This window comes from Gobio gobio, assembly GCF_949357685.1.
Source record: "Gobio gobio genome assembly, chromosome: 20".
Lineage (NCBI taxonomy): Eukaryota > Metazoa > Chordata > Actinopteri > Cypriniformes > Gobionidae > Gobio > Gobio gobio.
Window position 1 is genome coordinate 12,740,157 of NC_137113.1, and position 72,089 is coordinate 12,812,245.

At 38.3% G+C, this 72,089-nt stretch overlaps 1 protein-coding gene across 1 annotated transcript; it reads left to right on the forward strand.

Annotated features, from left to right (window-relative positions):
* Nucleotides 1-820: 820 nt before the first annotated feature.
* On the forward strand, nt 821-32,852 carry cdc42ep4b (CDC42 effector protein (Rho GTPase binding) 4b). The gene is made up of 2 exons (XM_079801218.1): nt 821-1,126; nt 28,508-32,852. The coding sequence occupies exon 2, from the start codon at nt 28,703-28,705 to the stop codon at nt 29,672-29,674; it is 972 nt and encodes a 323-aa protein (XP_079657344.1). The 5' UTR covers nt 821-1,126; nt 28,508-28,702; the 3' UTR covers nt 29,675-32,852.
* The last annotated feature ends 39,237 nt before the right edge of the window (nt 32,853-72,089 follow it).

The following is a 72,089-nucleotide window of genomic DNA, read 5'->3' on the forward strand; positions in this document are numbered from 1 at the left end:
AATAAAACAGAAATTGAGCTTTTTTTATTCTCAGAAAAAATATGATACTTTTGTAAAGACACCTGTTTGCCTTGTTTTTGTTTTGTTTTGTTTTTTACATATCATATCTGTTAATTTAAAATGTGTTCATTTTTGTGTTTTTCTGTGATGTGGTTTACATCATCAATATTATAGTGCTGCATCTAAGCACTTTTAAAAATGCCTAAAATTGGATGTATTGTATTATAATGAGTGTTTAGTGCCAAGGGTGTACTCTGTGATCAAATGTGTATATTCTGTACTAGACAAATATAAAAAAACAAAAACAAAAGAGCTCTTGAGCAGTCAATGATCATCTGGGTCTGGGCAAAATTCTTTGTCTTTGGAAAAAAAAAAGAATGACCTGATGACAGAATTATATTATTTTCTAAATAAAATGAAACAAAGATAAACCAATTATTTTGTGAAATTATTTATATTTCTTTAAATCTCCCCATGTATGCCTAATAATAATATTAATTATAGTATTATATTAATTGAATATAATTATTGTAGACTATGATATTATAATTTATATTAAAAACAAATACATTACTATTTAATAATTACAAAAATGTTTAATATAAGGATATGTAAAGGTGTCTTTAAATTAAAATTAATGGACGCCAAAAACAAACTTAATTGGTATACAGTCCGGATGTGCTCGTAAATTTGATACTGGTCCTTTAAAAGGCAATGAGAGGCTGAGCTCAGAATGAAAAGGGGCGGGGCGTGATTGGTCATGCTGATGCGGGGAGGCGGGGCGACAGCCAGAGGACGGTCTGGACGCTTGAACTGCATTAGTGCGCCATCGCACATTGAGCTACAGTCAGTACGCGAAGTCGCGCTCGCCAGGATTCTGTGGAGTGTGTCCTATTTAACCCGTTTTTATTATCAATAAACGCGTTATTCCCACATAAAGCTGTTTAAAGTTTGAAGGATTTCGGAGGGACCTATCAAGCTGAGCCTGTGTTTTGTTGTTACACTCTACGGACTCTTTTGTTTGGAGTGTGATTCCACTGAACTTGGTCCATTGTTGTTGGATGAGAAGCTCAACTTGGCATTGAGGCTTCGAATCCTGGGATCGAGTACTACGGCGCAAACAGTGGTAAAATGCTTTATTATTTACACAAATGCATTTCTTTGTGCGACCTTTGGTCATATTCCACAAGTTTCCAGTAGAACTTAAGATAAAAGTTCACTGGTTGAGATAAAGATACAATGAAGCGTTTGCTCTTCAAGTGTCTTGTATTGAACTCACAGTCAGTCAGACAGACAGATCTCATTCATCTGCATCTCAAATGAACGTAACAAATGTGTAACAAATTCCTCTACTAGTGTGTGTAGTTTGCTTTGACCTGTGTATAGGCTATGCTCATGGTGTTTCAATATTTTAGGCTTTTTTTTAACCCTAAAGTTAATGCAATAAATGGTTTAAATGTATACATTATGGTAACAAACCATATTAACTTAATAATATGCATTGATAACTTTTTAGCCAAATAACAGATACGTGTACATTGAGTTCTGTTCTACATATAACCTAAAATGCTAATATTTACATGTTATTTCAATAATATCTGGCTTATTGTTTTATATTATTTGATGTTTGAAATGTTTGCATTATTCATTTGTCTTTTTATCAGCTATGTGGTTCACTGACCTTTATGGAAAGATCTTGTTCCTGTTAAATCAGTTAATCATAACCTCTGTTTCAGAGCCAATATAATGTAACTCTACAATCAGCATTTCACCTTTCAAGGGCTTTTGTTTAGGCTACCAATGCACAAGATTGTGAAAGTGAGTTAGCGGGTTACAAGCGATCTCTAATGGGGGGCTTTGGCGTGTGCTGCTTGTTGGGATTGCAAACTAAAGGGGAAGACAAGGAGCTTGTGATTTTGAGTCATTAGTATAGTGGTGCCAAATGCCTGGTTGGACCTTGGAGCTGATGTTAGGGCTGTTAGCGTGCTACTGCATGCATCCGATATGAAGAAAAAGTGGTAGATGAAATGTTATGTAACCACTTCTTAAAAAGTCCACGTTGCAATGAAACAGGGATCCAGTGAAGTATTCCAAGAACCTCTTGTGAATTTCCAGATGTATTCTCCACATACATATATTGTCCTGAACTTATTGGTCACATCTGTTGCATAATATGCATTGGTCAGATGGCTGCTTTTTCACAGTTCATTACTCTAACGGCCCGAACGGTTGTTTGCAGAAAACTGGCAAGCGCTCTGGTATTGTAAAAGGTTATCAGAGTGAAATTGATTGACCCTAATGGGTTGTCTCAACAGCACAATCAACTTTTAAGTATCCTGGTTCGACTTTTTCTTTTTTTACCTTTTGTATGAATATAATCTGTTGCTCCAAGAAGTTGAAAAGCTAAACCTAAACCTTTCAGGACCGAATGACCACTACCACAGCTTAAGTGAAAGTAAAACCACCCTCAAGTTATCGTTGTGTGGTCCCGAGCTTTGACCCTTGACCTTTGACATTTTTATCATTCTTGGTGTCAATATTTATGAAAGGTGGCATTAGTGTCTCTAAGCAACCATGGTGCCAGAGCTCTGAGGTCAGCATCTGCCTGGATAGACTATACAAATCACCGTATACCTGGAGTTAAAGCTGCCTGGTTAATATCCTGAGCTCACTGTGATGTATTCCAGTTAGGAGAGCAGGCAGAGAGACAGTTCTGGTCTAAATTGTAGCATGGGAGATGTGGGCCAAGGTCGTTGTATGTGTGTGTGTGTGTGTGTGTCCTGGTTAACCCTAGATTATGAGGACAAAATGTCCCCACACACTTTTTGGTCCACATAGCTTATAAATGCAGAAAGTTTTCTGTGAATATAGGGTCAGTGTAACGGGATAGAATATACAGTGTTTACAGTATAAAAATCATTGTCTAACGGAGACTCTCCATAAAACAGGCTGACCTGCCTGTGATTAAATGCAGTGTTATTTTTCTTTCTTTTCTCACATTGCAGCCCCATTCCCTCTATTCTCTCTCTTATAAAATGGGCGTTCATGCATTAATCTGTATTTTACACAGACTTTCTTAAAGAGGGACACTTTCTTCACCCCAAATTAAAATCATTAATAATTTAGTCCTCATGTCGTTCCAAACCTGTATGTAGGGCATCATGATTTTAGGGGGGGGGGAATCGAATCGAAACAAGTGATTTGTGTTTTAAAATGCATTTTTAAAAAAGCTCCACATGCTTGTTTGTAAGGTTGCAAAATTTAGGCAAAGAATTGTAATTCTACTTGGCTATAAAATAATAATAATTTGTAAAAGTAAACTATTAGTAAAACTACACTCTAAAAAATGCTGGGTTAAAAATAACCCAAGTTGGGTTGAAAATGGACTAACCCAGCAATTGGGTCGTTTTAACCCAGCGGTTGGGTTAAATGTTTGTTTAAAATAACCCAATTGCTGGGTTAAAACAACCCAATTGCATTTTTTAGAGTGTAGTATTATTACTAGTAATTAGTACAAATATTATTATCATTACTACATAAATGACACAAAATAAGATATATTATACTCACACACACACACACACACACACACCCACACACATATATACGTATGTATATGGATATATCTCTATATCGCCATATCTCCATGTACATGTATGTGTATATACATACACACACACACAATGGATTGAATTAGAATAATTGTAACACTTTACTGTACAATAAAAAGGTTTTAAAAATATATTAATAATAATTTTTTCACAGTTCCAAAAATATTTGTATAAAATGAATTGCTGTCTTAATGACTTCAATTTCAAACATTAAACCATCAAGCTTTAGACAATGAAAATCCCTGATCATCTTGTAAATGAAAGCAGTGCTGCACATTACTCTGAAATACGCAGCTCATATATTGATTTAATTAAAATGCAGCCTTTTAGATTTGACGATAGCACTAAGCCATTTCACGGTTTTAGTTTTTACTTTGATTAATACCTACCTGTATGTTGTTGCACAAAGACAATTTTCCAATTGCAGCTCATTAGTTCCAGTACTCAACTCACTCGGCACCCTAAAATGCACCATTACGAGTTTGCTAAATAAAACAATGCCTTAATTGCCATTTGCCATTACATTATACAAATCAAATAAGAAAGTGTCTGTACAAGTGCAAATTTGATTTTACGTTGAATGGAAATGCATCAGCAGCATCTTGAGTGTGTGGATGGGCCTGTGGTAATACAACTGGCTGCTTGCCCATCCACTGCTGCTGTGATGTGATTTAGCTGCAGCGGTATGACGTGTGTGTGTGTGTGTGTGTGTATTAGAGGGGAAGAGACTCACATCAGCTGTATGATTAATTCTTAGTTTGGTGTTCAATCACCACGGTGGCCTTCTTGTGACTCAGCAGCATGAGTCAGTTGTGCCCCTCTCTGATGTAATCAGCCCAGCTGTCGACACACACACTACAGGAGGTCGAAATGTCTGTGTTCAAAGGGACTAAAGTTCAATCAGAGGGGCTTTGAAAGCATAACCTTCCTAAATTTAGCCTGCAGGTTTGCGTGTAAGTTGTTCGTTATGGTGGTTAGTTAATCATGGTGTTCCTGGCCTTTCTAGATAACAAAAACTCGACACCCACCCATCCCGGTTTATCAGAAACATTTGCAGATTTTTTTTGTTGAAGTTAAACCACATGCACAAGTGTTCAAAAGTTTCAACCCGTTCTCATTCCCAAGGCATCCAAATCTGAAGCATGGTCAAGTGCCTTCCACGTCACAATTTTTCCACGTCACAAAGGCGTTATTTTTCGTCGCACAGGGTACTCCATTGAGTTCAATGAGAAACCTCTGGCGTCATGTACAGACGCGCTGGGCATGGGAACGTTATCTGTCTTGATGAAATTATATTGGGTTATGATTTTGCCATTATGACATGTTGGAGCGTGATTCTCAATTTAATCAGCCAGCATAATTTGATTTACATTTATTTACACTATTTAAACACGTTTGAACATGTAACCCAACCCCATCCCATCCCTAAACCTACCCATTTGTGTATTATACACTCTACAAAAAAAGGTTCTATATGGCACCAAAAATGGTTCTTGGCTCGTAATCACAGGGGAACCGTTTTTAGTGCTATATAGCACCAATTTTGGTGCTTCAGCGGTTCTTCAGAGGTGCTATATATAGCACCTTAGTCAAAGAACCAGTGAAGAACCTCTGAAGAACCACTGAAGCACCAAAATTGGTGCTATATAGCACTAAAAACGGTTCCCCTATGATTACGACCCAAGAACCATTTTTGGTGCCATATAGAACCTTTTTTTTTTTTAAGAGTGTATGATATAAAATGCAGGATATAACAGGCAGATACGAGGCCAAACAATTGATTTGTGTGACGAAAATCCCCAAAAGCGATCAGTGTCTCCATCCGCTGAAGATCATGCACATATTCAAATTTCAAAAATTGCTGCCCGAGGAAACGTTACAGATTTCATAAGTGAAATTGCATTGGCTCTCGTATGTCTCGTGACCAGTTGACTCCAGCTATTGGATTCCAGCTATCCTGAGAGGATCTTCTGGTGGTCATACTCTCATTAAGTTACGATTAAAGTAAGTGAGTCCCTGCTAACATACAAACCGATATAACTAACTGTTCTCACGTCATGTAACGTTAACAGTGTAGGTCAAAAACACATACATTTCTGTGAGTTTAGATATGTTTAAGGTCTGCATTATCTGTCTTACTAAGGAGGGACTGCTATTTTGATTGGTATTATAGTCTACGGAGCAATGCGTAGTGATAGGGAGAGTTTTCAGATACAAAGTTTACAGTTTATTAGCACCCCCGAAAAGGCATAGGGTGTGTAAATGTTTTTTAATGTTAGTTGTATGAGTGTTTTTGTATAATTTGCTGTGTATGTTAATGATAATGCAACGGAGAGTTTGTGAATGAGACGTTAATGTGAACTTCTTATGCTGCATTTGTTCAGCTCTTATGGTGATTTTTTTTTTGGGAGTGAAAAAGGATGCAAATAAACTTAATAAACCATCATTTAAGTTTGGCCATCAATCGCAGGGGCCCGCTACATTCAGTGTCCAAAAACAACTTTGGATAAGGTGTTCCCACTGAGACTGTCATTGTAAGACAGTTAGCTACTCCGTTTGTTTGTCCGAGTTAGCAACAGTAACTAAGGGGGGCGGGGCTTACCGATAGGTCAGTTGCGTCATTTACGTTGTCAGCTTTGATTGTAAAATGTCATTGGCTCTTGTGTGTCTTGTGACCAGTTGCAAATGAGATATGACTGTGCGTGCGTGCGTTAATGGGATCATCATTTCACCAATTAAACCATTAAGATCAACTCTGTTCTTCACATGAAGATATCGTATGACTTCAGAAGACTTGGAATGCAACATGAGTTAATACTTTTATACTGTTTTTGGTCAGTTTTTGCAATAAATACCTGTGACTTTACTTGTATTTGCCTGCTACGTGTTTTATATTGTTTAGAAGTGGGTAGGTCTAGGGTAGGAGTTGGGGTTAGTTGCTCCAAAATATAAAAGTAGCCTATAATTATTCATAAAATCATAAAATCAGCCTTGATCTGATGCATGGGCAAACAGCTGAAATCAATGGAGTACCCTGTGCGTCGATATAGTGACGCGTAGGGGTACCTTTAGCGTCTTCATTGTGATGCGGAAGGCACTTGACCATGCTTCGGATTTTGACGCCTTGGGAGTGAATGGGTTGAAAGTTTGGGGTCAGTAAGACTTTTTCAAATTTCTTTGAAAGAAGTCTTTTATGCTCAAGTTATTTGATCAAAAATACAGTAAAACAGTACTATTGTGAAATATTATTACAATTATTTTTTTTTCAAAGTATAATTTATTTCTGTGATGGCAAAGAGGAATTTCAGCATCATTAGTCTTCTGAGTCACATGATCCTTCAGAAAGCATTCTAATATGCAGATCTGATGCTCAAGATTACTACTATTATGTGGAAAATATAGCTGCTTATTATTTTCGTGGAAACATGACATTTTTCTTTTGTATACTTTGATTAATAGAAAGTTCAAAAGAACAGCATTTATGGAAATCTTTACTGTCACTTTTGATTCATTTTATGTGTCCTTGCTGAATAAAAGTAGTATTTATTTTAAAAAAGAATTACATTTTCTGCATTAATATTGTATTTTGTTTATTATGATTAGGCTGTTTTACCATCATATTTTATGTTTAATATTATTGATGCAAAATTGTTTTTGAGCAGCACGGCATGCTATTAATTATACAATAACAGGAAATACCTGCGAGATATTGTTAGCCTTTACGTAGAAGACTTTGAACTTGGGAAAACTGTATTGCATTCATATCAAACCTCAAGGGAAAGTAAAACTATTTTAACCACGACTCTGTCTTGCCAAGAGTCAATATTTTTGCACTGTCTCCTCTCCTCGTGAACTTGAATAAGACGACCCTAGCTCTTTGCTTCAAGCCCAGCTGAGGCCTCAGGAATCTGACATACTAGAGGCAGAGAAGCGTATTCCTCTGAAACTGAACCTCCTGCCGTCCTACAGGCTGACCCCCCTCTGCCGTCCTACGGCTGACCCCCACTGACACCAGGCAATGAGCCAGTTCTTCTGATTCCAAGAAGACCAAAGCCCTGTAGCGTATAGTCCATAGGAATCCTGTCATATGACATTGTCTAACTTTTTGTTAACTAATGTAGCTTGCAGTCATTATTAACTGACTTGATATTAATCTGTGCTGCTGTAATGTTTTCACAACTAAGGAAGCTGTGATATGGATTCTTGGAAAATTAAAAAAGAAACCATTTCAGCATTTTCGAAAAAAATCTCAACAAATGGTTAATTGTTGACCAAGATCTTTTAGACATTTATAATCACAGTTCAAGTCGTGATTCAAGTCAGAGGTGGACAAAGTACACAACTCCATTACTTGAGTAAAAGTAAAAGTACTACTGGTCAAATATTACTCTGTTCCAAGGGAAAGTCGTAAAAACAGTAAGTACTTTAAGTAAAAGTACAGAGTATTTGTTTTCAAATTTTAAATTTCCATGTTTATGTACACGCATTATTTTATTGTTGTTGTATAAATGCACACTATGCCATCATGGTTTAAGCCAGTCAGTGGTGCTCCATCTGACATGCTAGCATACGAATACCTTAAACTAATTTAAAAACTTGTATAAAAGTTACAAAGCTGCTGTCACTTTATGGCCAAATGCACGGATCCTATTCATAGTTTTCAGTCACGTGACTGTCACGGAGCCTTGGAGGGCAAAACCGCCATAGAACTGCAGCAAAAGCCTGTCAAATCTTAAATCTTAAAACAAAAATATGTGAACAAGATGCACATTTTGGGCTCTTGTGATCCATATACAACTCCTGTCAAGTATTTAATTCACTTAAAATAGCGGGACGTATTTAAAACGCTTAAAGTGAACAACACTATAGGGTGAGTTGCACCAATAAGGATTTAATTAAGCAAAGTTTAACGCTAATCTAGGTTTTGTTGATATGGGTTTTATTTTAAATCGAGTTGTTGCACCACTTAATTTTAAACACAGATTAATTGCGCACAATGCGCAGTAAATTAATCAGTGTTCAAAAAATGCTGGGAAATCATTGAACCACACGTGACCCTACAAGAGTGATTCCTGATAGGCTTTCTGCAAAAACCCAAACACCATAAATAAAATCATCCACTGACTTTCAAAGCTGCTACAGAAACGACTTTCGATTTTGAGGACCTTGATAGAAATGTAGTGGAGTAAAAAGTACGGTATGTCTTTCAAATGTAGTTAAAATCATAAGTTTCCAGAAAAAATTATACTCAAGTAAAGTACAGATACTCAAAAAGTGTACTTAAGTACAGTACTCAAGTAAATTTACTTAGTTACTGTCCACCTCTGCCCAAAGTTCATAAAAACAAAAATAGCTGTTGCAATCTGATTGGCTAGTAATTTTCTTCCAATTGTCACTTGTCATGAGATCGCAACTATTTCAGAAGACCCTGCCCCTAAACGGTATGTAACAAGAAGACTGTCTTTGGTCACTTTACATGATCTTTTCCTGTTCTTGGCCAGAATAAAGTGTACAAAAAATTTCCCCTGGTAGTCAGAAGTCTTACTAAAGCTTGACTATGGTCATTTGAACTAAGATCATGTAAAATAACAGCTGATATTATTGTGAAAATTACAGATTTTCTACGTAATGAACTTGTGCGTGTTGATGGGGAACTAGTTTCTTCACATACTCTTACCTGAAGTAACCTTGGGGCTTAAATAACCTTTCTTTGGTTTCTAGATGATTACTGTCGAGTTTCAGACTGAGATTCATTGCTCCCTCCTTACTGAGATGACAAATTCATGATTGCTGTGTTGTTTGATAGCGTTGAAAGGATTGAAACCGGTTTAAGCCACTGTAATCATGTAGCAGCCAAAAGATACTCCTATGAGTAAATGACAGGTGACCTTTTTTGGGTTGAGCAACACATTTTTGGAGTGACAGTATCGGCATCACTCCCTGTCAAAGTGGCTTTCAACTTGAGTGTCCTGTTTCTGTTTAATGTCCAAACCTCTAAGCACATTATTAGTAATTCCTGGCTCAGCCCAACAACTAGTCTGGCCACATTTCACACAGATAGCCTTTTAATTTACTAGCCATTTTCTCTGGGGTTTTGGCACTTTGCTCTTTTGTCTTGCTTCCAAGTTGTTAATGTTGCCATTGTGTTAATTCTGATATAAGATAACACCAGAGACAAAGACGACAATGGCCTTAATAATAATTCCTTCTTTCTCATAGAGTAACAGGTGGTCTCCTTCAAGCATGTTGCTGGTAAAACGAGAAAAAAACAGCAATTCTTTTTCTCCATTAGTGTCCATTCCCAGTCCAGATGCTCTTGGCTTCACTTGAGTAATCCAATATCCTTATATATCCATAACATATGCCCTCTGTCACTCAGTGTCATCATGCTCAAAGTAACCCACAAATGTGGCCGTATTCATGGACACATGACCCATATATGTGTGGAACAATCGTGTGGTCTTCAGAATGTTTATATTTCCATAGATTACTAGCAATTTAGCAGTTGTGTTTCTTTCAAAATAGATCAACAGTGGATTTAATTGACCCTTCACTTAAGCTTTGCCTTCCTTAGTTACAGCTTTACAGAACTTGCTATAGGAGTTGTGATTTTTATTTAATTTTATTTATTTAATTAAAAAAATATTTATTCATTTTATTTATTTTTATTTTATTTTTATTTAAATTGTATTTATTTTATTTTATTTTGATTGATTTTATTTTTATTTTATTTTTATTTTATTTTTATTTTATTTTAATTTTTATTATTTTTATTTTATTATTTTAATTTATTCTTTTATTTTAATTTATTTTATTTTATTATTTTTATTTAATTTTAATTTTAATTGTTTTATTTTATTTTATTTTATTTTAATTAATTTAATTAATTTTATTTTAATTCATTTTATTTAATTTTAAATGTTTTTATTTAATTTAATTTAATTTTATTTTATTTATGTATTTTATTTTATTTTATTTATGTATTTTATTTTATTTATGTATTTTATTTTATTATTTTAGGGTCTTGGACCATCATTGGGATTATTTTATTTTTATATTGTTTTATTTTATTTTATTTTTCTTAACATCTTATCCTTTGTAGGGTCATGGGGATGCTGGAGTGTCTTGGACCATCATTGGGGTTATATTTTTATTTGATTTATTTATTTGATTGATTTGATTTATCATTTTTATTTGATTTTTGTGAAATAGTCAAGCTTTCACAAAATTAGCAAACTATAACCGTTTCAAATGTAAGATTGTCTTCTGAGGCCTAAATAGCTAAAAACCACATTAGAAATATTTCTCTTGCTTTTGTTTGTGTAAAGGGATTGGCTCATACTTCAGATCGTTTCTTCTTTAAGCTTTATTTATATAAGTTGATTGTGTCCGTTGTGACTTTGCTTCCACCGTTTCAGTGTCTTTGAGGGTAGACCGTTGGGCGTTTCCAGAGGCCTTATCCTGTGGAGGAACGCTTATGTGCTCCAGTAAACTCAGACACTAGGCCAGTGAGTGTGTTGAAGGTGGAGTGTTGTATTGATTGGCTCAGTCAGGCTTCCTGTTTTAAAAGACGGGAATCAATCATAGTCTTTAAGTATTGTTGATGTCAGATTAAGTGATTTGGGCAGCATGTAACACGATTGCTGCTACTTGTCTGGAAAAAAAAATGTCATGGTGATGCTATTGAAACTACGTGTACCAAAGACACTACCTGTAGGATCATAATAAGTACCAAAATACTATAGTTTCTGCAGTTATTATTAGTACTTCTGCATTGCATTAATTTGTGTTAGCCACCATTGTCATAATAATGTTTTGGTAGCAACCATGGTAAATATTTGTAATCGTGACACTGCATTGTTTGCAATTAGTTCTGCATTGAGAAAGTTCTTATTCACTGAACTCTCAATTTTGGAGCTTTACTCTTCTCTTCTAACCAGGGACATCTGGTTTAAGGGTGTAAAGTGAGTGGCCCTTGCTCTTTTCAGACCTCCTAGAGCTGAACCGCACTGACAGCTGTGTGTTAGCAATCAGTGCTTGAACCACAACATGCATGCAAACATTCACAAAGACTGCCGTCACCCATGTTGAGTCACCGCTTGAGAGGATTTACATGGATTTATCAGGTAATGAGAATTTTTATACTTTAAGTTAAAACTTTAAGACTTTAAAACTTTAAGTTAATTGGTATGTTCTCATTGCAGGAGAATTGTAAGTGTCTAATGCTTTGTAGACGTCACAATTACCGTAATTATGAGTTTCTGACTAGTAAATGGCTTTTTCAAAGATTAAAATGTATTTTAATTCAGTTAGAATTGAATAAAAATCTTTCTTTTAACCTGTTGAGGTCATTTCGATTAACAAAAATGGCATCTGTTTTAACATTTCAATTGCCACGCCGCTTTTATTGTTTGTTTGTTTGTTTGTTTTGAGTTTTGTTAAAAAATATAGAAATTAAAGGGATAGTTCACCCAAAAATGGAAATGTTGTCATCTACTCACCCTCAAGTTGTTCCAAACCTGTATGAGTTATTTTGTGTCCAGCAGAACAAAGAAAGATAGTTTGAAGAATGTTTGTAACAAAGCAGATGGAGCAACCATTGAATACCATAGTAGGGGGAAAAAAATATTATGGTAGTCAATGGTTACTCTATCTGCTTTGGTACAAACATTCTTCAAAATATTTTCTTTTGTGTTCAGCAGAACAAAGAAACTCATACAGGTTTGGAACAACTTGAGGGTGAGTAAATGATGACAGAAATTTCATTTTTGGGTGAACTATCCCTTTAACGTTGAGAGAAATCCCTTTGCTGTTGACAGCAAAATGTCTAGTTTGTTATTAAGACTTGCAATGACAATAATTTTGACATGTAAATGCACATAGGACGCAAGCTGTAACTATTTAGGAGTATTAAATATATTTAATATTACAGATGAACTCCCATTTAAGTTCATTATGGCTTTTGAGTAGAGTTGGGGTTCACATTTTAACACCGGTGAAACTTGGTACTGTAAGTCATTTATAGAAGTGTTATTGACATTATGCCAGAGCTGCCACATTCACTGACAAATGCCGTGTTGTGTATTTTCTGGTAATCAAATAAAGACATATGATAAAACATTTAATTAATCTTTTAATCATATGAAACTAAGCAAACTTTTGTCAAACAACATTCAGCACAACTGAGCTTTACACTGTTAAAATTAAACTGGTAGAAAAATGTATTTATTACATAAAGTGTTGATGATAATTTATTACATTAGTGTTAGTATTATTATTATTATTATTATGAGACTTCTCTAAATTCTACTGTACAACAGTCATTTATTTGTCAAGTTAAACCTTATATTTTGACGGGTTGCCGTAAAGACCTTTGAGTTTGTGTGTTTGATATGAGGATAGTTTTTCTCAAATGAAACAGTAAAATGCTGATGAAGTGACTCAGAGTGGCTCTGGAGATGAGATGAAGTTAATGCAATCATATCCTCGAATGAGACGGCTTGGACTAAAAAACACGCAAGCGTCACACTTCAGTGTGTGCGTGCGTGTGTGTGTGTGGTAAATGAAACTGCATGTCTTTGCCATTCTTTCGCACAGAGACACGCAGAACATGCAGGGTTCGTATTTAAATAGTCTTTTTGTGGTTTAATATTCACAGACCCTAGTCTATATCACCAGATGCGTTCCCATGTTCCGAAATGTGGCACAGATTGATTTAATGTGAATCGGTACTCTCAGTAGTACCGACGTAATTCGGTTGTTGGCCTTAAAAGTACAGAGTTCGGTGCCCAAGCCTACTTTTGAGAAAAGCTGAACTAAGTGAAAATGAAGATAATTGTGCTTTGTGTAATTAAAAAAGGCTGTGATATGTATTATGTTCCCTGTAAGTTGTTCCTGCTGCAAGGGATTGTGAGAAGTATTGTTGTTGGCTCTGAGATTGTCTTTTTAGGTCATTCAGACAGGATTGCTTTAATTGAAAACTGTCCAGGAGTATTTGGTGATTTCTCTCCCAATGTATAACATGGCTAAGTCGAGACCTGTCTTAGAACTTATTCAGCTGTTTTGGATGTAAAAAAGTAAATCATTGAATGGTGCAAGTTTGGGTTTCTCAAGGTGCGTGTATCCCTTTGATGCCAATGGGGAATTCCTATGAGCAAAACAGAAAGTTGTAAATTATAGAGACCTTCCTTTTCATGGGTGCTGCCTTGAAAAATGCTGCTTGACTGGTGTCTTGTGTACCTGAAGGAAGTTGTTTTTAAAGACAGGCTTTATACTGTCTATAATGTATAACGCAAACAACCCGAGCCTCCTTCGTCAATGCCTCATGCTAGACACTTTTATTGCTGCACGTATTCCTACAGAAACTGCAGGATTGGTGAAAAATCTGTTTCCAAAAGGGTTGAACTTTTGAACCCAGACAGAAAAGATGAATGACAAGAAGTTGTCCAAAGTTTGCATTTCACAATTCCAAGATATTTGAGGTCAGCTGAGAAATCTCATCTTTATCTGTTTGACAGTTTGAGCAAAGTGCTTCATAAACTGTAGCTGTGTGGAGAACTGAGCATGGGTGGAGGAGCATGATGGCTCACAGATGGGGCGACTGGGGTAAACTGTGGCACTTTTCATATTAGTTGCCAAATACACCTATTTATATTTCAAGGCGAAATGGAAAAGAAGGCATCATAGAAATATAACCCATGGTCCCATGTAAGCTGTGGCATATCAAGGGGAAATTTGAGTCATTGAGGAATAAATAATAATAAAAAAATGTAAATAGTGAACATAAATGAGAAAATAAAACTAATTCTCAGTCCTGCAGTGTCCCATCACTAAGTCTTATTTTTGTCCTGCAGTGTATTGGCATTTTCATTTAAAGGAACACTCCACTTTTTTTTAAAATAGCTAATTTTCCAACTCTTCTAGAGTTAAACCGATGAGTTCTACCGTTTTCGAATCTATTCAGCCGATCTCCGGGTCTGGCAGTAGCACTTTTAGCATAGCTTAGCATAGATCATTGAATCTGATTAGACCGTTAGCATCTCGCTCAAATTACCAAAGGGTTTCGATATTTTTCCTATTTAAAATTAGTACTAAGACAGATTGAAAATGAATATCATCATTGCGCCTGCTGCACCCATGGTACAGCACAAAGTTCCTTGATTATTACGCAGGAATGAGAGAATAGTTCTTAGCCATATCGGCCTAGAAAATCGCAACTTTTCATTTTCCATCAGTCTTAGTACATGATGTAACTACAAAAGAGTCAAGTATTAAATAGGAAAAATATCGAAACTCTTTGGTCATTTTTTTTTAGCAGCATCTCGCTCAAAAAAAATGACCAAAGAGTTTCGATATTTTTCCTAAATAAGTCTAATCAGATTCAATGAGCTATGCTAAAAAGTGCTACCGCCAGACCTGTAGATCGGCTGAATGGATTCGAAAACATAAAAACTCAACTGTTTAACTCTAGGGGAGTTGGAAAATTTGACTTTTTTTTTTTTTTTTTTTGTATGGAGTGTTCCTTTAACCCGCCCTGAAAAGGGTTAAAATTCTGATTATTTGAATAAGCCACCATTTAAAAAATATTAATAGTAGTAGTATTTGTGGTGCAACAATCCAACCATTTTGTAATCACACTTTTTTATTTTATATATTATATTAGTAATATATGAATTTAATTCATGACTAATCTTTATCCAAATAATTCACATTTTATATTTTTTTATTTATTTAATTAATTTATGTTTTAATTAATTTATTATATATTGTTTTATTTATTGAACATTGGTCTGGGGAGTCTGCTTTGTATTTTCTACTGCACAAGAGGCGTGATAAACTAATTCAATTCAAATGACTCTGTATGCAATTGGATAGTCCTTCAACCAATCAGACCACAAGAGGCGTGATCAACGGGCAACGACCCATCGCTTCTCTATCCGTCATCGTGTTAAACCCGCCAATAGCGCACCAGGTGGATAAGCAGGTCGGTGATTGGTTCCCACAAAAGTGTAACAGTAGCAGAAATGAATGTACAGGTTTCCAGACTGAGTTGCAGGGCGAAATCAAATCGCCGGCAGATCAGGCTGGGTTTACCCAGTCTATAAAAACAGCACAGTTTTCTATAGCTTAAGGGGACGGCTTTCCCAATTTCCCTGTCAGAACTGTTCAGAGACGTGTCATATTGGCCTCATTTTCTCTCTGTCTAATGAGATGTTGGATGGAAATGCCCTGCGAGGACAGTGGCCAGCCTGCTGGCGCACAGTCGTGTAGAACCTCTGCCAAGATGGCACCACCCGATGTGTGTCTGCTTTTCTTCAACACTCTCATGCTTGTGTTTCCCAGACACACGGGCCCCAAGACTGCCGGCAACACCCAGGGAAGACACAGCACTGCTGGCTCGCTCGTTCTCGTCTGTGCCGTTTGGAAGGCTTCTTAGCCTTCAAACCAGATTATGCCGTTTTCATTTTCAAAATCGATCGTTATTTGCTCTCTTCTCAGCCTGGGTTTAAAGTGTTCTGATTTTGTGAGGAATTACACAGCTTTGAGAGGATTGTTGGCTAAATCTGAACCCATGGGCTTTTGGCAGAGGAAGACAGCAGGAATGTGGAGTGGAAAGTTAAACATCTACTTGATTAGCGGGGCCACGTCTGTCTGTTTATATGCTGTGATTATATAGCTGCAACCTTCAACTTGCCGAAAAGTGACTGGCAAGAAGGATGATTCCTGTAAAACGTGAGCCATAATAGGGATTTTGATGAAAAGGTAAAGCTTCTTTTAGAGGTATATCGTTAAACGTGAAGTCAGACGGGTCGGTTAAAAGACTTAAAGGTGTGTTTGTGTGTGGCACATGAGGCCTCGCTGGTTTAAACACGGTTTTTAGTGTTTTCTACATTCTAGTGTGTAAACTTTGTGGTTAGTTTCAGCATGTTTGGCAGAGAAACTCAAAGCACAAACACACACAGTGTATCCGTTTACCCCGCTGGCTGCTGAATGCCGACTGAGCTAATGCATAATATCCTGTCTCGGCCAAGCCCAGAGAAAACGTTCAGATACTAGACTGGGAAGCTGCTAGTATTACTCTGTAATGTGGTTGAACTCTTGTGTGTGTTTCTTTGGCTTGTTGATGGAGTTCTAATCTGTTAATGATCCTGCCATCTTCCTGTAATAGTTTAACCAAAAATGAGAATGCAGTCATCATTTACTCACGCTCATGTCATTTTAAACCGCGCTCTATGACTTTCCTTTTTCTGTGTATCCTGTTATATCCTGGTCTTTCTTTCCAGTATAATGTTAAGTGGACGAGGACTGGTGCTGTCAAACTTCATTAAGAAAAGAAAAAAAACACCATAAAAGTAGTTCACATGACTTATGCAATATATTTCCAGTCTTTTGAAGCTGTACGATAGCGTTTCAAAACTCCAGGCAAACTTCATTGTGATGGAATGGCAAATAGCGACCAGAACAGTCTTCAAAATGGATACTTTTCACATGTGTTACTTTTCAAACACGTATACACCGATCAGGCATAACATTATGACCACCTTCCTAATATCGTGTTGGTCCCCCTTTTGCTGCCAAAACAGCCCTGACCTGAGGGTGTACATGGTCTGCAACAATTCTTAGGTAGGTGGTACGTGACAAATTAACATCCACATGGATGGCAGGACCCAATGGTTCCCAGTAGAACATTGCCCAAAGCATCACACTGCCTCCACTGGCTTGCTTTCTTCCCATAGTGCATCCTGGTGCCATGTGTTCCCCAGGTTAGCGATGCACACACACCCGGCCATCCAAGTGATGTAAAAAAGAACGTGATTCATCAGACCAGGCCACCTTCTTCCTTTGCTCCGTGGTCCGGTTCTGATGCTCACATGCCCACTGTTGGCGCTTTCAGCAGTGGATGGGTCAGCATGGGCACCCTGACTGGTTTGCGGCTATGCAGATCCATACACAACAATGTTGTGATGCACTGTGTATTCTGACAACTTTCTATCAGAACCAGCATTAACTTCTTGAGCAATTTGAGCTACAGTAGCTTGTCTGCTTGATCGGACCACACGGGGCAGCCTTCGCTCCCCACGTGCATCAATGAGCCTTGGCCGCCCATGACCCTGTCACCGGTTCACCACTGTCCCTTCCTTGGACAACTTTTAATAGATACTGACCATTGCAGACCAGGAACACCCCACAAGAGCTGCAGTTTTGGAGATGTTCTGACCCAGTTGTCTCGCCATCACAATTTGGCCCTTGTCAAACTTGTAACAAGTCCTTACGCTTGCCCATTTTTCCTTCTTTTAACACATTAACTTTGAGGACAAAATGTTCACTTGCTGCCTAATATATCCCACCCACTAACAGGTGCCGTGATGAAGAGATAATCAGTGTTATTCACTTCACCTTGTGAATGTTATGCCAGTGTACGTACATGTGTTGGTCCTAACTCTTCACTATCGCTTCTATCCCTGCTTATTGAGTGTTTGTATCAACACAGGTGCACATATAAGTGTCTCTGTCTCCCTCTATGTCCACTGAATTTATACACACACACGTTTATCAGTTACATTTTATTCAAGAGTATTTATGGGCGTGAGAGCGGAAATTCTATTGGTTGATCTGGTGGGTGTCTTCATGTCTTGCCCATATCACGTTTACATTTCCATCTGTTTATTCACCTCTTAATATCTGTGTCTATGTGAGGCCACAGGCTTGTGGAGGGGTTAACAGGAAAAACAGGTTGTAACTGTAGTCAATAATAACATCTGAAAGCCATACAGCTCTTTTATGCTTTCAACCAGTTCCTGGTTTCATTGAAAATTTCTTGTGAATGTGTTTTTCCTCGCTATTTTTAAGAAATAACTTTCCTGCAACCGTAGAGGACAACATTTAACCTTAGTTAACATGTTTGGGAATATATAAGGATTATATTTTGTTAATCATCTTAATAAAGTAGTTTTATTGAATAATTGTTCTTAATTTTTATATAGAAAGCCTACAGTGAAATGGACCGCGTTTACACTGTAACCAACCACCAGCGGCATGACATTAAAAAGATTTATTTAGATATTTTACAGCTGCATACATAGAAAATACATCACAGTTTAATTATTTTATGACAGATAGCAGCAGCACTTGGAACGAATGATTTCTAAGGAATATCACACTGTGGTGTGAATTTCCTTCAGTGTATCATGCAGACAGCGTCTTTATGCTGTGCTGTACTTCTTAGAGTCTGAGAGTCTGCCTTTGCCTAAATGTGTAGTATAATACTAAAAATACTTAACAGCAGTCAGATCAGCCTTAAACAATCAAAACTGTGTTGATAGTTTATGTCTGTTATGTGTTTAATATGTGGGGCATTGTACCAGACCGACAGGAATCCTCAGTGTTTTACAGTCGACACCAGCAACCTCTCCAAGAGCGGACACTCTTAAAGGGATGTTAAGTCTTAAAGAGATTATGAAGTGTGCTGTCCATCCGGACGTTAATCAAATGGATGCATCTGCCTCAATCCTGCTGTCCTGGATCTCAATAAATCACTGGCTGTTGCATGTTACCAAATACTACAGATATAGAAAGACTGTTGTTCACTCCTATTATTTATGAATGGGAGAAACTAGAAGTCATTGCGTCACTGCCATTCTGAATCTCCGCTTCGCTATCAGAAAAAAATGTGCACAAATTTTACCTTTAGGGGTACAACAGCTTGTCACTGGGGCAGTACCCTTAAAAGGATGTCTTTGTATCTTTTTTTACACCTAAAAGGTTCACAGTTGTACCCTGTGGTACATATTAAGGTAATTATATGCAACTTTTAAGGGTGAAAGGTACACTGGTACTGCCCCAGTGAGAAATGGATGTACCCCTAAAGGTATAACTTTTACACTTTTTTTTTTTTTTTCAGAGTGTTCCGATAGAAACCTGAGACTCGCAGTTAGGACTGCATGTGCATTGGCTGGTCTAGCCTGAAAAGCTTATTTTTCTTAGCGCTATTTGAGCATAAGAAACAACATTTGTGGGAGGGTTTGTCAGGTTTTGTTGCTGATTTGAAATGTTATTTAATTGTGAATTGTTTCACGACTGACTTGACGTATAACATATGAATATTATCGCAGCACTACAGTAGATAACGAAACCATATCCGTACCGGCCAGCTCGGATCGGCATTAAACAATAAGAAAAGTTTGGCCCGATGGAAAAATGGCTTCAGTATGTTCTGTATCATTCTGTATCATCTTAGGAAACTCTGGCTCATACGTTTCTGAACCTAAAACGAGCCCCATTTTATTAAGTCCAAATATAGCTCAAAACTCTGTTTCGAGTGAGTAATTTGTTAAACGTGCTCGTGCCTGATTTCTGTTAGATATAGCCTACGCACTTCATTGCTGTTCATAATGGTTAAATTTAGCAGGAAGGGGAACCGGTAGGGGTAGGGGAAGGGGTATCAAATAGAATTGGGATTGGTACTTTGTCTTGGATGTCTGAAATAGCTCCCCAGAGGCGTTCAAAATATGGCCTCCGAGTGAACAGACTTTCCTTAAAAGGGACTTTTGAGGTTTCTAAGACAAATATAACACATAAGTTTAAATGTATAGGGCCCTATTTTAACGATCTGAAACGCAAGTGTCAAAGCGCGAAGCACAAGTAACTTTGTGGGCGGGTCTCGGCGCTGTTAATATTTTCCCGGCGGGATAAATGGCTCTTGCGCCCGGCGCAAATCTAAAATGGGTTGGTCTGAAGTAGCTTCATTATTCATAGGTGTGGTTTGGGCGTAACGTGAATAAACCAATCCGAGCGTCATCCAACATTCCCTTTAAAAGCAGGTGCGCAAGTTCCATTATGGATTGCTATTATTATGGCGTATTTACCAGGCGCACGCCAGGAGTGGTTCACAGCCGAGGAGACTGATGTGCTTGTAAGAGCAGTGAAAGACAGAGAAGTGAAGTTGTAATGTTGTACATTATGGTAAAGGTGATTTCAGTCTTTTTTTTTTTTCAGTCTTTCAGTTTTTTCAGTTTTTCAGTCGATTTTTTTTTTTCCTGGTTCTTGACGGACAAACCAATTTGTCAGATGTCCTTATATACATATATGTCTTGCCACTATTGGGCAAACAGGTCTTATCCTTAATTATTACAATTAGCCTGAATCATTTGTAAGCTAGATTTATGCCTATTTTTTCACATCTTCGTGGCACACCACAATGATTTCCGTCATGTCATGTGTTAATATTTTTTTAGTGTAACAATTTATGATTTGCAAAAATAACTGTTGCATCTGTGTAGATTACATGAGCAAAGTGTATGCGCGTTGTGCACGCTATACATTATGGTCAAGCATGCGCCCTTAAAATAGCATAATGAACAACGCGCAACGCGCCACTGACTTTAGACTAGGTTTTTTCTGGTCAGTGGCGCAATTGTTTAATGGAACCGCAAAATAGCAACAGGGATTGTTTGCGCCGGAACACGCCTCCTTTTTTGCGCTGAACCGCCCAGGGAGCGCAAGTTCATTCACTAGTTTAGCGACGTGCTTCTGTGGAGGGAAAAGCGCGCTTTGCGCGGGTGCAAAATAGGAATGACACATGCGTCGGTGTACAAAGTCAATTGCGCTGGGTGCAAGATAGGGCCCATAGTGTTTATAGTGAAGATAATTTATAGAGCTACTCATTCAAGTAGTAGATCGAATGCAAAATACAAGGTAAATACATTAAACCGTAATTTGATTTTCGTTCAAACCCGTAAGACTTTTGTTCATATTTGGAACACAAGTGAAGATATTTTAATGACATTTGAGCGATTTCTGTCCCTCCACTGACAGCTACGCAACTATCCTTTTGATGCTTTAAAACTTCATAAAGAGATCGTAAAACGAATTCATATGAATTGAGCGTTTTAGTCAAAATGTTCTAAAGAGCCATAACCGCTTTTATATGAGTTGATGAATGTTTGTGTGAAATAAAAGCCTAAATTCAATCTGTTAATCATATAAAGCGATCGTGTCATCATATTGAGCGACCGCTCAATTCATATGGATTCGTTTTACGATCTCTTTGAGCTTTTTGAAGCGTCAAAGTGTCAATTGCACAGCTGTCAATGACGGGACAGAAATTGCTCCGATTTCATAAAAACTCTTACTTTATACTTTTGTAGTTTGGAACGACATGAGGGAGAGTAAATGACGACAGAATTTTCATTTTTGGGTGAATTAACTCGTAATGTTATGCTGTAATGTGAATACAGTCATGACTGACAAGGTTGCTGGTGCTTCGCTACATGTCTTGTCCAAAGCGTGACTGTATTCTGATGTAATGTGTAATGTCTCATAATTTTTGCTTGAATAAAACATGGTAATGAATTCCAGAGTTTTGTACCATATAAAAACGGAGAGCTGCTGTTATATTGGAAGAATAGTTAAGATCTTTTCCAGAGCGCAAGTACCCCGTTAAATAAGTAATGATTACTCTTAAAAGATTAAAATGGATCTAATAAATAAAAGTACAATAACATTAAGTGACAGCTGGTGTTTCATTTAGTGGAGTGTCTCATCTGACTTCCGTCCATGTGCTTTGCATGAGGACACTTTACGCAAGAGATCGTGACATCACGCGTTAACAGCCTGGGATGAATGATGCTTGTGGTGAAGATGTGAATCATTTATACCATAGTTGCTTTATTTTTCCTGGTCTTAATCTCTGGTTGTGGGACTTGCGTACATAAGTGTGTTATGTAAATACGGCTGTGGGTTTGATGGCCACATTCATACTCAAACCTCAACATATTTCTCCATTTGAACCCACAATCCATTCCTTATTTTTCTACCGTCATTGCCATAACGGCCTCCTGCCAGACGAGACAGACTAATATATTTTTTCTTGTGAGAGTGTTTGTGTGTTTCACGCTTAGGAATGTTGACGAGGCCGTAGCGGGTCTCCTGGTATCCCGGTCTTGGGCCTGTGAAACCAGGCCCCGCTGAAACGAGGCCCTGCAGATGTGTGGTTAGACCCTCACTGAGATTGATCACGAGGGTCCGTGCAGCTGTGAAGTTGTAGGTCTCCAGTGAGCTCTGATATGTACACACATGTCCAGAGGGGGAGAGAGGTCTTTAGCTGGTGTGTTGTCTTTCAGGAGCTGTTAGGATTTTGTACTGATGTGTAATGATGCTGAACATAAATGACATGCTCTGAAATCCCCTGAGTGTAGCTGTTAATGAAGCGTTTAGATGCTGTGATTGCTGGAAATAGGCATGAAAAGGACCCAAGACTCTTGTGAAGCTTTGTTAATCGGTTCATGACGGTTGACAACACAGTTGTAAAAGTAAAGTTATTATTATTCAAATATGCCTTTTTGTTGTTTCAATCACACCTCTTTTTCATTCTAACAATAGCAAACATAATTTTTCAAAATAAAAAAAATATATATTCTCATTAAGTTTTGTAATAACACTTCAGTTTTGAATGGTACATTTTACTAATGTAATTGATACATTTCACATATTTAAGGAATACTTGGCACAGTTGAATTAATAGAACAAACTGAATTAATTAATTTATAATTAATCATCTATACATTGCTTAAAGGATTTTCCTATCGCTGGAGCAATAGAGTTGTTCAGTTGTGATTTATGACATTTAATTTGTAGGCCAGCCCGGAAGGCTAATTCCGCATGGGTTCCCATGGGAATACCCTAGTGGTTTTTGAATTGCGTAAAATGAGGTCTGAGGTTAATATTACTTTCACATTTTGTTCTGCAAGATAAACGGCATATAGTCAAAGCCACTGTGTTTTAAAATGCCATTCAATGAACTATAATGTTAAAATATATTAAAAATAATTTATCGTTTCATTATTTAAATCCATTTTATGTATGATGTTTTTTCTTTTTTTTCCTCTTTTTGTTCAAAATGTACTATATGTACGTAATGAGCGAGTACATCGTGAATCCATTTTTCAAACCATGTTTTTGTTTTATCCTGAATCACTTGTAGTAATTTTTTTTATTAATTTTGTTTATATATTTATTTTAATATATATTGATCTTGCCATGAAAAGATGCTGATATGACAATACAAAATAAATAAATAAATGAATCACTTGTAATTAAAGTGTTATACACAGATCAGGCATAACATTATATCCTAATATTGTGTTGGTCCCACTTTTGCTGCCAACAGCCCTGGCCCATCGAGGCATGGACTCCACTAGACCCCTGAAGGTGTGCTGTGGTATCTGACACCAATATGTTAGCAGCAGATCCTTTAAGTCCTGTAAGTTGCGAGGTGGGGCCTCCATGGATCGGACTTGTTTGTCAGCACATCCCACTGATGCTCGGTTGGATTGAGATCTGGGGAATTTGGAGGCCAAGTCAACACCTCAAACTCTTTGTCGTGCTCCTCAAACCATTCCTGAACCATTTTTGCTTTGTGGCAGGGCGCATTATCCTGCTGAAAGAGGCCACAGCCACCAGGGAACAGCGTTTTTTTTTTTTGGTACATGTCAAAGTAACATCCACGGGCCTGCCTTCGCTCCCCACATGCATCAATGAGCCTTTCGCCAGTTCACCACTGTTCCTTTCTTGGACCACTTTTGATAGAGACTGACCACTGTAGACCCAGAACACCCCACAAGAACTGCAGTTTTGGAGATGCTCTGACCCAGTCGTCTAGCCATCACAATTTGGCCCTTGTCAAACCCGCTCAAATCCTTACGCTTGCCCATTATTTTCCTGCTTTTAACACATCAACTTTGGGAAAATATTTTCACTTGCTGCCTAATATATCCCACCCACTAATCAGTGTTATTCACTTCACCTGGTTATAATGTTATGCTTGATCAGTGTATTTGGACTATTTTAGACAAAGTAGCCCTATACCTGCATGACAAGTCATATACATAAACAGAGAGAAGTAGCTCCCGCTACAATGTTCTTTCACAAGACTAATACAGTTTTGTTTATGAACCGCTAGAGTGCCAAAAGTTACATAGTGTACCTTTTAATTCAAGCTCATTATGTTCTTTTGTTAAAAATGCCCTTTCTTGAGTGTTAGTTTATATAAGATCAAAATCCTTTACACAGGAAGGAACTAGGGTGTCTTGCATCACTGTTCATTCATACAAACACCGATACAACATATCTATCTGGACCTCGGAGTGGCGATATGCTCTGATTCAACAGTGAGGTCAATCTGCCATCAGGCCGAGCTGAATCCTCCACAGGGACGCCCCGTTCTTTGACTCAAGTGGAGAGCTTATCGTTTATCAAACCCTCCTCTGTTCTCTCACAGCTACAGGCCCTCAATGGGCTTTTGTTGTCAGAGATGCAAATGTTTTGGTGGGGTGACGTGTCTTGGAATATTGTTGCCTGAATCTCATTCATCCAGATGGCATGCACGCAACCCGGGGGTGGCTATGAAGTCATGTTTGAAAACACGGAGAATTGCGGACTAACGTCTAGACGGCAACGTGCGATTTGTTCATGTTTCCACTTTAGTTTCAGAGAAATCAGACTTTTTTTAGGATTTTGTTTGTTGTACAACTCCGTCTTTGATCATGGCTTGTGAGTGATTGGTGGGTCTTAAGGCTTTTGTTTGCTGTTGGTGGCCAGTCGAGGCTAATAGGCCTCCCCGTGTAAAGAAGCAGATAATCAGATTATTAAACCATAAATCACAGCGCCCAGTTGGGGATCAAAAAGTTCAAAGAGCACTTGAGTTCTCTCGTATTCAGTTGTTCTCTTTTTTTACTTTCCCTTTGTTTCATACCCTCTACAGTGACATTACAATAGGATGATACAAGCACCATTAGTCTTCCAAGACATGCAATGTGTTTTGCTTTAAGAGAAAGGATGTGGAGAAACAAAGAAAAAAATGGAAAGGAAAGAGTGGTTGCAAATAGGGTTGGGAATCAAGAACTGGTTGTAGCTCATATGCAATAGCTTACATGCAGTTTACAAGCAATAATAAGAAATATATTTATTAAATATTAGCTTTATTTAAAAGCTTAACAGAATGCTATACTCCATCTGTCATTGTATATTGCAGGCTACTTGTTTAGCATATTTGCTTAGTTTATGTATTATTTATTCTTTATTACTACATATTTTTTATTACTGTATTTGCTTATTTGCTTGCTTAATTATGTACACATCAGAGGCACTTTAAACCACATTTAGCCATGTTTTCTGTTGTCTGTGCACATAAATTAAGAAACATTCCAACAATGAAATATGTTATCCTAATGTTTCTGTTCATTCTTCCTCCGATTACTTGTCGAATTATTATAAAAGCCAAATAATTGGAACTAGAACGTTTATGTACCTAGTTACGGATGAAAAGGAAGGAGCAGACAAAAAGAAGGGTGAAAATGCAAGGTGTCAAGGGAAAAGGAAAAACGACCTTGTCAGCAGGTCTGGAAGGAAAATCTCAGGCAGCTGCAGTGGAGCTGTACAACAGAGTGTAAAGGTCTAGAGTTCCGCATTATATAAGAGCCTGGCACATACTACAGAGAATTCTGCACTGGATTGAGTTGAATTTAAGAAGAAATGCAGCCCTTTACAAGTCTGTGCTCCCAGGATCCTCTGAGCTCATGGTTATGTAATCATGAAGTGAATGTGGATTTGGAAAAAAGGGGGATTGTGACTTGGATTTGTGCCTTGGAACGCATTACTGCACGATACCTGCATTGCACCCTTTTATTTATTTTCATTAGTACAGTTTTTGTTGTATTTTTTCCAAGCAAGGCTACTTACATTCAAATGTCTTTGCTATTTGAAACTTAGTTCTTCAAAACAGTATTGTTCTTTTAGTAAATAACAATTGCAGTTCTATTAGTGCTGTGCGGTATGACCAAACATTTATATCCACTGTATTTTTCAAAAATGATATCGGTTTTGCGGTATATGACAGTATTCTTTTCCCCTATGCATGACCGGGTGTTAACCACATTTTCTATTAATTGAGGAAGGAAATACTGCAGTAGATTGACTAGAATGCCCTGTTTTACTGTCATGATGAGTGCATATTGTAGAACAAATTCCACACTAGAATTAATACAGGTTTACAAAGCCCCACAAAATGATGATGTGGGGAGACAACAACCAATAAAACACAGACCTGCAACACATTCATTACAGACACATGCATATTAAAATATGACCATGGAGATGAAAAAAAAGAAAAAAGTTGAGGGCACCTTAAGCATTTTAAAAATCTAACCCTATATAACAACAAACGAGGGAGAAACGCGGAAGAACATTTAAAAAGTCGAAGGATATTTTCGATACATTTAAGAGCACTACAGTCTCTGAACTAATGACACACGTCAGTTTAACACAGAAAGAATAAAGCAGTTACATTTTTGCCCAGTCTTCTTTGAATTGTATGTCTATTTATTAATTTACATCGTGTTCTGTGAAGCAGAATAACCATCATGTCATTGCGGTCGTGATCAGACGTACAGTGTCCTTTGCATAACGTTACATTTAATTTGAGACGTGATGAAATATGTGCGCACACACGCTGATGGTTTATGTTTAGAGCACTAGAGTATATGAAATAGCTACATAAAAAACTTAAACACGCTCACTCCGGTCTATATGTGCTATAATATGATCCATGTAGAGAACGGCGCTCCGCGCAGAAACCGCTCTCTCTCGCGCACCGCATGTAGTTTGAATTCTCTGCTGTAATCAAGGGCTGAATCCGAAATTGCCCCCTATAACCTCAAATAGGGCATTATTTGAGGGGACAGCTATTTGTAATGGTGTCCAAAACCAAAGTGGACGTTATCGAGTGCACTCATTCTATCCCACATTGCACAGCAATAACGAGTGTACAGCCGATGTACGCATTCACTCACTCGTTTTTATTCACTCTTTCAATATAAGTGGATAACGTAGGTAATAGTGAATGAGGCTTTAGGGGGTGATTTCAGACTTACCATAGGCTGTGAAGCGACCTAAGCTGTGCTCTCACTACAGTGCAACAGTGAAACGGGACCCCTTGATAACGTTCCGAACGTTGGTTAAGCGACACATACTGGTATCATCAAAATTCATATCATAACATAAATAAATACCGGTATTCGGTATGAACCGGTATAGCGCTCAGCACTAAGTTCTATGTTACCTTTCGAATATAGCAGTATTTACTCACCGGTTCATGGGAGGAGTCTATTGTGTGCTTTTTCGGGATACTTTTTGGAGCACTGGTGTCCCATGCCCATACTGGCACTCACATATTCATAGAAGTCAATAGTACTTTTTTTTTGGAAAGCCAATCTTAGGCCTTAGAATTTGGCATGCCATTTGTGTGGTTTAATTCTAGAGTCCTCTATTGAGTAAACAAATGGTTCAAAAGTTCACAGCAAGCAGAGTTGGACGTGTACAAAGCTTTGGTTTATGTGGTGACTTGGTGACCACCATGCAAAAGTAAATCCTTCAGTAACAGGAGCTCTGTAAATCAACACTCGTGCAACGTGTCACCCTTTCATGACCGCACTTCCACCAAGAACAATAAAAAGGCTCATGGCTTATGGGATGGAATGGGAATTCCTTTTCCAACCTCTTCCTCCTCTCTGTTGATGTGTTATGTAATACTTCAAGTGGCTTTAGTGGTGAAATGCTTAGTTTTTTTTCCACCCCCTTTTTCTTTTTCAAAGCCAAGTTTCCCCTCATAATTAATCGGTTTAAAACAAATTGGGACATAAATTTAGCATGTGATGCCCAAAATATCCTGAAATTCCAAGTATCATGCATCATTTAAATTATTTCTAATTGTAATATATTCCATCAGCTGAGAGTTCAACTCAAGTTCTAAAATAAAAGAGAATCGGTCTCAGATTAGTTAAAAAAATGTCAGACGTGTAAAATAAAATGACATTTATTATCTTTTTTCTCTTCTCTTGTAGGTCAGTTGTCAGATGTTGAAGGCTGGACACTGTACTTTTAAGGATAAAATGGCCATGTGTCCTAAACTCTTGGAAGAGTTTTCATCCTGACTACTGTCCTGGATCTGCACCATCAGAGGAAAGAGTGACCCATCTCTTGGCGAGAAAAGACTTTGGTGATTTTACTTTTCCGTGGACCGTATTTGAGAAGTCATCATGCCTATTCTGAAGCAGCTTGTGTCCTCGTCCTCCCAGTCAAAGCGGCGCTCTCGTGCTGACCTGACTGCAGAGATGATCAGCGCACCTCTAGGAGACTTCCGTCATACTATGCATGTGGGGCGAGGAGGTGACGCGTTTGGGGACACCTCCTTTCTTAGCAGCCGCTCAGGGGAGCCACCTAGGGAGCCAGAGGTACAGCAGAGCTCACCTAAACAGAGCCTGCTTTCCCGTACGTTCCGAAGCAGCAAGCGCTCCCAGTCCGTCAATCGCGACAAGCCTGACAAATCCAAACTAGCGCCTCCCGGTGGCTCGCCAGGTTATGTAAAAAACGCAATCTCGTTGCCATATTTGAATGATGACTCTGCAGGACGAGGTACCGAAATCCACCTTCCCAAGAGCGTGTCCTCAAGTCCTTTAAAGAACGTTCCGGAAGTTGATGGAAAGCCGCTTAACGGAGCTGCAGCGCTCGCTGTATCGGACTTGGAGCTGGATGAGAGGAATTTTGGTGAGCTGACCGACTTGCGTCCGTCAGTTCCTTACACCGGAGGCATGAAACATGCAGAGTCCATCATGTCCTTCCACATCGATCTGGGTCCCTCAATGCTGGGCGACATCCTGAGCGTGATGGACAAGAAGGGCTTGGATGATGACGATCTGGGATTCGAAGAGGGGAAGAGCAACTCGCCACCCCAGAGTCCTCCCAGTGAAGTAGAGGAAGAGGACCCCCTTCCCCCAATCCGGCCTCCACGCCAAAGGCCGGGCACCAACCCTTACACTCCAGAGCTCCAAACCAGGAACCATCAACACCTGGACAGCTGTTCCCTCTCAAGTTCAGGGTCCACCGTGCTGGAGGAAAAACCCCACTATGAGGGGAATATTGACGTCATCAAGTACAGCTCACCTCGAGTCCATGACGACAGAGACTTCTCCTACATGGATGATGAAGACGACGACGAGATTAGGGTGTAAAATGAACTGTACGTTGCCATAACAGTCTTTGCAAAGACTAAAAGAAGATTTGGTGGATGCAAAGCTTGTACATTGACGTGGAGGACTGATTTTTATAATGGAGATGAAAGGGAAAACGTATGTTTTAGCCCTTGCTAAATGCTTTTTCACTACAATTCCTAGTTCAGGTATACAAACCTTCAGTTACTAGTGACTTTCACCAGAGCCGCCCCAGCTGCGAGAGGAATGTGCTTGTGTGTTTGCATATGCCAAGGCGAGGAAATTCCATTTCAAATGGTAATTACAGTCTCGTGAGTATCATTAATGAATTCCAGTGTTGACCACTGGGAACGCTGACGCTGGAGGTTTGTGTGGAACCAAACCTCATATTCTCCCATGATCGACACAGTACTCGGATGCGGCTCGCTTATGCCTTTGGACTTCCAAACTAATGCCAACAGTCTTAAGTTTCCCGTTTTTCACTTTTTGATTCCATCTTTAAATTGTATCCTAAATTTTGCCTTGTACACTAAATTGTATTGATGTAAATGTTGAAGTGATGATCGGAATGCCATAAACGTGTTTGGAGGTTCAACAGAACACTTTATCTCTGGCATATGTTACATTTTTTTCCTGTTGATAGCTGTTTATGCAGTAGATCTGGACTTTGCCATGTGGTCCATGTGTGTTTAAGAGGGTTTCCTGTCGGGTCACATGGAGACTTTAGACGCTGCATTACTTGGAGAATCAGTCTGAATGGAACCAATGAGGACTTGTCAATTTTGTATGTGTGAATGAGGAATGATGTCAAGAGGGCTGAACAGTGTGCTATTTGATTATCATTGTATAGGCTCAGAGATGAAGAGGTAGCTCTCTTATTCAGGGTCTAGTGTAGTGCCTCGAACTTCAAACCATGCTCATCAGCAGAAGTGGCTATAGAGGGTTTTCATCTCTGAATGACTCTTGTAAGTTCTTTGTATTTAGGTTTTGAAGAGATCATCACCCCGTGATAAGATTGTAACTTGTATAGCCACTCTGTGAGTTAGTGCCATACCCTTTTCGTCGGTTAAACATGGACACAAATGTACTTTATTAAAACTCTTTAATCTCAAAATGAGCAAACTTGATCCACCATGCAACTTTCTTACATCTTCTTACACAGTACACATTTAGGTCTCTATTATGAGACTTTCACAAGCTAGCAAGAGTTAGTAAATTGAATCTAAAACTGACAAGATACTTATGCTATAGGTTCCGGGTTACCACAGAAAACATCAAATAATTGCCATTGATTAACATCCTAGTATCCTTGCAAGTATTAACTGTTCGTTGTGCACTTTGTGTGTTCGTTTTTATCACATTTATTTTCGGGGGAGAGCATTTAAAAGTGTTCCACTCTTGATATATGTACATCATGTTCCTTTGTTCATTTAATGTATATTTGAGTTTTTTGATTGACGTTATTGTTTAGTCAACAGTGCTGGCCCTGTAATCTGACATAAGCACACTAGGAGCTGAAGAGAACACCGTTTTGTAGAATTGGTTATATTCGTAAACAATTGGTTTCTGTGATACAAAATAATTGTACAGATTTCTCTGTGGTGTTTTCGCTTCACTTTGTGATCAGTTTTTGCATCAGCTTTAACACTCTTAAGACTACAACTATACTATTTGCTAGCTCATCAGTTTTCCATTGGTTTGTGAAATCAGCATGTCTGTACAGAGGAACAAGTAAGGTACGATTAATAAGAACTCTAAAAAAAGAAACAGAGATGTTTGTAATGCGGCCTCCTGGGGTGTGTGTTTAGAATGGTTTGGAAAAGTGCTTTATTAAAGTGGTACGAGGGGCTTGCGTTGTCTTATATCTGGTTGAAATGCCGCATTGTGCCGCTTTGTCTGTGAGCACAAGCGGAGGATAATCAAATGTGCCAATTCATTTTTGTTCATATGGGTTAAGGAAGTGCTCTTGGAGATATCACACTGCACGCAAAGTTTTTGAAGACGACCAGATGTCCGGAACTGGATTTGTGAGACTAAAAGTAAGCTGGAATGCTGGACTGTAACCAGTTTTGAGAGAACCAGGGCTCCCTCTACAGTTTTGAGTAGTTTTCTTTCAGGCCATTAATACTTTTACTAGTGTCTGTGCTTAAGAGAGACAACAGTATCCATATACGATGGCATATAGTTTCTTTGCTTGATTAATATATGAGCACAGTTATATCACACAACATCTTCCTGCAGTTCCTTCAGAAAATGGTTGACAAACACTAAAGTATAGTATAAAACCATCTTTAATTTTCAAGTATTTGCTGTTTATCTTTTGTTTTTTCACTTGATGTCTGTATCATTCTGTACTGAAATAATATATATAAGCTGCCTCACTTTCCCTTGCAAAATAACAGTTCTATTTTTCAATAAATAAGAAAGCTGATAAACCCCAGAGGGCCTTAATTTGTACTAATGTCCATGGCTGTCAATGTGAATCGTCATTTAAGAGTAAAACTAAATACCTCAGCAAGTTTGTTCATGTTGTAGTTCTCTAGTGTTGTGCAGATTTACATGCTTAATAATCATCCTCAGGCTAAAAATCACTGTGTCACCGCTATTCCAGTATGTTGACTCTGGGAAATCTACCACTGCACACAGTTTTTAAATTCAATAGTCAATTACATTTCAAAAAGTAAATTCTTCTTAACAGATGGTGGACCTAAAAAAAATAACTTAATTAAAAGGGAGATGGAAACAGGGACAGGGCCTCTCTACCAGGACTAGACTGTGTCATTAATTTAGTACTCTTAACTCTTCCTAACTGTTTTTATGATTTGCATTGAAATGCATTTGGGGGAAGTGGATTCAAGGTAAACATGAGCTATAGCACACTAACTTGACATCAAATGCATTGATCGATTGTTTGACCTTAGAAATATATGTTAGAAAAAGGAAATATTATGATAAAAGCAAAAGTTGTAATCTAGGTTTATAGTATAACTGTGTTCCTACTGCCATCTTGTGGTCAACCCTCATTCTACAAGTACAGCTAAATGTGACTGGCTATAAATAGCTAATATTTTATAATATAATCTTATTCTCCTTTAAGAAAAGGAAGCTTTGTATTTTGTCTATTTTTATTGCAGCAGTTTTTTTCCCCATGTGTGTTTGCTACATTGTGTAAATCTATTAAAAACAATTGTTGCCCTTCACCTACTGAAAAACTGGATTAGTATAAGGATAAGGAATGGTATTGTGCATTGTCTCACTCTTGTGTAATAATCACTCTTTAATGATTATTAAGTTGTCTAAGTCTGGGGTGTCCAAACTCAGTCCTGAGGGTCACTGTCCTGTTTAGCTCCAACTTGCATCAATACACACACAATATGTGTTTAATTGGGGTTGGAGCTAAACTTTGAAGGAAAGTGGCCCTCCAGGAGCAGGATTGGACACCCCTGAGAGCTGTTCCAACAAGATTAGAATACAAGCCAGGCTTATTTTTGGTTAGTCAGACTTATTGTCTGTGGATTCTGTGGTCCATTATTTGACTTTATTAATCACTATCAGTCCAAAAAGAAATATACAATATACAGAAAATCAACTTAAATAATGCTACAATGATAAATGATACATGTGCTCACAATGGTTGAGAATAACATTAGAACATTACAATCTAAACAAAAAATGCGTTTTAAAGCAGAAGTTAAAATCACAAAATTTTAAATTTAAATAAATGATAAAAGCACAGACTAATTTTTAACTGGTAATATGAATCATAGCTTAGTAATTGGCCTACAGTATAATAGCCTTGATACATTTGATTTACCCCATTACAAATGGTCCCTTTACAGTTTTTGCTATCATAAAATTCACTGAATTGTAGGTTTAAAATTCCAAAAACAAATATTTGTGCAAAATGTTCAATTTTTTTTTCAATAATTATTCCTTATTTTTCCTTCTACTTTCTTTTCCCTTTTTTTCTTTTGTGATAATACCCACCACCAACACGTAAAACAACTAGAACCATAATTAGAACCATAACCAATAAGTACATACTTTTACCTAGGAAAATACAAAAAAGAGAAAAAAATCTATGCATAAATCAATAAAAAATGAAACATTCACATATTTATATCAAACTCTTATAATGACACATTCCTAATAAGTAATTCAAGTAATATAATTTAAACATCAAATAAGTAAATTAAAAGGGAAATATAAAAAAGGTAATTCATGTAAAATGCATTCCTTTATTTTATAGAATAGCCTATTCTTTGATTTTAGAGGTGCCTTTTCAAAATGTATACTTTTGATTTTAATTTCATGTTATCCTCTTCATTTAGAAACTAAATCCTTTAAAACTTTGCTTTCTCCAAAAATTTGTTATTGCTTTAAAAGCTGTAATTCTCAGTATTCTAAATAATTAGCTTATAACTCATCTTTATTTAGTATGTCCTATACCCAAAACTATATTTTGTATCTTATATTTGGTTTCTTCAATTCTTCCCTGAATGACTTGTCATATAAAATAAAATATATGAGTGTAATGAGCTATAAGTTCACTGCAACTTATCCAACATTCTAAAGATAAATGATTATACTTAGAAGATATTTCTGGTGTTATAAAATATTGAAAAAAAATATTTTTGCTCTCCTATTGGGTGCGCATGCGTGCAGTAGTGCTCGTTCAATGTGAAGTTATTGAATGAATAACTTCAAAGGAAATATTTGTTTAATATAAGTTTCTAACATTTACAGATGGAGAATACCTGTGAAATGGAAGAGGAAAACACCAAGTCTCAAATGCATAAAACAGCACAAAATATCAGCTGTTTTCTGTGGTGGATCGATTTGATCCATGATCGACTTCTAGGGCTGCTTAAAGGGATAGTTTACACAAAAGATAGAGCAACCATCGACTACCATAGTATTTTCCCCTACTATGGTAGTCAATGGTTGCTCTATCTGCTTGGTTACAAACATTCTTCAAAATATCATATTTTGTGTTCAGCAGAACAAAGAAACTCATACAGGTTTGAAACAACTTGAGGGTGAGTATATGATGACAGAATTTCCATTTTTGGGTGAACTATCCCTTTAAGAAAAGCACGCACACGCAATTATTTTGACTATATAAACCTGGACCAAATTAGTGGGATTGCGTGAACTTCAATTACCTTTTATGAAACCGCTTTAGCCCCAACTTAGGCCATCCACACGAAGCCAGAGCTTTCCCTATCCAAACCCCCCCCCCCGACGATGTAGTATACATGCCAGACCAGTATGTGTCGCTGTAATTCTGCCACAGAAACACACTAGAAGTGTTGTGGCTAAGGGATACAGCGATGGTAGGAAGTGATGCAAAATCTCACAATAAAATAACAATAAATAAATGTGCTACTTACCAGATTGTTTTATTAACGCCTACACCTATACCCCAACCCTATACCTACCCTTACAATAATGCAAATACAGTAATTAAATGACGCAGGATTGATATGCACATACCCAGTGTCTGTAGTTTGTCTCCCTTTAGTCTTTCCCGTGTGGAACATGGTGTGATTTAGTTAGTTAGTGGTACTTTATTGTTCAGCCTAAGCTGAAAATTGATCTTTGGTCTCGCCACACAATCACAGAACAGTTAACAGTACACAACATCCAATAAATACATCTAACAATACACTACATCCACAATGTATAAACTCTTTGCAACACAGCTTTGCTCACACAAAATTCTTTCAATTTCCTTAGCAAGAATAGCCTTTGATTTGCCTTTCTTACAAATAAGAGCCACATTATCAGAGAAGTTCAATTTACAGTCAATCCTGATTCCTAAATACTTAAAAGTCTTCACAATTTCAACAGTTTGATCACATAGAATTATTTCTGTTAAAGGCTCTGAATGAATTAAAATCAACTCTTTTGTTTTACGTACATTTATCAATAATGAACTTTCTTCACACCATTTTCTAGTTTCAGAACCTGTTCCTCGTACTCAAAATGTACACAGTCTTTCCATAAAAGTGCCACAAGTGCCATATTATCTGCATATTTATGTAGTTTGTAATTCTCATGCTGCACTCTTATACCACTTGTATAGACAGAAAATAAAAGAGGTGACAGGACGCATCCTTGGGGTGCCCGCGTGTTTAAAAATATAATATCCGATTCGAACCCCAGAGCATAAACTCACTGTGGTCGATTTGTTAAGAAATTCTTTATCCAATGAACTATTCCTCCATTTACACCTAGAACCAGGAGACGTTCCAATAGCAAATGTATCTGCATGGTATTAAAGGCAGACGTGTAATCAATAAAAAGAATACGCACATAAGCCTTTGCTTGTTGTTAATGGCTTGTAATTGTATCGACCATAGTGAGCGTTGCATCCTCTGTTACTCTTTGTGGTTTATATGCAAATTGCAGTACGTCTATTTGTTCTGATATGTATGGTTTTAGATAATCACTAACTACTCTTTCCATGCATTTAGCAAGTAGCCTATTGATGTTAACGCCACTGGACGAAAGTCATCTAGATTTTTTGCTTTCACTTTTTTCGGAAGGGGTCTTATAAATGATAACTTCCATATATCTGAAATAATTTTGTTAAAGGGTCAGTTAGTTCATTTGCACATATCTTTAAAACTCTGCCCTTAAGGCCATCTGGACCCGGTGCTTTATAGGGCTTAATGCATTTAAGGGACCTTCTGATTTGGTCCCCTGTCAACCAAATCGGTGGCGCCACTGGAATATTATTACTTATTTAATGATGAGTGGCGTTTTCAGATTTATCCACTTTGGGACCCGGTTTCAAAAAATATTGGGTTCATGCTCCCAAAACGCTGGATCCGTGTGGACGAAATGCTATGGTACAAAATGTTTATGTATAATCTACAGCTAAATGCGTCTCCGTGTGGACGGGGCCTTTTGTTAGGTTCATTCAAGTCAGGTTTTGGAGTTTAATCCCCGCTTTTCTTTAGCGTCTTTATTCTAAATGATTATGATAATAATAATAATAATATAAATAAATAAAAAAAACAATTAAATCCCTTGATTAAACACTAGCCTATACTGTACCCCTTGAAAGAATAGTAATAATAATAATAAAGATTATAGATCTTTCATGACTAACAGGCTATGATAATTTCCCCCCTCCATTTAAATAGAGTTAAGGGAGAAGGAAACTGTTGCCATTTAGAAACAGCATCATATTTAGATGTTCCGGATCCAAACTACTTATTCGACGGGCCACGAGTCTGGCTTTCTTCATGTCAAAGCCAATGTCAGCCGGTACTGCGGTAGATACAACAGCCAGGTATTTGCGTGCAACTTCACTCAGATACCAGTCTTCCTCTTTTGGGAAATTCCAGAATGCAAGAGGATCCCAATCGCTACGCAACATTTCCTTTTCCAAGTATCTCCCCAGAACTTTATCAAAATTGTCTGGCTGCCTAAAGCTTTTCCCTTTTCTTTCTTCAGCCAGGTGTTTCATTTCGGCAATTATCGTTTTCTTAATGCGCGCAGAAGTACTCTTCTCAGAGAGAGCGATGTCTCGATATCTCAGGTCAAGTGCGGTGCTCAGTGTCAGCCAATCATTTTCTTTGGCTTTACTGAAGTGATGGTTGAAACATTGAGCTAATTCCTTAGCAAATTCATTCCCGTCTCGTTGCAAATCCAGGAGTGTCTTTCGAACACCCTCCACCTGTGGTATAATGTTTGACAGAGAGTGGTATCGCTTTGCTGGTGATATGGCATTCTGGAATGCCTTGAGGGATGATGATGTTTTCTTTATGTTTTTAAGTTCATGCTCACTTAACAACAAATCAACATTAAATTCAAGAAGTACTTCACGTAAAGCTTGACGCTGCTCTGAGATTATTTCTAGCATATTCAGTGTAGAAAGCCATTTTTCACCCTTGGACTCACCCAGATTATGTTGTGGTAACCTTATATTTTCTTGTGCTCTCTTGAGTTGACCTTGTGCTTCTACATGAGAAAAATACTCTGATATTTCACAACATCTTTGCACTAGCTCTTTCCAGTCAGAAGATGCCTCAAGTGTCTCCTTGAAGACCACATCCAGTGTGTTGGCGAAACAGGGAATGAAATCCCATCCTGCCTTTTTGATGTCTCTCTTCATCCCATCTACATTTGTCACAACCACTTTAATCTTGCTTCCAATTCTCCATGTATCTGCTATTTTCAAAAGCTGTCCAACAAAATGATTGGGGGTATATTCTTTGGGTAAAGGTTTGGTTTCCAAAACGTAAGACTGTTGATTCCATTTGTTATTGATCAGGTGACAGGTAGTTGTCATATAGGTTTTGTTTGTTGTGGTATTCCACACTTCAGACGACAATGTAACATTATCTGCTATTTTTAAGTTTTTTTGCACAATTTGTGTTGTTTCAAGAAACAAATGTTGAAGATTTAAGAGAATATCATCAGATTTTGGTACACATTGAAACCTTTCACAGACAGACTTAAGGAAACAGGAGAAACCAGGCTCCTCAACTATGGTATGTGGATGCAGATCTGAGATGATCATATCCAGTAAGGGTTTCACTTTCCTCGGATCACCTGCAGAAAACAAATCACATCAACTCATTTTACATATGTATTTACATATACATTTACATACATTTTATTCTGGACTATGATGGAATGGAGATAATGGAAATTTGTTGAGATGGCTGAATTTTACCTTGGTGGGTAACTGTAGTAATCCTACTCTAATTAGGCTCCTAATGCATAGCTACCTGATGTTATAGAGCCCTATTGTAACGTGTTTTAGTTGATTTAGCTCACAACGCCATCTTTGCAGGTGATCCCTCAGTGTAACTCATCCCTGATTTTACATTTTCGTTTGGCCACTAGATGGAGTCAGCCATTTGCTTCAGCGCTGCTGTACCTGAAGCTGTGCTAAACAACAACAGTTTCACACATGTAAGCGAGGCGTTTTCATTAGATGAATGTGACGCGACACCAACCAGATGCTACATCTTGTAAATGCCTACAAGTGTAAATGCTGTAATCTGTTAATACGAGTGTAGCCTATGTGTGAATTCGGTGTTGAAGCAGGGGCGCCCCCAAGGGGTGGCCAGTGGACCCCTAGTATGATTTTGCATTGGGTATTGTCAATTTGAATGCATAATGTAAATTGACAATAGTTCATGAAGTGAAAAAAAATAAAATAAAATAAAGCACCAGCTGCAGCCAGATTGTTTGGTACCACCAGAGTAGCTATTTCACTCCCCTCCCCCTCCCACTCTCCATCCCATCATTGACTGCCCAGTGAGTCAGCAGGCACAGTCTGCTACAGGGGATGTTGCAGAGCACAGCGAGGAACAGGCAGAATCTGTGATGGTTCTTAAGCCAGCAGGTGAAGTTAAATAGACAAGGCTGTTTATGTTACCCTTGATAATGAAATGGATGCTAGAGTCAGCAATATAATATATTGACTGATGTTTATGGTATTTAGCGGCGCTTTTGTCCAAAGTGACTTACAATGACATTAACAAGTAGGCCTATACCATTAACATTACAGTTAACAGTGTATAGTGAAGTCAATGACATAGAATTAATTTTAAAATGCAATAATAATAATAATAATAATAATAATAGATGCATTAAAGATTTTTTTTTTCAAAGCAATTTCATAGAGACACCAGTACCAGTTTTAATATCAGTGATAATGGCCTTCATTCAAAAAAAGGAGCCATTACAACAAAGATCTTCCCCTCTCTACCCCCTTCCCCTCTCTTCCTCTCTTCCTCTCTCTACCCCCTTCCCCTCTCTTCCCCTCTCTACCCCTTTCCCCTCTCTTCCCCTCTCTACCCCTTTCCCCTCTCTTCCCCTCTCTACCCCTTTCCCCTCTCTTCCCCTCTCTACCCCTTTCCCCTCTCTTCCCACTCTCTTCCTCTCTTCCCCTCTATTCCTCTCTTTCCCTCTCAACCCCTCTCTACCCCTTTCCCATCTCTTCCCCTCTCTACCCCTTCCCCTCTCTTCCCCTCTCTACCCCTTTCCCCTCTCTTCCCCTCTCTACCCCTTTCCCCTCTCTTCCCACTCTCTTCCTCTCTTCCCCTCTATTCCTCTCTTTCCCTCTCAACCCCTCTCTACCCCTTTCCCATCTCTTCCCCTCTCTACCCCTTCCCCTCTCTTCCCCTCTCTACCCCTTTCCCCTCTCAACCCCTCTCTACCCCTTTCCCCTCTCTTCCCCTCTCTACCCCTTCCCCTCTCTTCCCCTCTCTACCCCTTTCCCCTCTCTTCCCCTCTCTACCCCTTTCCCCTCTCTTCCCCTCTCTACCCCTTTCCCCTCTCTACACCTCTCTACCCCTTTCCCCTCTCTTCCCCTCTCTACCCCTTTCCCCTCTCTTCCCCTCTCTACCCCTTTCCCCTCTCTTCCCCTCTCTACCCCTTTCCCATCTCTTCCCCTCTCTACCCCTTTCCCATCTCTTCCCCTCTCTACCCCTTTCCCCTCTCTTCCCCTCTCTACCCCTTTCCCCTCTCTTCCTCTCTTCCCCTCTCTACCCCTTTCCCCTCTCTTCCCCTCTCTACCCCTTTCCCCTCTCTTCCCCTCTCTACCCCTTTCCCCTCTCTTCCCCTCTCTACCCCTTTCCCATCTCTTCCCCTCTCTACCCCTTTCCCCTCTCTTCCTCTCTTCCCCTCTCTACCCCTTTCCCCTCTCTTCCTCTCTTCCCCTCTCTACCCCTTTCCCCTCTCTTCCTCTCTTCCCCTCTCTACCCCTTTCCCCTCTCTTCCCCTCTCTACCCCTTTCCCATCTCTTCCCCTCTCTACCCCTTTCCCCTCTCTTCCTCTCTTCCCCTCTCTACCCCTTTCCCCTCTCTTCCCCTCTCTACCCCTTTTCCATCTCTTCCCCTCTCTACCCCTTTCCCCTCTCTTCCTCTCTTCCCCTCTCTACCCCTTTCCCCTCTCTTCCTCTCTTCCCCTCTCTACCCCCTTCCCCTCTCTGCCTCTCTTCCCCTCTCTTCCCCCTTCCCCTCTCTGCTTCTCTTCCCCTCTCTTCCCCTCTCTACCCCCTTCCCCTCTCTGCCTCTCTTCCCCTCTCTTCCCCTCTCTACCCCCTTCCCCTCTCTGCCTCTCTTCCCCTCTCTACCCCTCTCTTCCTCTCCTTACCCTTTCGACCCCTTCCCCTTTCTTCCTCCCAACCCCTCTCTACCCCTTCCCATCTCTTCCCCTCTCTACCACTCTCTTCCTCTCTTCCCCTCTATTCCTCTCTTTCCCTCTCAACCCCTCTCTACCCCCTTCCCATCTCTTCCCCTCTCTACCCCTCTCTTCCTCTCTTCCCCTCTCTACCCCTCTCTACCCCCTTCCCATCTCTTCCCCTCTCTACCCCTCTCTTCCTCTCTTCCCCTCTCTACCCCTCTCTACCCCCTTCCCATCTCTTCCCCTCTCTACCCCTCTCTTCCTCTCTTCCCCTCTCTACCCCTCTCTACCCCCTTCCCCTCTCTACCCCTCTTCATCCATGGGTTCCCCCTCTCATCCTCATTCTTCTTCTTACTGCAACATTGCCTTCCATTTTTGTTGAAGACTCACCTGTTGTCTTTTTATAGTGCTTAAACCTGATTGGTTTGTCTACAATTAAGCACCTGTGTGTGCACACCTGGTGGCTGTGTTTAAACAATTGGTTCATGGGTGTGTTCATTTGAAAGCCTTTGCTTTGAAATTGCAAGGAAATGACATCATGATAAATTTCTTTTGTGTCAAATGCATGCAAGTGTGTTTAGTGTTTTGCAAATCTCTGTGTGTAATGTTTTGCAAAAAGTGTGAAGCTGACAATGTGCTTACAGTTGTGCAAATCAAGGCGGGAGGTTTGCTCCTTGAGTGTAAGGTTTTGCTAATTGTGGGAAAGTTTTAATTTTAGTGTGTAAGCAATTTAAAAAAACTGTAATAGTTACTGTGGAGTTGTTACATATTGTTACATTAACCAGAAACAAAAGTAAACAACTGAATTATTATTATTATTATATATATTTTTTTTGTGCCACCCCAATATTTGGATATTGAGGACTGAGGATAGTGATTGAAAAGTAGTTTGACCAAGAGCATGCAGGAATGTAGCCTATACATAATCGACTAATTGTGACATTCGAGAAGACTGGAACTGCAAAAAACTCACCTCTTCCTTCCGAATAGGGAGTGTATCTTCGACCCTGTCTGGTCCTCCCTGTAAATATAAAGTTAACTTATTTGATATCCTTCAAAATGAACAGCTAATTTTGGTAACACTTTATAATAAAGTTCAGTTATAAGACACTTGTAGGTTATTAGTTAATGATGAACTAATAATTTACAAAATTTGACTATACTTTCATAAATTATAATTAAATGAATGTTTTGTTGATTCAATTATAAGTAATTTATGAATTATTAGTTAATGAAGAACTAATCATTTGCAAAATATGTCTAAACATTCATAAATTATGAACTAGTGGTAAGCTAATGATTTACACGTGTTGTAAGTTATCTTAAACAAAATGTAAATAATGAAATAAATCAAACAGATCATTAGTAGATGGTTGATAGGTTATTAGTTGATACATTATGTATCACTTATAACTGATTAAAGTATTTGTCAAATTGTTTTGGTATTATTGGTATCATCATGAACAAATGCTGATCAAACCATTAGTACATGATCAGTGTCTCATTTATTGATGGATAGATAGTCTCTTCCCCTCTCTACCCCTCTCTACCCCCTTCCCCTCTCTTCCTCTCTTCCCCTCTCTGCCTCTCTTCCCCTCTCTACCCCCTTCCCCTCTCTGCCTCTCTTCCCCTCTCTACCCCCTTCCCCTCTCTTCCTCTCTTCCCCTCTCTACCCCCTTCCCCTCTCTTCCTCTCTTCCCCTCTCTACCCCCTTCCCCTCTCTGCCTCTCTTCCCCTCTCTTCCCCCTTCCCCTCTCTGCCTCTCTTCCCCTCTCTTCCCCCTTCCCCTCTCTGCCTCTCTTCCACTCTCTTCCCCTCTCTACCCCCTTCCCCTCTCTGCCTCTCTTCCCCTCTCTACCCCTCTCTTCCTCTCCTTACCCCTCTCTACCCCCTTCCCATCTCTTCCCCTCTCTACCCCTCTCTTCCTCTCTTCCCCTTTCGACCCCTTCCCCTTTCTTTCTCCCTACCCCTCTCTACCCCTTCCCATCTCTTCCCCTCTCTACCACTCTCTTCCTCTCTTCCCCTCTATTCCTCTCTTTCCCTCTCAACCCCTCTCTACCCCCTTCCCATCTCTTCCCCTCTCTACCCCTCTCTTCCTCTCTTCCCCTCTCTACCCCTCTCTACCCCCTTCCCCTCTCTACCCCTCTTCATCCATGGGTTCCCCCTCTCATCCTCATTCTTCTTCTTACTGCAACATTGCCTTCCATTTTTGTTGAAGACAGGTAAACTCACCTGTTGTCTTTTTATAGTGCTTAAACCTGATTGGTTTGTCTACAATTAAGCACCTGTGTGTGCACACCTGGTGGCTGTGTTTAAACAATTGGTTCATGGGTGTGTTCATTTGAAAGCCTTTGCTTTGAAATTGCAAGGAAATGACATCATGATAAATTTCTGTGTCAAATGCATGCAAGTGTGTTTAGTGTTTTGCAAATCTCTGTGTGTAATGTTTTGCAAAAAGTGTGAAGCTGACAATGTGCTTACAGTTGTGCAAATCAAGGCGGGAGGTTTGCTCCTTGAGTGTAAGGTTTTGCTAATTGTGGGAAAGTTTTAATTTTAGTGTGTAAGCAATTAAAAAAAAACTGTAATAGTTACTGTGGAGTTGTTACATATTGTTACATTAACCAGAAACAAAAGTAAACAACTGAATTATTATTATTATTAATTTTTTTTTTTTGTGCCACCCCAATATTTGGATATTGAGGACTGAGGATAGTGATTGAAAAGTAGTTTGACCAAGAGCATGCAGGAATGTAGCCTATACATAATCGACTAATTGTGACATTCGAGAAGACTGGAACTGCAAAAAACTCACCTCTTCCTTCCGAATAGGGAGTGTATCTTCGACCCTGTCTGGTCCTCCCTGTAAATATAAAGTTAACTTATTTGATATCCTTCAAAATGAACAGCTAATTTTGGTAACACTTTATAATAAAGTTCAGTTATAAGACACTTGTAGGTTATTAGTTAATGATGAACTAATAATTTACAAAATTCGACTATACTTTCATAAATTATAATTAAATGAATGTTTTGTTGATTCAATTATAAGTAATTTATGAATTATTAGTTAATGAAGAACTAATCATTTGCAAAATATGTCTAAACATTCATAAATTATGAACTAGTGGTAAGCTAATGATTTACACGTGTTGTAAGTTATCTTAAACAAAATGTAAATAATGAAATAAATCAAACAGATCATTAGTAGATGGTTGATAGGTTATTAGTTGATACATTATGTATCACTTATAACTGATTAAAGTATTTGTCAAATTGTTTTGGTATTATTGGTATCATCATGAACAAATGCTGATCAAACCATTAGTACATGATCAGTGTCTCATTTATTGATGTATAGATAGTTGTAAGCTGGTCTATGTTCAAAAGCACAAACATGCAGGTACGCTAAAGCAGTATTTTGAAGATAAGTAATTTATTTGTTTTCAAATGGATAAACATTTAGTAATGCTGTACAGTCAGGTAATTCCAGTGGGTTATGTAAAATCTTTTCACTGTTATCAGCACAAATGTGTGTATTGTGTGGGATTTATTGATATTGTGAACCGGCTTTACCTTCCACTGGAGCTCACATCAAGTGCACAGCGTTTAAAGACTCTATGTATGTCAGATAAGACATGTATACCCTCACCAGTCAGCACTTACACTACAGTACACACTTCAAAGTGTTCCACACCTGTTAAATCATATGTATACGCATGAATAAATCATTTGCAACGCTTTCTGCATCCTCTAATCTAAAGTGTAAATATGCATTACATGTAACCATTAAAGTGTAAACCATAAATTTCATATCATTTAAAGATCTACATGCCGATGAGTGAAATTATTTCACAACAATGTAGGCTAGCTGGCTAGATCACCTGCCTCACCCCTTTTACTCTTAAGTTCCATTTGCGTTTCTGAGTAAGTGAAACTTAAGCCTATAGCTATAAAAAAAAAAAAAAATTTTAATCAGAAAAAAATGCTGATTTGCTTTCACAATATTTTTTTTTAATTATTATTATTGTTATATTTTAAATGTTGAAAACAGCTGTGCTGCTTAATATTTTTGAGGAAATCGTGAGACTACCAATCAAAAGTTTTACTAAAATGATTAAATAATAGGAAATTAATGCTTTTATTCAACAAGGACACATTCAATTATTCCAAAATGTCGACTTAAAGGGATAGTTCACACACAAATGAGTAAATTATCATTTACTCAACTTCATGTAATTTCAAACCTGCATGACTTTCTTCTGCAACAGACAAAAATATATATTTTGAAAAAATCCAAGGTTAAATGAGCTTGTTTTTTGTTTTTTGTTCCACAGTCATATTAGCAGAGGAAGCTTTGGAACAGTTCAAGTCAAAATCTCTTGACAGTTGAACCGAATTTAATGTTATTGAGCTGAATAGAATAAAAAATGAAATACAAATACGAAACAATTAATTAGGTTTTATTAAAATATTCCATAGAATCCTTTTACACATTTAGCCTATGTAGGAAAGTTTAAAAAAAATCCTGTGTCACTCAAACAAATATTTTTGACAAAATCATTTGCTTTTGATAAAGCAGAAAAAAAAACACTTACTTTGTTTGTCCATTTCTCTGGATAATTTAGGAGCTCAAAGAATCACTGAGGAAGGGATATCCAGTAGTTTAGCTTTCATTTCTGTCCAAACGAGCAGCTCATTTCTTTAAGTTCATTTGAATATCCAGTTGTATAACTTGCCACCTGATCATTAGATAAGGAAGCAGGGGCGTAGCCAGCGGGCGGGCCTGATGCGAACAGGCCCACCCAAAAACCATAGACTGTCTATGGTTTTTGCATAATGCCAGAGTTTGATTGACAGCTGTGTTAGGCAATTAGGTGTCAGGCTGTCTCATGCATGCCGCGCGGCTTGCGCCTGTGATTCCATGAAGTGTGTTTACCTATTCACTTAGCCTATAATTTGCAGTTGTGTGATTGATAAACAGCAGCGATGCAAAATTCTATAAAGATTACTTTTAAAAACTCGCATTAACGAGAACTAATCTATCAGGCCGCAAATAACAGTTCCAAGTAGAGGTTAATTCTGTAAAGCCAGGGACACGCCATCAGTGTCTGTCATTCATGATAGTATAGGGGTAAAGAGCATGGCATAAAGCTTTTACGCAATTCGACCTGAGGTTCGAATCTGGCTTTTGCCGATAGCTGTACTTCCTTTTCCTATCACATATCAGATCGGAAAGGCGTTTATTTTCAATTACAAATTAAGAAAATATTCGAAAGTGGAAATAAAGTGTCTAACGTTTGTTGTAACCGCTGCTCATGTGGACAGGTAGTAGCTACAGTTTTGGTTTATGTTGACAGTGACAAGTGTGAAACTGCCCACTCACTTTTGCCCAGGCCCGACCAAAAATAAAATTCTGCCTATATGCCCCTGCAGGAAGTCTTTGTCTTTGTGCCCAATGATGTTGATCTCTGATAAGATCTTGAAGCTTTACTGTATATTAACCCTCATGCACTGTTCGATTTCTGGGTACAGCTGTTATAGTCCGGGTCAAACTGACCCTATTCCCCAAAAATTACATACAAGAAGGTACAAATAAGCCCACCGACAACTATAGTTGCCGCAGTGTATAGTTGTCATTTTCCTTTTGTAAGTATTTTTCTAGATAGCATCCATGTTTTATATCTCAATGACACGCAATAAAACAACCAAATAAAGGATTTCAAGAGGGAAAAAAAAGGTATTAACTTCCTTCCTGTCACACGAGGCAACTTCCTACCCCTACTTCCAGGAATCATAACGAAGGCAAACCCTCCCAAAGAAAGGTTATTTTCATGTTACTAATAAGTATTTTTTGTTGACATATATATATATACATAATCGTGTAGGTCTCTAGAATCATCCAAACAAAACAATTCTTACAAGAGATCTAGTTTTTTGTATACTTAGTCAAAAGTCCAAGCAGTAACTATAGTTGTCGGTGGGCAAATGACTTGTAAGTACATATAATGGGAAATGGGGTATACTGTGTTAGCAGGTTAATAAATCAAGATTTTTGGTCTTGTTCAGTGCTTTTTGCTTTCATAATATCCCACCTAAAACATAACTTAACCCTTTAACTGACATCTCTACTGTACAGTAGACCTTAATTCGATAGGGAAAAATATCATATTTTATGATATTATGTCTTGTAAGGGCCAAAATATTGAGAACCCTTCTAATCAGTCAAGGACTTCTTTTTATGACTAGTAGCTTATGATTCCATTATAGTGTGGAAATTCAGACAAGGAATGAGTTTACATTTACATTATTATATGAAATCACCTTCTACAGTCAGCCATTGAATGGGACTATTTAATTTATTTTGGTTATATAGATGTAATTTTTTACGTCATTTATATTAATTTATTTTCATTTAAATTTTTGATACACAATGCCCTGTTAGTTACTTTGTTCTGCACTATGTTCCACCATTTTAAGACAAATGTATTTGTTGTATTTTCATATTCAACAGATTATAAGATAGATGCTTTTTGGAGTTTGCATCGAATTTTCTTCGACTTTTATACATAATACATTTGTTTGTGATTGTTTGTGTAAAGATTTATCTGTTGAAAGCAGTTATTTTGAGTTAGATGCCAAATTTCCTCATCCTAGTCAAATTTGACATTGAAGGGTTGCGTACAACATATTGCCGCACATTCTAATACGATATTCAAGAAAAAAAACCTAAAACTTGGTGAAAAAAAATGCAGAACACTTTCACATAGGACACTATTAACATGACTATATGCATGAAACCATTCAGAAAAATTTGGGCACAAATGGGTTATCATTTTCTGAATTTCTGATTAATAAGAATGTTTTTAAAAACTATTTTTTAAGACTGCCCCTCCTGTACAAAGGCCCACAGATTAGCAGTTCTCCTGGTTTAGCTGGTCTCACAGCATGACAAGCAAAACAAATGAGAAGTGTACAACATAAATTAGTGTTTGTGCCACTGCCACAATACACACAAGACAGCATTTCTCTGTCACGTCATTGACTTAATGACCAGCAGGGGGTGCCAACAATATTTTTATATACTGTATATTCTTAAAGAAGTTTTTAATGTTGTTTGTATGTATATGTGGTGTTTTTAATATGCTTTAAAACAAACCATGTGCAAATTCATAAGTCAACACCATTGCTGAGTATTTTCTCCTTAAAATTGCAGTGGAATGCTTTTTTTTTTCATGTATCAATCTACCTGAGCTTTCTTTTTGTAATAGTATTTGTAACTCAGAAGTGTAATTATTTTAGTTTGTTTTGCTTTGTTTTATTTTATTTCAGGGTGTATAGTTAAATTCAAGTTGTTTTAAGGCATGAAGTTTGTTTTTGTTTTTTTTTTCACAGGAAAAAAAAACATTAAAATGTATCATTTTTGTAATCAAAGATGAGTTTAAAGGAATACAATTATTGACTGCAGGTGCAGGGGGACTTTAAAGAGCATTGTGCGATGATTCAGAGGAATCAACAAAATGTGTTTCTTTTATTTTTTAATTGAATCTTAACTTTATTTCCAGCTTTATACAAATAAATATTAAGAAATATATGAATATATTAAGAAACAGATGTTCAGTGTGATCTCAGAATTTTGGATCCCACAATATCAATTATTGATTTTGTTGAAATATTTTGCTCTATACTTTTATAGTAGAAATGTTACAGTAGAAGTTTGATTGACATGTTTCTGAGTTCACTGAATATAAGCAGACGGTTACTCTGGTCTACTCAGGGTGTCCGGAAGCCTCTTGATCTGTACACATCCTGAATGTATGAAAAGCTTATTTTTTCAACATTTCTCTTTTTGTTTCCTGCTGTCAGTGCTGAGACACGTACCCCACCCCTTGACACGTTCTGGCCCTGACCCCTGATGGGTGGAGTGGGGTGAACTTCCTTCCTGTGGAGACCCACGGAGGTTCTTCGAAACAACAGTTCTTTCCTGAGATGCCAATGTTGCCAGGAAATTAGTGGATGTACTAAGCAGAGCTGTGTGTGATGTTTCCTCATAAGCATAAGCTGGAAATGGAAACAGATACAACAACACGTAATCACCTTTATTACTCTTACCTCTTTATCTTTATGAGATCATGACTAGAGCTACTTTTAATGTGAAACTGAAGACTGTGTGTTAGTTCATTTACCACAACCTTCAATGTTACTGGCAGTTGCAGTTAATATAAATATCAAGTTAAGTTAATGCAATGTTGAAATTATTTCTCCTATCTTAAACACAGTGGTCTGTGGTGGCACTTTTAGCATTGGTCCCTTTGTCTGAACAGCCATTGAGAATTGGAGCAGAAATTTTGTGCATTTATTGAGGGTAATCGAGACCAATTTGGCTTTAAAATCCTGTGCATCCCCACTGTACCATTAAGTTACAAAGAGTTCATTGCGGATCAGTAGTGAGCTTGAACTGGTGCCAAACACTGCCCTGCGGTTCTATATGCATGGGAAACATCCCTTTCATACTTTCTCAACAATATTTTCTTTCCTTTTTGTACCCTTGATCTCAGCGCAGGCTGATACATTTTTGAATTTGGCAGCCGTTTTAATCCAAAGCAGCGTATGTTGGGTTCAGGGTATATATTTTATACTTACATGCAATCCTTGGAAATCAAAACCATGGCTGTGGCATTGTTGGCGTCATGCGCTATTGTTTGAACCACTGCAACGTGTAAGAGGTGTTGGTCAAAATATGAGAGAGGCTTTTGAAACTTGGCATGTACTGCCACACCTTTAGGAATGCTTTTTATGTGTTGATCTACCTGAGCTTTCTTTTTGTAATAGTATTTGTAAGTCAGAAGTGTAATTATTTTGTTTTGCTTTGTTTTGGCTGAGTTCTATTTATTTCTATTTTATTACTTCTGTCCTGTGTAGGGTCATAGGGAATGCAGGAGCATATCGGCCCATCATTGGGATTTTTAAAAATTATTTATTTATTTTTTTTATTTTTTTTCCCAAACCTCTTCTGTCCTGTGTGGGGTCATAGGGAATGCAGGAGCATCTCAGCCCATCATTGGGATTTTATTTATTTTATTTTATTTATTTTGGGTACGCACTTCATGAGCAAAATGAAACCGTCATTTCGGGAGCCAAACCCCAGACATTAGACAAATGCCTCTCACGACCCATGTGACCTGTTTTATCCATTTACTCTGCTACTACAGGGCTTTCGAGTTTCAATTACCCAGCTGGAGTTCTGGAAGGTCTGATTCCTGACCCTTAACATTTGCACTGTAAACCTGACCGACAGCAGGAGGAGACACTGACTAGCTAACACGCCGCTCACCCGGCCGTTGGCAAACATCACACTCCTCAAGGGTTCCCGTGCATATTTTGGACCCCTGGTTGTTAGGGGTGATTGTCATGCATAGGGTCTGGTTCATGGGCGGAGCCAAACTTCTGATGTTGATTTAGATTAGAGGGATTTGCTGTGCCTTAAAGAGAACAAAATGAAGATGCTATCATTGTTTACTCACCCTCATGCTGTCCAAGCCTGTATGTTGACTTCTGTGGAACATACAAGTTGTTCTAAGAAAAACGATCACACCTCTTTGATTTTTTTGAGCATCGTTTATTTCAGGAGCAATAAGACTTTCTGCCATTTCACATCATTGGCCTCTGCTCAGAGTTGCTCCTCTGTTCACATTATATAACCTGATCTTAGTGACGTCTGTGAGATTAAACGCCAAGTCCAGGCTTGCAGGGCACTTGTCACATGAGATTGTTTTGCAGACGAGTAGGCTTACATTTCTTCAGCACTATAAATATACACACATCAGGGTCCACCAACACTGATACTCAGAACTTTCACACACACATAATATACTGAAGATATCATCAACCATACTGCTCACCACACTCTCTCAGGCATGAGATGGGGAGGTTGCACTGTGAATTTAGGCCTTGTCTAGTGGGTGTATTTATAAGTGGTGAAACCCGCCTAGTCCTGCGTGCCGTGGATGCCATGGGTGTTACCAGAGCAGCCAGCAAAGGCCACATACATTCCCAAAGCCTCTGGCATTACAGAAACAGGACAAGCATCCATGTCTTATGTTTATTTCTACTGGGTTAGTTCACCCAAAAATGAAAACTCTGTCATTAATGACTCATCCTCATGTCATTCCAAAACTAAGACGTCCATCTCACTTTATTTTCAACTACTCACTCTTAGAATGTTTGAGAGTATTAGTATTGGTATTAGTAGAGTATTAGTAAACTGGTAGAGTTGGGGTTAGAATAAGTTGGCATGTGCTTGCCAAGTTTTGTCTGTAGAATGTCTGTTGTGGGACCATCACAATAAAGAGTTAGCAGATATTGAGCACTCTACTAATACTCTAATGAGAGTTATGCAAAGTTTCTTATAGTCAACAGAATGTTCAAAAGGGACCATCATAAAGTGTTACCAATATCTTTCCATCTCCATTGACAGCCTATGCAACTACCATTTTTAAGTCCCAGAAAGGTAGTAAAGACATCATAAAAGTAATCCATTTGACTCCAGTGGATTAACCGTAATTTTTATCAAGCGTCATGAGTGCTTTGTTTGCGCAAAAAAACATAACATATTTGACCACTTTATTTACAAAATATTAGTCCCCAACGCACATTCAAAACAACGTTTTACTTTTATGATGTCTTTACACAGACAGCAACATAGTTTCGGCCAACATCTGGTACATGTGGATTCCACGCGTACCAGATGTGGGCAGGATCTGGGTCGACATGTTGCTATAGGTGCTTCCTTTCTGGGGCTTAAAAGTGGTAGTTGCATGGGCTGTCAATGGAGGGGTCAGAAAGCTCTCTGATTTTATTAAAAAGATCTTAATTTGTGTTCCATAGATGAATGAAAGTCTTACAGGTTTGGAACGACATGAGGGTGAGTAATTCAAGAATTTTCATTTTTTGGGTGAACTAACTCTTTAATTTAGTTTCATGTGAGTTATTTATGCTATGCAGCACCTTTATGTGCTGTAATTTAAGGTACTATTTCTATAAAAGGTCTATTTATATATATATATATATATATATATATATATATATATGCTCTGGTCAAGCTCAGGCATTTAAACGTTCATTTTTACTAGATTATTTACACATTCTGAAAATTGACAGGAGGAAACCAAGCAAGATAGAAAGAGCTAAAGTAAGGATTTGCTCAATTAGGGATTGAGAGTTTGCGTATGCGAACACAGACAGCAACATATAATTTTGATATTTTTTTTATCAAGTTTAATTTCTGTTATTTTATCAAAAAGGATATAATGTTTTAGAGTGAGACAAACCAACCATAAAACATCATAATAAACCATTTAAAATGTGTAGTATTTACTAATGTTTGTGTTGTTTTTTTCCCCACTAAAATGTTCCTTCATGGGGGATGGTGACATTAGTTACTGGATTTAGTTAAAGAGACATTACAAAGACTAACATGGTGGAAAGTGGATTAAAGACAGGATTACCAATTAAATCAATATTCCCAGTAAAAAACAAAACAAAAAAGAACAAACTTCAAAAAAGTTGGATGGATGGATATTAAAGGGTGAAATTAAATAAACACCTATAATTTTTATTAATAAATATCTTGGTTTTTATTTGAGAAGGTTGCTTAAGTTCAGATGATATGGGAGGGAAAATGGCAGCTCTATCTGTTGGTTTCTTCCTTATCGTATTTCTTTTGAAATAGTGTAAATGTGCTACTATATTGCGATCAGGTTGCACACTGTGTCCTCATTCTCTCTCTTACACAAAGTTTTTCCACGAAGCTTTCTGTCCCAAATAAAAGCTGCATTCATTTTGGTTATTTTTAGGGCCAATATCCGTCCTGAAACATCATTCTTCTGTAATTCTGCACAGGACAACAGAGGATCGGAAAACCTGAGAACACTTTTGAAATGGCAACAGGAAACAATGAGAAATGAAGTGAGCTCCGTGCCAGGGACTCTATAAAGATCCAAGAGTCCCATCAACAGTAGCACAGAATGGCCCATGAACCAAGCGTTCTCCACTCAAGTTTCCATCTGCTAAATTCTAGTCCTGTTAAAGAGATGGAATCTCCAGCGAGTACATTTATCGCTTGACATTTCCGTTCGTAAAATGGTCGTACCACCAGAACATCACAACAGCATTCGCTGAGCATGCGGGAGTTATAAAAGACACTAGAGGTATAAAACTATACTCAGTGCAGAAAGGCATTGGGCACTGTTAAAAGAGCAGATTTTGTTAGGGTTATAGTTTTTACAGGGATTAATCAAAGCATCAACATGCAAATTGCTTTAAGTGTTAAGTGTGTAACATGAGACGATCCAATCCAACCGAAAGACAGTGTACAAAACTACTAGTTTCATAGTACACTCTATAACAAAAGTTCACTGGCTTATGATTCACTTAAAATAATAGTTATGTTGCACATACACAACTTTATTGTTATTTATTTACTAAGTTTTTGATGTGACTCGTTTGATTATAACTCTCTCTTTGATTGCAGGTACCACTATAACTGCTGTCCTGAGATCAGTGGAACAGCCGGTTAGACACTGTGAGAAATTGCTTCACCATCCTTGACCTTCAGGGAGGTCAGCCCATATACATGCTCCTTGGCAAAGCAAGCAGTTTTTGATAGATTAATTACCGGTATTTCTTATTTTATTGCTTGAAATAGCGAGAGATTTGGGAGGTGTGATATCAAGAAGTACCACAGAAGTAGGTATTTTCATATTGTTTACTGGCAGCGGAAATCAATGGAAATGTAAGATAGGTACACCGATCAGGCATAACATTATGACATTATGAGGTGAATAACACTGATTATCTCTTCATCACGGCACCTGTAAGTGTGTTGGATATATTAGGCAGAAAGTGAACATTTTGCTCTCAAAGTTGATGTGTTAGAAGCAGAAAAAATGGGCAAGTATAAGGATTTGAGCGAGTTTGACAAGGGCCAAATTGTGACGGCTATACGGGTGGCCAAGGATCATGGGCGACCAAGGTTCATTGATGCACGTGGGGAGCGAAGGCTGGCCCGTGTGGTCCGATCAAAAAGACGAGCTACTGTAGCTCAGATTGCTCAAGAAGTTAGTGCTGGTTCTGATAGAAAGGTGTCAGAATACACAGTGCATCGCGTATGGAGCTGAATACACATGGCACTATGGGAAGAAGGCAAGCCGGCGGAGGCAGTGTGATGCTTTGGGCAATGTTCTGCTGGGAAACCTTGGGTCCTGCCATCCATGTGGATGTTACTTTGACACGTACCACCTACCTAAGCATTGTTGCAGACCATGTACACCCTTTCATGGAAGCGGTGTTCCCTGGTGGCTGTGGCCTCTTTCAGCAAAAATGGTTCAAGAATGAGCACAAGTTTGAGGTGTTGACTTGCCCTCCAAATTCCCCAGATCTCAATCCAATCGAGCATCTGTGGGATGTGCTGAACAAACGAGTCCGATCCATAGAGGCCCCACCTCGCAACTTACTGGACTTAAATGATCTGCTGCTAACATCTTGGTGCCAGATACCACAGCACACCTTCAGGGGTCTAGTGGAGTCCATGCCTTGATGGGTCACGGCTGTTTGGGCAGCAAAAGGGGGACCAACACAATATTAGGTGTCATAATGTTATGCCTGATCGGTGTATATTAATGCTTTGCAGGAAGTAGATTATGTATATAAAATGGAATTATATTACGCAACTCTCCTTGTTAAAAATGGGCAAGAGGTTTGTAAACTGAAAGTGGCAGTCTCTCTCTCTCTCTCTCTCTCTCTCTCTCTCTCGGTCTGGTGTGTTTGGTTATGCTGAAGAAACAGAGAGCTGAGTGTGCATAACTGCTCTGCAAACCAGGAAATTATATATTAAAGGGTAATATATCCTGAAAAATATCTCATCCAGTGCAGTGTTTGTCTAAGATCAGTTTGGTCTAAAGACCCAAATTAAACACAGAAGTCATTGTTTTTATTTGGACTGCTTCATATGTGGACTTTGTTCATACATGCCGGTTAACAGTTTTTAAGGCAAGAATGATTATTGAATGGTTATTATTGCTCATACTTAAGGTTAGGGATAGAAGGGACAGAAATAGTAAGAGTAGTTCAATCATAACTAGGTTAAAGAAGAGAATGACGGGTAGTAGACAGAAATTAGTTTTCAGCCTTGTTTCGCTGTAATGCTGTGTGATTAATGCAACAGGAACATTGCTGGACAAGCGTTACATGTCAAAATCAAAGTATTACATCCAGCTTGGGAAGAAATCTGATAGGTTGCACTTTTAATAATCATGTAAAATGATAAAATACAATTTTACTGTAACGTTTTAATGTTTTAAAGTCTTTATGCCTGACATCTTTCTCTGTTTTTCGGCAAAGTTCCTGTTTCCTCAGGCCTCATTTATAAAACGTGCGTATACACAAAGATTTGTGTATGCACTGCGCATACTAAAATCCACGGCAACAAATTTTTAATATATGTATACGTCTTTGACGTGGAAAAGTGCTTAGCACCATGTCAGGGTCTAAGCAGACGTGCATACTGTCCCTTGTGGCACAGTCGGAGTACTGCAGGTATTTGAAAATCCAAACAATTCTTGTCGCTTGCGATTCTCAAGTCAAGGATTTGGACGCTGACTGGTGCTCTTTTATATCTTCATGATATTAATTAGGCAGTGTTTGCAAGGCAGAAATCTGAAAACCATTCAGCTGCACACAATTTCAAGATCATTTGTGATATAGATTTCACATTTGGTGCATACTTTCGTTCTCTGAATCACACATTTCAGAAATGATCGTAAAATCTTATAAATGAGGCCCCTCATGTCTAAGGGTATCAGAGGACAAGCTCTGTCCTATCAAACTGAATGTGCTCCATCTCCTTCAGTCTGTGACTATAAGAATGTCTCCACTAAGATCCTGGATCACTGACAAACAAAGCATTGCTCTGGAGTGACAGAAAAGTGATGACAGACCAGCTGTACCCCTTGCCTGTGTGTGACTGCTCTTGAGTTTGATGCACAACTTGTCTCTTTATTTGATTTGCTTTCAAAGGCCTCTTTCTTGTCTTCATTGCCTATAGATTTTTTTCCCATAGATCAGAGGAGATGGCTGGTGGACAAAGCTAGACGGAAGACAATCCCTGAACAGAATCTTCTTTTCTTTTTTCTTCTTTCTTTTTTTGGTTTCCCGCATCTGATTTGAAGACAGGGTTTCACAGAGATCAATGTAGGATGATGGTATGATATCAATGTTTGCGGTAGGAGGATGAGTGGGCAGAACAATATGGGTGCCCTATCTTTTGTTTAGTTTTTTTGGCATTGTTAGTTGAAGCTGAGTGGACAGAGTTTAGAAAGGGACTGGTGCTGTCCGTTGAACTATGACCATTCAAACATGGAGAACGCAAGAAGGAGATTGTTTTCAGTTGAGGACTGTTTTACTTTAATTCCTGTTATGTGGGTGGAGTTCCTTCACTGAACCAGAAGTATAAACAGGACATTTCCGATACTATGCTCCTCAGCTTTTAATCAGCTTTATCACACCTCTCTGTGTGTCTGAGTAACGCGTGACGACAGAGTTCATCCGAGGTTTCGGAGCGCTCACACCACAGTGACATATTCTGCATTGAGTTCATCTAGGCATGGCAGCCACGTGAAACAGCAAATGATTTCCTTTTAGCTACACAGACTACGACTTAACATTTTGAAATGGTATTGATGATTAATGATGAAATTCATATTAATAATAATTTATTGATTAATTCTGAATGCCAGTTGCAATCTATTTCACTTTTGTAGAGTGTTTCAGAGGGTTTTTAGAACCAATATTCAGCTGGAAAAAGGTAGGGTGTGGAATTATTGTTTCCACCGAAATTTTGATATACTATATGAGCAATATCACATGAGTAGCGATATGGCTGTAGGTATGGCTACAAGTGTGATATTGCATTTATACAACAGTTTGATGGCACAAGTGAGTAAATAAATAAGAAACAACAACGGAGTGTCTTGTAAAACCTTTTTTGTGCTTCCGCCACGGATTCAAATCTCAAGTTAACAGTTTGACTTTTGAGCCCAAGACTGTAACTAATTCTAAAATGTCACTTTAGAGCTAGTTATGAAGGAACGTTAAGTCGCTTCATTGAAGATTATTATATTATGTAGAGTATTATGGCATTATGAGAGAGAGATCGACTAAACGAGTGCATTACCTACATCTGATATATTATTAATTCTTCAGGTCGATGCCCATAATAGTATATCCATTATAAAATAAATCAGTTTGAATATACGCTGAGGAAAGTGATATCTTTGTCTTTGCCCTTTTAAAAGTTAAGGGGATTCCCAAGACAGCAAAACAACTTCCTTGTTTACAACCAGTCATTCATAAAGACAGTTTTTTGCCACCATATCAGCATATTATTATTTACATAAAATAATATTTATTGAACAACAATATTTAAATGAACAACAATAGCCATTATACACTCACCTAAAGGATTATTAGGAACACCATACTAATACTGTGTTTGACCCCTTTCGCCTTCAGCCTTAATTCTACGTGGCATTGATTCAACAAGGTGCTGAAAGCATTCTTTAGAAATGTTGGCCCATATTGATAGGATAGCATCTTGCAGTTGATGGAGATTTGTGGGATGCACATCCAGGGCATGAAGCTCCCGTTCGACCACATCCCAAAGATGCTCTATTGGGTTGAGATCTGGTGACTGTGGGGGCCATTTTAGTACAGTGAACTCATTGTCATGTTCAAGAAACCAATATGAAATGATTCGAGCTTTGTGACATGGTGCATTATCCTGCTGGAAGTAGCCATCAGAGGATGGGTACATGATGGTCATAAAGGGATGGACATGGTCAGAAACAATGCTCAGGTAGGCCGTGGCATTTAAACGATGCCCAATTGGCACTAAGGGGCCTAAAGTGTGCCAAGAAAACATCCCCCAAACCATTACACCACCACCACCAGCCTGCACAGTGGTAACAAGGCATGATGGATCCATGTTCTCATTCTGTTTACGCCAAATTCTGACTCTACCATCTGAATGTCTCAGCAGAAATCGAGACTCATTTTTCCAGTCTTCAACTGTCCAATTTTGGTGAGCTCGTGCAAATTGTAGCCTCTTTGTCCTATTTGTAGTGGAGAGGAGTGGTACCCGGTGGGGTCTTCTGCTGTTGTAGCCCATCCGCCTCAAGGTTGTGCGTGTTGTGGCTTCACAAATGCTTTGCTGCATACCTCGGTTGTAACGAGTGGTTATTTCAGTCAAAGTTGCTCTTCTATCAGCTTGAATCAGTCTGCCCATTCTCCTCTGACCTCTAGCATCAACAAGGCATTTTCGCCCAGAGGACTGCCGCATACTGGATGTTTTTCCCTTTTGACACCATTCTTTGTAAACCCTAGAAATGGTTCTGCGTGAAAATCCCAGTAACTGAGCAGATTGTGAAATACTCAGACCGGCCCGTCTGGCACCAACAACCATGCCACGCTCAAAATTGCTTAAATCACCTTTCTTTCCCATTCTGACATTCAGTTTGGAGTTCAGGAGATTGTCTTGACCAGGACCACACCCCTAAATGCATTGAAGCAACTGCCATGTGATTGGTTGATTAGATAATTGCATTAATGAGAAATTGAACAGGTGTTCCTAATAATCCTTTAGGTGAGTGTATAATGTTTAATCTACATACAGTAAGAGCCAGCGGCAAATTTTCAAAGGACTGGCCAAGATGAAGCTGTTCTCGGCGGGTATATGAGCGCTGAACGGCCACTGATGGCCTGGAGCTCGCATCTCTGAAAAAATATAAACAAATAGTAAAATAGGCGCTATGTTTATATGAGTCACATATTTGAGGTCTAAATAACTACATTCTCACCTACATTCTTAAAACTACATTCCGTTACACAATAATGGTGAATTTGCGTGACCGCCATGACAGTCGCTGCAAACGGACTGATACAAACGGAAAAGCGGTACCAGTGCTGATACTGGGATAATATCGCATGGCTGGGGAAAAGGCTCTCAGCCAATCAGATTCGAGAACCAGAAAGAACTGTTAATAAATCCCAGCATAATCAAATTCAATACATTCACATGAATGCTCTGCATTTTTCATTTGTATTAGTAACATTTGTGCCACAAAAAAGTGTTAGGGACAATATTGACCCTGGCAAAAAGTGGTGGGGACATGTCCCACCTGACCCACACACAAATTACGTCTATGTAGTATGTGTGGCAACATAGATTGCTTTTGTTCAAATAATTAAAGAGATTAATGATTAAATGTATGTAGTCCAAAAATAATGTCTGGCCTTTAAATGTTCAGTCAAAGAAAGTCATGCAGGTTTAGAATGGCATGTGGTTGAGTAAATGATGAGTGCATTGTCCTTTCTGGGTGAACTGTTCTTTGAGAAAGTATATAGGACCAATTTGTATTTAAATCGACTTTATCAAACTCTTGGTACTGTACTCGGCATGTGGCTACTGTGCTTGTGAGAGCATTATTTGAGATGATAGGGTGTGTAATGTGGCTTGGAGGAGCAGTCTGAGTGATAGAGTTTCATGCACAGCACCAGTAGAAATATGGAATGGACTGCAGGAGAGTTGGCAATACAGTATACAGTGTGCCATACAGGGACAAACCTCAACTGACCCCGGAGACCACGTTCCTCCTGAGCACTCACCTCCATAGATGGTGTGAATCCTGCAGCTGCTTCTAAGGGCGGGAACTCCTCTGAATTTCAGCAGGTCATTAAAATACGGCCATGATTACGCCCCTGCTATCCCAGGCAGCCGTGGGGCAGAGGTTAAGGGAGGACTCTCTGAGGGAGCTCCATCGTGGGAGGCCCGGCCTGACTCGTGATGGGCACGCGGAACATGAACGCAGAGCAATAACTGAAGGTTCACCGCAGCAGTTAGTGTTTCACTCCAAGGGCCGAACAAGAGGAAGAACCACACAGGAGGAGAAAGTAAAGAGAGGGAAAGAATAACAAAGAGAATTTCAGCACAGTTTCCAGATGTGACTCCGCTGGAAAGGCTAGCCAGCTTAGACCAGTCCATGCTGGTTAGTGCTGGTCTAGGACCAGCATTTCCATGCAATTCACTAGAGTAATATGTTAATAATCTAAAACGGTCTTTCTGATCAAAGTGGTTGGATTTTGTTGTGTAGTAAGTTGTTACTCTGATATCAGGTTGTCTAGTGGGTTTACATGTTTCCTAACATAGGAGAGGTGCACAGCGTACCGTCACGTTCTACTAAGGTTTGCGTTCACATACTGTATCTCTGCATTCTCAGCTGTTGAGATTCTGTCTGTCTGCACTCTAAAACCATAACCTAAAGATGGGCCCCTGAATTATCTTACAACTTCAAGGAGCAAACACCTAATGTACACTGTCAAAAATAATTCAGTAAAAAGTATTGGCAGCTTATTACCTGGACATTATCCAGTAATTTTACAGACATTTACGTTAATCCTAACATAAAAAAGCAATGAAGGGCAAAATTAAAAACACAAGTAAAACACCTGTAAAAAATAAATACGGAAAAATTATGTTAAATTATTACGGTACATTGTGCCCTATTTTTACGGATTTTTTAGACTGTACAATGTGCCTTTAAATTAATGTTTGACTTCAAACATGGAATAAAAAAACTTCAAAGCTTTAGCATAAAGGAATAATATTGCACATCATACATACATACATACATACATATATATACGCACAGTGGGGAGAACAAGTATTTGATACACTGCCGATTTTGGAGGTTTGCCCACTTACAAAGCATGTAGAAGTCTGTAATTTTTATCATAGGTACTCTTGAACTATGAGTGACGGAAAAATCAAGAAAATCACATTGTATGATTTTTTTGGTAATAAATTAATTTGCATTGTATTGCATTACATACGTATTTGATACATCAGAAAAGCAGAACTAAATATTTGGCACAGAAATTACAGAGATCATTTATTTCCTGTAGCTCTTGACCAGGTTTGCACACACTGCAGCAGGGATTTTGGCCCACTCCTCCATATGACCTTCTCCAGATCCTTCACTTTTCGGGGCTGTCGCTGGGCAATATGGACTTTCAGCTCCCTCCAAAGATTTTCTATTGGGTTCAGGTCTGGAGACTGGCTAGGCCACTCCAGGACCTAGAGATGCTTCTTACGGAGCCACTCCTTAGTTGCCCTGGCCATGTGTTTCGGGTCGTAGAAGACCCAGCCACGACATCTTCAATGCTCTTACTGAGGGAAGGAGGTTTTTGGCCAAGATCTCGCGATACATGGCCCTATCCATCCTCCCCTCAATACAGTGCAGTCGCCCTGTCCCCTTTGCAGAAAAGCATCCCCAAAGAATGATGTTTCCACCTCCATGCTTCACGGTTGGGGTGGTGTTCTTGGGGTTGTACTCATCTTTCTTCTTCCTCCAAACACGGCGTGTGGAGTTTAGACCAAAAAGCTCTATTTTTGTCTCATCTGACCACATGACCTTCTCCCATTCCTCCTCTGGATCATCCAGATGGTCACTGGCAAACTTCAGACGGGCCTGGACATGCGCTGGCTTGAGCAGGGGAACCTTGCATGCAATGCAGGATTTTACACCATGACAGCGTAGTGTGTTACTAATGGTTTTCTTTGAGACTGTGGTCCTAGCTCTCTTCAGGTCATTGACCAGGTCCTGCCGTGTAGTTCTGGGCTGATCCCTCGCCTTCCTCATGATCATTGATGCCCCACGAGGTGAGATCTTTGATGGTGCCCCAGACCGAGGGAGATTAACTTTCTGTGAATGTGATTTGTGGATTTTTGTTTTAGATTCCATCTCTCAGTTGAAGTGTACCTATGATATGCTTTGTAAGTAGGAAAACCTGCAAAATCGGCCGTGTATCAAATACTTGTTCTCCCCACTATTTATTTTTTTATTTTTTTACTTATGTTTTCTTCATGTTTTATTATAATTGTTTTATTTTATATTATAATTATAATTAATCTATTTTTAATATAACCAGGTTAACTGATATAAATCATCCATTGTCTAAAGATATATAATCTAATAGTAATATACAGTATATAGTGAAATATAAAATTAATATAAAATGATATAAATATATTATTCTGTTATTTTTTATTGTTTTTTTATTACTTTTTTATAAAATTCAAATATATAATGTAATCTGGTAGGAAAAATATAGTAAACAAATATATTAATCTTTTTTTGTCTAAATTTTTCTTGTTTTATGGATGTTTAGGCGTTAAAAACATCCATAAAGCAAGATAAATTCACCTTTTGTTTAAAATTGCTAATCATTTAGATTTTTGAGCATTAATCGAACATCATTTAGCTGATGCTGTTCATTCTCATAACAAGAAACAAATAAACAAACAAAAACAAATGAAATATCTCAAATACATTTTGGCTCGTTTAATGGATGTTTACAGTTTTACTGCAAAAAGACAAACATTAGATTAAGAATGTATTTGTATTTATTTAGTTAGTTGTTGTTTATTTTCCTGTTTCTATAGAGAAATGGAAAGTGACTGAGCATATGGCATGGCTCATTCATCCAGCTTGTTGATGATGATGGGAGAAATTTAGTGTGTTACAGTTGCCCCGTGTCCCCAACTACCGTTCACTATCCTCACAAACACTCATCCTTCACTGTCCTGTCACCTCAGAGAAAGCAGTATCAGGACGGGATGGTGAGACAAACCACTGTTTTCAGAAATCAGCCCTCTCTCCTAAATTTCTGTCCTCCCTTCTGGCTGAAAGAGAACCTCTGTTCTCTACTGGACAACATGGTGCAGATACAACAGGAAAAGGACAGTCTTGTTAACAGCTACAAGAGCAGAGACACATGGCATTTCAGAATCATAGACTGAGTGGGTGGATGGATGAAAGAGTGAAGACACTGGAAAAATGTCACCCCACAAATAGAGGCAGGCTCAAATGTTTTGTCCCCTTAATGGACCAAAGATATGGACATTCCAGGCCTTTTATTTTTTTTGGATTAGATTTTGACCAGAAAGGAAGATTGTGAAAGGAGGGCTGGCCAAAGTGTAGCATGTTTCAAACAGAACTGAATCTTTGCAGACAATTGATGTCTGTTTTCTGGCTGAGAGATATCTGAGGGGAAAAAGGAAAAAAGTTGGAATCTTATTCATATAGTTCACGGAAATGTTCTGTTTTGGAGTGACGCACATGTGCCGCAGAGCTATATACACTATATTGCCAAAAGTATTGGGACACCCCTCCAAATCATTGAATTCAGGTGTTCCAATCACTTCCATGGCCACAGGTGTATAAAATCAAGCACCTATGGGCATGCAGACGGGTCGCTCTCAGGAGCTCAGTGAATTCAAGATTTCCTTGCTACTAAATATTCCACGGTCAACTGTTTGTGGTATTATAACAAAGTGGAAGCAATTGGGAAAAACAGCAACTCAGCCACAAAGTGGTAGGCCACGTAAAAGAGCGGGGTCAGCACATGCTGAGGCGCACAGTGCAAGAAGTCGCCAACTTTCTGCAGAGTCAATACAGACCTCCAAACTTGGTGTGGCCTTCAGATTAGCTCAGATTGTGCCCAGTGTAAAGTTTGGTGGAGGGGGGATTATGGCCCCTTAGTTCCAGTGAAAGGAACTCTTAATGCTTCAGCATTCCAAGACATTTTGGACAATTTCATGCTCCCAACTTTGTGGGAACAGTTTGGGGATGGCCCCTTCCTGTTCCAACATGAGTGCACAAAGCAAGGTCCATTAAGACATGGATGAGTGAGTTTGGTGTGGAGGAACTTGACTGGCCTGCACAGAGTCCTGACCTCATCCTTTGGGATGAATTAGAGCGGAGACTATGAGCCAGGCCTTCTCAACCAACATCAGTGCCTGACCTCACAAATGCGCTTCTTGAAGAATGGTCACAAATTCCAATAAACACACTCCTAAACCTTGTGGAAAGCCTTTCCAGATGAGTTGAAGCTGTTGTAGCTGCAAAAGGTGGGTTAACTCCATATTAAACCCTACGGATTAAGAATGGGATGTCATGAAATTCATGTGCATGTAAAGGCAGGCGTCCCAAAACTTGTGGCAATATAGTGTATATATAGTTTGGAAGTGTCATTCTCATCAACTCTGCATTTATATGAGATTTTATTTACAGCTTTAAAAGTCCCAGATTATTACTGTATTCTCTGTATGCCCGATTGATGAAGTTTTAGTTTGAAAACTGCTTTACATACAATGTGTAATAATAATGCATGCTAAAGCCTAGCAGGATCAAAAAACAACATTCCAAGCCACAGCCATAATTCTAGATTCCACCTAATTAACACGTTTGATTGACAGACACACCGGGATCTGTAGGGTGCGTCCAGGGGGGCTAATCTGAGATCATGCTCGTAAATTCCTCCAAAATGTTAAACGTGACCTTCTGAAACGTATATTGTAACTTATCCTGCTTCTGTTCACTGTCAGTTTTGGTGGGTGTTTAATCTAAGTACATGCATATGTGCCTTGTACGTTTTGCCCGTATTTTGTCTGCTGAGGTAAAACTGAGTTTTCTTCTCAAACTCATTTGTAGTCTAATTTGACATGGACTGGCAGTCTGTGTGTGTTCAGGTTTGATCTGGGCAGCCATTCAGGCTTGCGTGCGGATGGATGAGCAAGCTGTATAACCAGACCATGATCTGCTGAAGTCAGCCACTGACCACAGTTTAGCAGCACTCACCCCTGCTGTTTCACTACTGGGTAAAGTTTTGCTCAGTTCCACGGGTTTGGAGAAATAGTATGCCAATATCCTCAGCACAGAACTGCGAATCTGACCTCATATACTTTAGGGCAGTGGTTCTCAACTGGTTCAGCTTAAGCCCGGAACACAACAAGCCGACGGTCGGCCGTCGGGCAGTTTTCATGCGTCGGCCAACTAAGTTTTCTCTGTGTGTTCCGCACATGAACACACAGAGAAACGGTGACGGTGGCTGATTTTCGGCCGATTCGACATGTTGAATCGGCATCTGCGCTCGTCGGTCAGTGGGGCCATCTGATCCTTCTGATTGGCTGTTCAGCTAGACCAGTGCACAAGAAAAAAAACCCAGAAGTGACCGTCTGTGGTGAGTGAGAATCTGAGCTGCTTTGTTTATATCCCTGTAGCTCTTCCGGTTTCCCACTTTCAATAACGAAAACAAACTGCCACCAGCTGGTATGGAAAGGTATTTCCTCTTACGCAGGCGCAGAACGGATGTGCTACTTTGCCGTCGGATGTCGAGCCTTGCTTGGTGTGTCAGGGCAACTTTGGACCCAGACGCTGCCAACATGAGCCAACTCCGCAGTCTGCTTTCGTTGCCACTAGTTTGGTCGGCGTCGGCTTGGTGTGTCCCTTGCTTTAAGGACCCAGACTGGACTCTCTACCAATATCTTTTAGGCAGCAGAAGTATAGTGTTATAAATAGCAACAAATGCATCTTTAGACTAAGTGCAAACAATGATGGATGCTACTCATACAAAGTGCAAATAAAAGTACAATGCTATTAAAATATCTGAGGAATGGTGGGAGGAGTAAAAATAGCATTTGCCAACAAGGTTTATTTTGCAAATATAACAAAACTGCCATTAATACTAAACATAAAAGTTATTCATATTTCCATAAGCTGTTTTTGAAAGACATTAAAAGTCTTCAGTCATGTGATCCTTTAGAAATCATTCTAAAATGCTGATTTAGAAACATTTGAAACAGTTGAAAACGCTCGTGCTGCTTAATATTTTTGTGGAGACCATGGTGCTTTTTTCAGCATTCTTGAATGAATAGAAAGTTCAAAAGAACAGTATTTATTTGAAAAAGAATTTTCATCTTTTCATCAATTTAAAGGTGCACTATGTAACATTTTTGCAGAAAAATATCCAAAAAGCACTAGGCCAGTGTTAAATATTTTGTTCAGTTGAGTAATTACAATATCCCAAATGTTTCAAACTATTTGTAAATCGTGAGAAAATTGCTATTTTACCCAAGAAACCAGGACGTGTGAGGGAGTCGCCTGTGAATTGCGTCATATCTGCGTTACCGTCGTTTCCGGTTTTATTTTGCAGAAACGCTTTACTCTCACTGCAGAGTGAACAAGTGTCATAGCAGCCGCCGAGCGAACACACAGAGTAACGTCATAACATCATTAACACACTCAGATGTATCTAATATGATCAACAGAGCTGCGTTACCTCATACTCATGACCGGAAAAGCGGAAATGGCGCCGGCGACTGTGGCATAATAAAAGTCCCGCTGCCGACTATACCAAAGTAAAAGTCTCGCTGCTCGCGAGGCGTGTTGCGCTCTTCTTATTAACAATCGCTCCTGCTTCTGCTTCATACCTCAGTAACGTTAATATTCGCATCCATGAACATGATTTCTGCCCGAGTCCTATCCCGAGTCTTTTCCACCAGCTGTGAAGTGAAGACCACATGTCCCAAGATTCTGCGCTCAAACTTGCCGTCGTCAAACTTCGCCTTTGTTTTAATTAGACAACCTCTAGTGGACGGAAAAGTAACATAGTGCAGCTTTAATGTGTCTTTGCCAAATGAAAGTCTTAATTTCTTTCAAAAACAACAACTTTTGAACAGCAGTGTATGCAGAAAAATGTATTAAAATTGTATAAATGCATACACCACAAAAACAATGCAAATATTATATATTAGTGTTAGCCATATTATCAAGTGATGGATGAATTTGCATCAAAATTGAAATTGAAAGTTGGTCCGACCGACACAACAACAAACGTTTGGTCAATCAGCATTAGCACACGTATGACGGTGGAGGAGAGAGAGATTTGAAGAAAGACTGTAGAAAGAGAGATGCCTGAGAGACATTAGAAAAGAGAAAAGCTCATAAGAATATCACTGGAAAATGAAGGGTTCTGATCAGGAAAGAGTTTTAGGACCTGCGTTTATATTACAACCCCAAATCAGAAAAAGTTGGGACAGTATGGAAAACGCAAATAAAAAAAAGAAGAAGTGATTTCTAAATTTACTTTGACTTGTATTTCATTGCAGACAACATGAACACAAAATATTTCATGTTTTGTCTGGTCAACTTCATGTCATTTGTAAATATGCATCCTTTCCTGTCATTCAGACCTGCAACACATTTTAAAAAAAGTTGGGACAGGAGAAATTTAGGGCTAGTAATGAGGTAAAATGGTTAAATAATGATGTGATTTGAAACAGGTGATGTCAACAGGTGATTGTAATTATGATTTGGTACAAAAGCAGCATCCAAGAAAGCTCTAATCCTTTAGGAGCAAAGATGGGCCGAGGATCGCCAGTTTGCCAACAAATACGTGAGAAATTTGAAATTGAAATGTTTAAAAACAATGTTCCTCAAAGAAAGATAGGAAGAGATTTGGATATTTCACATTCAACAGTGCATAACATAATTAAAAGATTCAAGGAATCTGGAGGAATTTCAGTGCATAAAGGACAAGGGCGCAAGCCTAAGCTGAACAACCATGATCTCCGATCCCTCAGGCGGAGATCTTATAAAATTTATATTTTTCTGATTTGGGGTTGTAGAAAAGCTTTCCAGTGCTGGACAGAGCTAAGCGGGAAGGTCTGAAAACACACTCTAAAAAAATGTTGGGTTAAAAATAACCCAAGTTGGCTTGAAAATGGACTAACCCAGCAATTGGGTTGTTTTAAGCAAACATTTAACCCAACTGCTGGGTTAAAACAACCCAATTGCTGGGTTAGTCCATTTTCAACCCAACTTGGGTTATTTTTAAACCAAAATTTTTTAGAGATGCAGATGCAGAGGTGACGCTTCTGCTCCATACGTGAGTAAAGAACCAAGAAATCCTTTTGTAATGTTAGCCGTAATTACAGGACAGTTTTGAGTGTCATTGTTTGTCTGGAGCTGCTGTGCTGTTGGCAACTAACAACCAACTCTTGCTTGTATTTACTCTTGTGTACTGTATGTCCATTTTTTGTGCTTCCTTGTCGTTCATTCATCATCTTCACCTTATTTTTCGTGAAACAGTATTTTGTTGCGCTTCTGTTATGATAAATAGACATCCACTCTTGCATAACAAAGGCCAGCTAGTGAGTTATTCAGGCTGATGATTGTTAGAGTATGCAGTGTTTAATGTTTAGTGTCCTTGTTAGTGCCCCTCTTATGCCCGTGATCGGGGTTCGAGACCAACTCGGAGCAGGACGGCTAGGATTGGAGAGTGAGCTTTGGAGGCGGAGCAATGGAGAAAGGGGTTTTTACATGTTGATTATGCTTTTCTTTTTTTATTATGCTTCTCTGTGATTACATAGTTAGTTGAATTATAATTAGTTTCCAAGTCCAAAAAAATTTACGCAGCAGGATTTTTTTGTAAACAATCAGAGACGTATCTTTTTTGAGCATGATTGCAGTGGCCAATCAGAGAGCTTGAAATGAATCTACAGGCCTATCACCATCCACAACCTTCTTGAGCAACTTTTAAGTATGGTCCGAAGATGTGATTTCACTTTCTAATGATTCATACGCAGACATTTTGGTGCTTTCCATGAGTTATGATAAAGGTATTGCAAAGCTCAGTCCCAAAAAATGTGGACAGAATTACTCATTTACACACCAAATAGTTTTCTCATGTACTCAGAGCATGCCCGTTTGGGAGAACGGTCCACACCCCTTCCACGGTCACACCAACCCACCAGTCCAGCTCAAGAGAGAAACCGCCCACCGTGGTCTGCTGAGTCAGTATGACCCGCTCTGAGTTACATACTTCCATGACAACTACGAGTAACTACATAACGATATCCCACTCAATGCTAATTTCCAGGAACTGAGTAAAATATCCTTCCTGAAAGAGAAAAAAGCGGGCTCTAATTCGATATGTGTTGACAAATTGCACAAGCCAGTACCTTTTTTGCAATGTGATTCATTTGAGATCCGTAATTAGGCGGTGATTGTGCCAGTAAAAACAACCACTGCCACATGTTTCAGTAACAGTTTGGTTTGTGAGAGACATCACATTAGAATTTTTGGACTTTCGTGTAATATAGTATGAATGTAATCCCATCAAGAGCACAGATTAACTTCTCCTTCTCCTCGTTCTGTGTGTTTATATTTGTTTGTAGAATCCTGCTGGATGACTCACTCCTTCCATAGCTGGCTGAGATCCAGGGATTAAAACAAGGAGTTGCCCATCCCTTCTGTAGTAACACTCACTGACCAGAGAGGGCAGAGCTCCTGAAACAAATATCAGACAGCATTGATTTCCTGTGACAATGAAAAAGCGCTGGGCTGCACTGCACTGCCAAAACAAGAGAACTGTTCCTCATTTGAACGAACTTTAAAGCAGCTGATGGAAAAAGTACCACAAGATGGACACACCCTAATGCAACTCCCAAATGTATTCAATTCAGCATTTTTTTCTGCTGTAGTGTGCTAAATCTGTTTTGAGGTGGAACACCCATGCATGACACTTCATGGAGGGACTTATGCACACAATTAAAGGGTGAGAAAGGTATTAAACTAGATCATCAGATATTTCTTGTAGCTCAAGGAGCAGGTTTCTGGGGACACAAGACGTTGTGATATGTCACATAGAAAATCCTGAACGAATCATAAAATGTTAATCGTCACTGGTCTTGTGAGTCAAAAGGCCATGAAGGAAACAAAGATTAAATGCTATAAAAATTCTGTAGAAATTCTGTAAATTTCACGAATAATTAAAGAAATGACAAACAACACATTAAATGTGACACATAAAGAAAAACTGATTTCTACTTAAAAATGTGTTTAATCTAATGTTACTTGTCATTTCTAAGTAGACACACGCACGCGTGAGAGTGAGATAATGTACAGTCTTTATCTTATCTCAGGAAAACAAAGCATAATTTCCTAATATATATATATATATATACAATATCATTATATTGTATAATATTAAATTAACACATTAAATGCAATATACACACACACACACATATATATATATTTTTTTTTTTTAAAGAAAAACTGAAATAGTATTTTCTTGTAAAATGTACTATATACAATATACTAAAAAAGTCTAATTTGTCTAATGTTAATGTTCCTCCCCCTAATGATGATAATACAAATATATATATATATATATATATATATATATATATATATATATATATATATATATATATATATATATATATATATATATAATTAAAAAAATAATTCAAAGAAGCTTGTTCTACAAGCAGCTATACTATTTTTGTCCATTATTTATCGGTTGCCTGAATTTTACTGTGGAACATAAAACACTATTGTAATCTTTTGCTTTATGAATCATCATGATTTGATTATAGCTACGTTTCTCAACATAATGTCCATTCTGGTTAGTAAAACTACCATTTACCATGCTAGTTTAATCTCCAAATGAGTGTTTAGTGACCAAGTGATCCCTGAGGACTACAATGCGCTTCACACCTACGTCAGAGACAAACCGCCGGACAATGAGCTGTGACATTTTGGGAGCATGACGGGGTTGTTGGCAGGCCCGTGTGCAGACTGGATGTATTGTAAGTCAGATCCTGGCCAGGCTCCACGGCTGCTGCCCTCTCCTCCGCTGGGCCGTGTGGCTCTGAAGGAATGTGATGACTGGGACGGCGAACAGAGCCCTGCATTCATGTTCAGCAGGCAGGAACTTTGGCTCCCTGACTCCTGCCCGAGCGAGTTGTCAGACATGTGTGCTGGTTTCTGTCTGTCTATGCTTGATATCGATCTCTCAATCGAATGTCTGTCTGTCTGTCTGTCTGTCTGTCTGTCTGTCTGTCTGTCTAATCCTCTTCTGTAGCTCTTTTCTCAGTCTGTTGTCAAACTTTCTCACACTATTTTCTTCGTCTGTTTACATTTTTATCTGTCGGCGAAATAAAGATCTGAAATGTGCAACCCAACTGAAATTGATACTTACACATTTTCATAAATATATTTAAAGGTACGTATATATATATATATATATATATATATATATATATATATATATATATATATATATATATATATATATATATATATATATATATATATATAATATAAATTACATATACAGTATATGGGTCAATAACAAATAAGAAAAATAATATTTTTTTTAAGATAAAAAAATAATTTTAAGCAAAAGTGTTTTAAAATGCATTTTTATGTCCAAAAAATGTATGGTGTTGATTCATATTGGTTTTACAGCTTTTAAGATAGCATTAATTCATTATTAAACAAGATTTCTGATTTTACCACTTAGAAAATGTCAGGTAATAATTAATTCATAATAATTTGCTGGTCGCACCACCTGACATTTTAGGTCTTTGAAACACCACAACTCAAAAATTCAATTGAATTTAATAAAAAAAATTAAGAGTATCTTATAAAGGAAATATTGTAGATCAATTTGATATGTGACATGTATTTATTATTATTTTTTTAGGAAAGTAATGAATTCGGACACAAAAAATACATGTCATTGACCTATATACAAATATTTTTTTACCTATATACAAATAACTGCATGTGTGTGTGTGTGTATATATATATATATATATATATATATATATATATATATATATATATATATATAATAATTACTCACGATTAATTTTTCCCCAGCACTAATAAATAAATAAATGTAATAAAATAAATATAAGCTTTTGCATAAAAATAGGGCAGTCATTTTCCAAAAACTGGAGGGTAATAAAACATTTATTACAGTGATATGAAAACAGATAAATGTTGAAGATATGCAATTTTATGTTAAATGTAGTATTATTAATATTGTAATATATATATTAATAAAGTGTAGTTCATTTCTCTATTTGCCAAGCAATGTTCAAACATAAAAATAGAATGCATTGCATGGTTCTCTAAAAGGAATAAGGAAAAGATGGTTATTGAAGTGTTACAATTATGATTAAAAATCACATAATTTATGTTAATTGATGAAAATTACGTTCATTGATCCCACCTTGTTGTGATCCACCTCCATGCTCACCTTACAGCCTATATGAGCATCAGTAAAGCACCGAACAAGGATTTGGAACAAGTAGCAGGGGTCTCAGTTCAGATATGATGAATTTTCATGTTCTATCGACCATGACAAATGCTATCATCTCAACTTTTGATATGCATTATTTACACATCAACCAGATGTCATCTTCTGTGGTGTATGTCTAGACCATTTATTAGGACCTGCACTTTTCATGCATTGTGCTAAGGTTTATCTGCCATCCCTTTCCCCTGTGGTTTAACCTAATCTGATCATTGGC

Bases quoted from the DNA above. Each gene is read 5' to 3' on its own strand.
- cdc42ep4b (XM_079801218.1), top strand. From the start codon at position 28,703: ATGCCTATTCTGAAGCAGCTTGTGTCCTCGTCCTCCCAGTCAAAGCGG.